Source organism: Triticum urartu, chromosome 2A (assembly GCF_056163025.1).
Source record: "Triticum urartu cultivar PI428250 chromosome 2A, HENAU_Tu73, whole genome shotgun sequence".
In the NCBI taxonomy this organism is placed as follows: domain Eukaryota; kingdom Viridiplantae; phylum Streptophyta; class Magnoliopsida; order Poales; family Poaceae; genus Triticum; species Triticum urartu.
Genome location: NC_141874.1, coordinates 617,690,733 through 617,762,592, shown reverse-complemented (window position 1 = coordinate 617,762,592; position 71,860 = coordinate 617,690,733). Strand labels below are relative to the sequence as shown.

At 46.8% G+C, this 71,860-nt stretch overlaps 2 protein-coding genes across 4 annotated transcripts; one reads left to right on the top strand and one right to left on the bottom strand.

The window, feature by feature from the left end:
• Positions 1-22,454: 22,454 nt before the first annotated feature.
• LOC125539218 (aldehyde dehydrogenase family 3 member F1) lies at positions 22,455-26,849 on the top strand. Its single transcript, XM_048702599.2, has 9 exons — positions 22,455-22,808; positions 22,928-22,996; positions 23,104-23,200; positions 25,153-25,359; positions 25,439-25,668; positions 25,769-25,929; positions 26,006-26,096; positions 26,177-26,326; positions 26,424-26,849. Exons 1-9 carry the CDS (start codon positions 22,572-22,574, stop codon positions 26,658-26,660), a joined length of 1,479 nt encoding a protein of 492 aa, XP_048558556.1. The 5' UTR covers positions 22,455-22,571; the 3' UTR covers positions 26,661-26,849.
• Positions 26,850-37,181: 10,332 nt separating this feature from the next.
• Positions 37,182-48,878, bottom strand: AFH14 (Formin Homology 14). 3 transcript variants are annotated; one of them, XM_048702596.1, is made up of 20 exons: positions 48,490-48,877; positions 47,133-47,323; positions 46,320-47,020; positions 46,011-46,232; positions 45,510-45,936; positions 44,204-45,326; positions 43,402-43,525; positions 42,766-42,837; positions 41,707-41,805; positions 41,544-41,585; positions 41,389-41,469; positions 41,246-41,296; positions 41,086-41,167; positions 40,912-41,006; positions 39,551-39,622; positions 39,341-39,457; positions 38,654-38,722; positions 38,511-38,577; positions 37,771-38,073; positions 37,182-37,502 (listed from the first exon to the last, which is right to left on the bottom strand). In XM_048702596.1, the coding sequence occupies exons 2-19, from the start codon at positions 47,203-47,205 to the stop codon at positions 37,946-37,948; spliced, it is 3,645 nt and encodes a 1,214-aa protein (XP_048558553.1). In that variant the 5' UTR covers positions 47,206-47,323; positions 48,490-48,877; the 3' UTR covers positions 37,182-37,502; positions 37,771-37,945. The 3 variants fall into 3 exon arrangements, with proteins under 3 accessions (XP_048558553.1, XP_048558555.1, XP_087400693.1); XM_048702598.1 differs by lacking the exons at positions 37,182-37,502; positions 37,771-38,073; positions 38,511-38,577; ... (1 more) ...; positions 39,341-39,457; positions 39,551-39,622 and adding an exon at positions 39,848-40,505 and having other exon boundaries at positions 48,490-48,878; XM_087544567.1 differs by lacking the exons at positions 37,182-37,502; positions 37,771-38,073; positions 38,511-38,577; ... (1 more) ...; positions 39,341-39,457; positions 39,551-39,622 and adding an exon at positions 40,533-40,628 and having other exon boundaries at positions 48,490-48,878.
• Positions 48,879-71,860: the final 22,982 nt, after the last annotated feature.

Below are 71,860 nucleotides of genomic sequence, written 5' to 3'. Positions count from 1 at the left end.
AGTGATGTGCATTACCGAGTGGGCCCAGAGATACCTCTCCAACAATCGGAGTGACAAATCCTAATCTCGAAATACGCCAACTCAACAAGTACCTTTGGAGACACCTTTAGAGCACCTTTATAATCACCAGTTACGTTGTGACGTTTGGTAGCACACAAAGTGTTCCTCCGGTAAACGGGAGTTGCATAATCTCATAGTCATAGGAACATGTATAAGTCATGAAGAAAGCAATAGCAACAAACTAAACGATCAAGTGCTAAGCTAACGGAATGGGTCAAGTCAATCACATCATTCTCCTAATGATGTGATCCCGTTTAATCAAATGACAACTCATGTCTATGGTTAGGAAACATAACCATCTTTGATCAACGAGCTAGTCAAGTAGAGGCATACTAGTGACACTATGTTTGTCTATGTATTCACACATGTATCATGTTGTCGGTTAATACAATTCTAGCATGAATAATAAACATTTATCATGAAATAAGGAAATAAATAATAACTTTATTATTGCCTCTAGGGCATATTTCCTTCACGTAGAGGCAATCATAATCTACAAGCTAGACAATTAGGGTTTAGCCATTACGATCTCGTGGTAGATCAACTCTTGTAACCCCTATACTCATCAAAGTTAATCAAGTAGGAAGTAGGGTATTACCTCCATCAAGAGGGCCCGAACCTGGGTAAACACTGTGTCCCCTGCCTCTTGTTACCTTCGATCCTTAGACGCACTGTTCGGGACCCCCTACCCGAGATCTGTCGGTTTTGACACTGAAATTGGTGCTTTCATTGAGGGTTCCACTGTGCCATCATCGAAAGGCTCGATGGCCCCATCAATCATCTACACCAATGCTGCCGCGAAGGAGATTTTTCTCCCCTGCCAGATCTTTGTATTCAGCGGCTTCGCACTGCGTGCCAACTCGGTTGGCCACCTGGAGCAGATCGACAGCTACGCCCCTGGTCACCAGATCCGTTTTGGAAATCTAAACTATGTCGCTGATACCCGAGGAGGCTTGATATTCCAAGGGTTCACGGCCCCAACCACCGCTCCGGCCTTAGATTCAGGGCGCGCCATCGGGTCCAAAGACGGGACTCTAGAGCCTGCCGGACTCTCTGCAGCCTTAAAACTCAACACCGGAAAACCGGAGAGAATAGCGTCTTCGGCTATCATTACAAAGTCGGACTCTTCTCCGGACACCAACTCCGAACCCTCGAAGCCTGCATCATGAGAGCTCGGGCCGGAAACTTCTATCCCCGCCCAAACCTCGCCATTAAACAAGGCCCTGGACTTAATACGGTCCCTCGCCATCATAGAGGAACCATTTCTGAATTGTGACCAGCCTGGACTAGGGGCCGGAAATAGGGAATTTTACTTCTCACCCACCACCCACCTTATAGCCACAGTTGAGGATCTAACCGACATGCTTGACTATGGCTCCGAAGACATCGATGGTATGGACGATGATGTCGGAGGGGAGCAGGCCCAAAACCCGCCGTTCACTGGATGCTGGACGACCACTTCCTCATACGACGTATACATGGTAGACACACCTAAAGAAGGCGATGACGACAACGGGAAGGATCCAGTCGAGCGAGAACCTCCTGAAATACCACCGAAGCGTCAACGTCAGCAGCGCCGCGGGAAAGATAGCAATACCGGCACCAGAGGCAATGATACTCCGGAGAACACCGAAGACCAAGAAGACCCCATTGATCCAGTATCCGAACAGGATGATCGACAGGACATGCAAGTTGACCCTGACAAGCAAGCGGGGAACGAAGACTCGGAGGACAGCAACTATCTGCCACTCTCCAAGGACGATGTGAGCCTCAGCAATGAAGATTTTATTGTGCTAGAGGAACCCTTCAAACAAGAGTGCTTTAAGCGCCGGCTAATAGCCACGGCAAGAAGCCTAAAAAAGAAATAGCAGAAGCTTCAAGATGACCAAGATCTTCTCAACGACAGATGGACTAACGTCCTGGCAGCCAAAGAATACGACCTTGAACGCCCAGCAAAGAGTTACCCAAAGCGTAAGTTGCTACCCCAATTCAATGATGAGGCGCTGGAGCCTATACCACCCACGCGTAAAGTGGCTGACGGACCTGACCGCCCACCGTGTAGTCGGGACAGAACGACAACTCAAGCCGAACACCAACCCGCACCACCTCGCCGTAAAAGCAGATAAACAACAGCTCGGGGATACACATACGACCTACAACAGGACCTGGAAAATAGAGCAGGTCAGTCTAGGTCAATCTACGGATCACGGGGGCGTGCTTCGGTGCGAGAGGAGGGCTATCAAGCCTGGTGCGATAAGCATAACCAATCCCGGGCTGAGAACCGCATACGAACTCCATCCGAACTGCGTCGTGACATGGCCCGAAACAGAGGTGCCGCACACCCCCTATGCTTCACCGATGAGGTAATGGAGCACCAGTTCCCAGAAGGGTTTTAACCCGTGAACATCGAACCATACGATGGCACAACAGACCCCGCAGTATGGATTGAAGACTTTCTTCTCCACATTCACATGGCTCACGATGATGATCTACACGCCATCAAATACCTTCCCCTAAAAGTTAAGGGGGCAGCTCGGCACTGGTTAAACAGCCTCATAGAAAACTCTATTGGAAGCTGGGAAGAGTTGGAGGATGCCTTTAGAGACAACTTCCTAGGCACTTATATCCGACCTCCGAATGCCGACGACCTCAGTCATATAGTCCAACAGCCCGGAGAGTCAGCCAGGAAATTCTGGACCAGGTTCCTAATTAAAAAGAACCAGATCGTTGACTGTCCGGACGCCGAAGCCCTAGCGGCCTTTAAACATAGCATCCATGATGAATGGCTCGCCCGAAACCTCGTCCAAGAAAAGCCGAAGTCCATGGCGGCCCTTACAGCACTAATGACCCGCTTTTGCACGGGCGAGGATAGCTGGCTAGCTCGTAGCAACAACAGTACCAGTGACCCCGGCACTTCCGAAGCCAGAAACAGCAACGGAAGGCCCCGACGCAACAAACACAAGCATCGGAACAACAATGATGATACAGAGAATACGGCAGCCAACGCCAGATTCAGTGGCTCCAAATCCGGTCAACGGAAGAAGCCATTCAAACGAAACAAAGAAGGTTCATCGAGCGTGGACCGAATACTTGGTCGACCCTGCCAGATCCACGACACTCCTGATAATCCTACTAACCACACCAACAGAAGCTGTTGGGTCTTCAAACAGGCCGGCAAGTTAAATGCCGAGCATAAGGAGAAAGGGTCTCCCAGTGAGGGTGACGAGAAGGAACCTCGCGCACCGAAAACAGGGAGACAGAAGAAATTTCCCCCTAAAGTCAAGACGGTGAATATGATATATGTCACCCATATCCCCAAGAGGGAGTGCAAGCACGTGCTAAGGGATGTCTATGCGATAGAGCCAGTCGCCCCAAAATTCAACCCATGGTCAGCTTGTCCGATCACCTTTGATCGCAGGGACCATCCAACCAGTATCCATCACGGAGGTTCGGCCGCATTAGTCCTCGATCCAATCATTGATGGATTCCACCCTATGCAAGTCCTCATGGACAGCGACAGCAACCTTAACCTGCTCTATCAGGACACAGTCCGCAAAATGGGTATTGATCCATCAAGAATCAAGCCCACTAAAACTACCTTTAAAGGAGTGATACCCGGCGTAGAGGCCCGCTGCACTGGCTCAATCACATTGGAAGTGGTCTTCGGTTTGCCGGACAACTTATGCAGCGAAGACTTGATCTTCGATATCGTCCCCTTCCGCAGCAGCTACCATGCGCTGCTCGGATGAACCATGTTTGCTCGCTTCAATGCAGTCCCGCACTACGCCTATCTCAAACTCAAGATGCTCGGACCATGCGGAGTCATAATAGTGAATGGAAACATGGAACGCTCCCTCCGCACTGAGGAGCACACCGCGGCCCTGGCAGCGGAAGTATAGGGTGGCCTCATCAAGCCAACTATTACGTCGGCGGCCAAGTCCTCAGACACTGTCAAACGAGTCCGGACTACCCCACTGTATGATAGTATAGCTCGTCAGGAGCTCAATTAGCAATTCGGCCTCCATCTCATCCCCTACCAAATTGTGCCATATGTACCACGCGTACATAATTACGCACTAAAAATACTATGGGAAAGGATGGAGGCATAATAAGGACAATGTCTACAATACGGCTAGACCTTATCAGGACACTCACATTTCCTTTTTCTTTTCTTTTTATTTTTCCAGGTTCCTTACAACCCACACCACCCTTTCGACGGTACCAAGGCCTCTTTCCGTGGCATATCATGAAAACACCGGTCGATGATCCTCTCGAAGGACAATATACCAAGGAGAAAAGAAGCATAGACGCGTGCCAGGGTACCTAAAGGATCCTTAAAGGTCACCTCATCTGCTTTCAGGACGCATGCACGGCTTCCCCTTGTGTTCGGCATGTAAAATAACCTTGTTGCTTATTTCACTATTTGTATCAATATGTTTTGACGTATCAATCAGACTACAATGGAAACAGTTTTTAGCCCAAACCTACGTGGTGTTGGCTTATCTCTTAACATATGTTTCCCTGTTTTTGTCTGATTGTCATGTACACCTTGGTATGATCTAAATTGCCAGGGGCTCTATTAAGCCGCGTACATCTTTTAAATACTAAAACAAAGTCCGAACACTTTCACAGTGCAATTCGGCATCCCGAATATAGCATTATATGCATTGGCTCCGAAACATGTCTTTGGTCAATAGTTGGGTTGCCCGGCTCCTGTGCTTGCTACCTTACATTCCGTCTGATCGGCTAGGGTAGTAAAGGGAGAATTACTGCGATTGTGTTTCTGGTTTACTCGGACAAACATCTCAGTAGAGAAAGCCGAAAACTGACTGTCATGATGCGGCGAGAGCTGGTCAGCTATTCGGTGACTAAGTATAAATCTCTTGTGAATTTTTCCGCATTATGCAATAGGCTGGCCTCCACCCGGCCAGGCATTCATAGCACCCAAGTTCGAATAATCGAACAATACTAGGGGATGCGCTCGCACTCCCACTATAAAACTCCTATGGCTAAGTGAGGGCGATAAAGCCGCATAGTCCAATTGCCTGGTTCGCCGCACTAACACCTCCTTCACGGACCAGTACGTTGGGTCAAGTGTGTCTAAGTGTTATCCCGAACACCCCCATACTACCTACGTGGGGGCTGAAGCCGGCGACTGGCCAACCCTCAGATATCATAAACAGCCGCACAAGAGGAGATATTTTAAAGTAAAATAAGCAACATATCATACATAAGCCTTGTTTCATGATACATGATTGGACAACATAGATACATTCATTTAAAAATGATGTCCTTCGAACATTGGCCCTCTACAATGCGGGATCCTTTTAGGACATCATCAAAGTGCCGCTCCGGCGTGCGGTGCTCTTTGCCTGCGGGCGGTCCCTCAGTTGCAAGCTTGACGGCGTCCATCTTCGCCCACTGCACTTTGACACGGGCGAAGGCCATCCGCGCACCTTCGATGCAGACCGACCGCTTCACGGCATCAAACCGAGGGCAGGCACTAACCAGCCGCTTCACGAGACCGAAGTAGCTACCGGGCATGGGTTCGGCGGGCCAGAGACGGATTATCAAATCCTTCATGGCCAATTCGGCTACCCTATGTAGTTCGGTCCACTACTTCAGCTGGTCGCTGAGGGGGACGGGATGCTTTGGCGCAAGGTACTGCGACCAGAACAGCTTCTCTGTTGAGCTTCCCTCTTTGGCCCGGAAGAACTCCATGGCATCAGCAACACTCTGGGGCGGGTCCACAAACACTCCTGGAGAACTCCAAATCCGGGTTAGCAAGATATACCTTTTCCTCACAAATTTGCTTTGCATGTTAAAGGCCTTACCCGCCGCAATTTGCTTTGCCTCTTGGATTTCCCGGACAGTGCTTTGGGCTTCGGCCCGGGCTTCCTGTGCGCTTTGGAGTGCCTTAGCAAGTTCGGAATGTTGCTCCGAACTCTTGCACTCTAAGGACTCACATTTGCCTATGGCATCTTTGAGCTCTTGCTGGACTTCCTCCACCCGCGATTCATGTCTAAGGCGGGAGGCTCGTTCCTCCTCCACCTCCTTCTTGGCCTCGGCCAGTGCACTCTTGAGGGCCTCGACCTCAGACGTATCAGCTGCAAACATAATTATAAAACTCATTGGGATACCACATCATAGCTGACATCATTTCAGACATGTTTCGATATTACAGACCTTGCTTTTCTGCTAACTTCTACCTTAGCCCGGATGCTTTGGTGGCATGGGCAGCTGACGCCTGTTTCGCAGCCTGTTTGTTCAAATAGATATGTACGTTAGTCTCCTGCATGAGTTATTAGATCCTCTATTCGGTTTTTATTTTCGAACACCGAACAGAGTCTCAGGGGGAACTATCCATACATAGGCATTCTTTTATACAGCTAAAAAGACACTGTAAGGCACATACCTCAAAGCCTCTTAAAAGGCTAGTGTAGGCTTCGCTCAGTCCGCTTTTCACGAACTAAACCTTTTCAATCACCGTACCCATAAGGGTACGATGTTCTTCCACAATGGTGGTGCTCTGAAGCACTCTCACTAGAGTGTCTGGCGCCTCCGCATTGATAGAGGACGCCGGTATTGTAGGCGCACCCCCTTCTGGCAAGGAGGGTTGCTCATCTGTCTCCGGAACTGTATGGGTTTTCGGAACAACATTGGAATGGGGGCCAAACTGGACATGGTCCCCGTCTCCAGTCTCCATGGGGGTCGGTTCCCCCATGTTCTCGGCAGCCGAGGTGTCACCCCTCGGCACCGTCTTGGCAGCCTCCGGCACCTCTCCCTATTCTGTGAGGGTCCTTTGGGATGACACCTTGGTGTTGTCTACTGCAGTGGGGGAGGAAGCTGGTGGAGGCGACTCGCTCTCCGTCATGTTCGGACCCAGTGAGTTCCCAGAAGAGAAATATTGCTGAGGGAGGACATGAACTAGACTGCAGCATGCAATTTAAAACGCATTACAACCATAAGGCAGAAAAACCGGATATATATATACCTTTGAGTACTTACGATCCGGCGAGGGGCTTCGGCCTGGGGCACCACTCATCTACGTCAGACTCGGAGTCATCCGTAAGGGAGGCAATCCCTTTCTTGGATGCTTCCGCCTCTAGATCAGCGGAAGCTAATGATACGTCTCCAACGTATCTATAATTTTTGATTGTTCCATGCTATTGTATTATCAACCTTGGATGTTTTATATGCATTTATATGCTATTTTATATGATTTTTGGGACTAACCTATTAACCTAGAGCCCAGTGCCAGTTTTTGTTTTTTCCTTGTTTTAGAGTATCGCAGAAAAGGGAAATCAAACGGAGTCCAATTGACCTGAAACTTCACGGAACTTATTTTTGGAAGGAAAGCAACCCGGGAGACTTGGAGTCCATGTAAGGGAAGCAACGAGAAAGCCACGAGGCAGGGGGTGCACCCACCCCCCTGGGCGCGCCCACAACCCTCGTGGGCCCCTCGTGGCTCCCCTGACGTACCTCTTCCGCGTATATATATCCATATACCCTAAAACGGTCGGGGAGCACAATAGATCAGGAGTTCCGCCGCCAGAAGCCTCCGTAGCCACCGAAAACCAATCTAGACCCGTTCTAGCACCCTGCCGGAGGGGGAATCCCTCTCCGGTGGCCATCTTCATCATCACGGTGCTCTCCATGACGAGGAGGGAGTAGTCCACCCTCGGGGCTGAGGGTATGTACCAGTAGCTATGTGTTTGATCTCTCTCTCTCTCGTGTTCTTGATTTGGCACGATCTTAATGTATCGCGAGCTTTGCTATTATAGTTGGATCTTATGTTTCTTCTCCCCCTCTACTCTCTTGTAATGGATTGAGTTTTCCCTTTGAAGTTATCTTATCGGATTGAGTCTTTAAAGATTTGAGAACACCTGATGTATGTCTTGTCGTGCGTATCTATGGTAACAATGGGATATCACATGATTCCCTTGATGTATGTTTTGGTGATCAACTTGCGGGTTCCGCCCATGAACCTATGCATAGGGGTTGTCACACGTTTTCGTCGTGATTCTTCGGTAGAAACTTTGGGGCACTCTTTGAGGTTCTATGTGTTGGTTGAATAGATGAATCTGAGATTGTGTGATGCATATCGTATAATCATACCCACGGATACTTGAGGTGACATTGGAGTATCTAGGTGACATTTGGGTTTTGGTTGATTTGTGTCTTAAGGTGTTATTCTAGTACGAACTCTAGGGACGTTTGTGACACTTATAGGAATAGCCCAACGGATTGATTGGAAAGAATAACTTTGAGGTGGTTTCGTACCCTACCATAATCTCTTCGTTCGTTCTCCGCTATTAGTGACTTTGGAGTGACTCTTTGTTGCATGTTGAGGGATAGTTATGTGATCCAATTATGTAATTATTGTTGAGAGGACTTGCACTAGTGAAAGTATGAACCCTAGGCCTTGTTTCCTAGCATTGCAATACCGTTTACGCTCACTTTTATCATTAGTTACCTTGCTGTTTTTATATTTTCAGATTACAAAAACCTTTATCTACCATCCATATACCACTTGTATCACCATCTCTTCGCCAAACTAGTGCACCTATACAATTTACCATTGTATAGGGTGTGTTGGGGACACAAGAGACTCTTTGTTATTTGGTTGCAGGGTTGCTTGAGAGAGACATCTTCATCCAACGCCTCCTACGGATTGATAAACCTTAGGTCATCCACTTGAGGGAAATTTGCTAATGTCCTACAAACCTCTACACTTGGAGGCCCAACAACGTCTACAATAAGAAGGTTGTGTAGTAGATATCAAGCTCTTTTCTGGCGCCGTTGCCGGGGAGGTGAGTGCTTGAAGGTATATCTTTAGATCTTGCAATTGAGTCTTTTAGTTTCTTGTTTTATCACTAGTTTAGTTTATAAAAGAAAATTACAAAAAATGGAATTGAGTTTGCCTCATACGCTTCATCTTTTTAATATCTTTCGTGAGTATGATGGAAAGGAAAATTGTGCCAAAGTGTTAGAAGAAGAATGCATTAAAATGTTTGGCACTAAATATTTGAATGATGAGCATGATTGCAATGTTGTTAGTATGAATTCCTTGAATATCCATGATGCTAATGATATGCAAAGGCACAAGCTTGGGGGAGCTATGTTTGATGAATATGATATCTTTTGTCCCCCGAGCTTTGATGCGCAAATTTATTATGGTGAAATCATGCCTCCTATTTATGATTATTATATTGATGAAAGTGGATTTGGAGAGGTCATGACTTTATTTAGTGATGAATCCACTATTTCGGAAGAGGTTCCAATTGATTATGAGAACAAAGTTGCTATCTATGATGATTATTGTGATGACTTGTATGCTATAAAGAATAATGATATCCATGAAACTTGTCATCATGATTTTAGTTTTCAATTGGATTATGCCTCACATGATAATTATTTTGTTGAGTTTGCTCCCACTATTATTCATGAGAAGAATCTTGCTTATATGGAGAGTAATAAAAATTCTATGCTTGTAGATCATGAAAAGAATGCTTTAGGTGCTGGTTATATTGTTGAATTCATTCATTATGCTACTGAAAATTATTATGAGGGAGGAATATATGCTTATAGGAATTGCAATAATATCAAGTTTCCTCTCTATGTGTTGAAAATCTTGAAGTTATGCTTGTTTTACCTTCCTATGCAAGTTGATTCTTGTTCCCACAAGTTGTTTGCTCACAAAATCCCTATGCATAGGAAGTGGATTAGACTTAAATGTGCTAGTCATATTCTTCATGATGCTCTCTTTATGTTACAATTCTTATCCTTTATGTGAGCATCATTGAAATCATCATGCCTAGCTAGGGGCGTTAAACGATAGCGCTTGTTGGGAGGCAACCCAACTTTATTTTTGTTCCTTGCTTTTTGCTCCTGTTTAGTAATAAATAATTTATATAGACTCTGTTATGATTGATTTTTCATGTTTTAATTAGTGTGTGTGCCAAGTAGAACCGTTGGGAAGACTTGGGGAAAGTCTTGTTGATCTTGCTGTAAAAAACAAAAACTTTAGCTCTCACGAGAATTGCTGCCATTTTTTTATTGGAGAGTAATATTTAGTTAATTCTTTTTGAAGATTATTAATATATAAATTCCTCAGGTCCAGCAATTTATTTGAGAATTTTATGAGTTCGAGAATTATACGTTTGATCCAGATTACTACAGACTGTTCTGTTTTTGACAGATTCTGTTTTTGATATATTGTTTGCTTATTTTGATGAATCTATGAGCAGTATCGGAGGGTATGAACCATAGATAAGTTGGAATACAATATATATTACAAAAATATGAATTTATAATGAGTTCACAACAGTACCTAGGTGGTGATTTATTTTCTTATACTAACAGAGCTTACGAGTTTTCTGTTAAGTTTTGTGTTGTGAAGTTTTCAAGTTTTGGGTAAAGATTCGATGGACTATGGAATAAGGAGTGGCAAGAGCCTAAGATTGGGGATGCCCAAGGCACCCCAAGGTAATATTCAAGGACAACCAAAAGCCTAAGCTTGGGGATGCCCCGGAAGGCATCCCCTCTTTCGTCTTCGTTCATCGGTAACTTTACTTGGAGCTATATTTTTATTCGCCACATGATATGTGTTTTTCTTGCAGCGTCATTTTTTTTGTTTTTTTTTTGCTTGCTGTTTGAATAAAATACCAAGATCTGAAATTATTAAATGTTAGAGAGTCTTCATATAGTTTCATAATTGTTCGACTACTCTTTGATCTTCACTTATATCTTTCGGAGTAGTTTGTCATTTGCTCTAGTGCTTCACTTATATCTTTTTAGAGCACGGTGGTGGTTTTATTTTGTAGAAATAGATGAACTCTCATGCTTCACTTATATTATTTTGAGAGTCCTAAACAGCATGGTAATTTGCTTTGGTTATGAATTTAGTCCTAATATGATGGGCATCCAAGAGGGATATAATAAAAACTTCCATATAAAGTGCATTGAATACTATGAGAAGTTTGATACTTGATGATTGTTTTGAGATATGAGGATGGTAATATTAGAGTAATTCTAGTTGAGTAGTTGTGAATTTGATAAATACTTGTGTTGAAGTTTGTGATTCCCGTAGCATGCACGTATGGTGAACCATTATGTGATGAAGTCGGAGCATGATTTATTTATTGATTGTCTTCCTTATGAGTGGCGGTCGGGGACGAGCGATGGTCTTTTCCTACCAACCTATCCCCCTAGGAGCATGCACGTAGTACTTTGTTTCGATAACTAATAGATTTTTGCAATAAGTATGTCAGTTCTTTATGACTAATGTTGAGTCCATGGATTATACGCACTCTCACCCTTCCACCATTGCTAGCCTCTCTAATACCATGCACTTTTCGTCGGTATCATACACCCACCATATACCTTCCTCAAAACAGCCACCATACCTACCTATTATGGCATTTCCATAGCCATTCCGAGATATATTGCCATGCAACTTTCTGTCGTTCTGTTTATTATGACACGCTCCATCATTGTCATATTGTTATGCATGATCATGTAGTTGACATTGTATTTGTGGCAAAGCCACCGTTCATAATTATTTCATACATGTCACTCATGAGTCATTGCACATCCCGGTACACCGCCGGAGGCATTCATATAGAGTCATATCTTGTCCTAAGTATCGAGTTGTAATTCTTGAGTTGTAAGTAAATAAAAGTGTGATGATCATCATTATTAGAGCATTGTCCCGGTGAGGAAAGGATGATGGAGACTATGATTCCCCCATAATTTGGGATGAGACTCTGGACGAAAATAAATAAATAAAAGAGGCCAAAGAAGCCCAAATAAAAAATAGGCCATAAAAAAAGAGAAGGCCCAATAAAAAATAAAAAAAAATGAGAGAAAAAGAGAGAAGGGGCAATGCTACTATCCTTTTACCACACTTGTGCTTCAAAGTAGCACCATGATCTTCATGATAGAGAGTCTCCTATGTTGTCACTTTCATATACTAGTGGGAATATTTCATTATAGAACTTGGCTTGTATATTCCAATGATGGGCTTCCTCAAAACGACCTAGGTCTTCGTAAGCAAGCGAGTTGGATGCACACCCACTAGTTTCTTTTGTTGAGCTTTCATATACTTATAGCTCTAGTACATCCGTTGCATGGCAATCCCTACTCACTCACATTGATATCTATTGATGGGCATCTCCATAGCCCGTTGATAGGCCTAGTTGGTGTGAGACTATCTTCTCCCTTTTTGTCTTCTCCTCAACCACCATTCTATTCCACCTATAGTGCTATGTACATGGCTCACGCTCATGTATTGCGTGAAGATTGAAAAAGTTTGAGAACATCAAAAGTATGAAACAATTACTTGGATTGTCATCGGGGTTGTGCATGATTTGAATACGTTGTGTGGTGAAGATGGAGCATAGCCAGACTATATGATTTTGTAGGGATAACTCTCTTTGGCCATGTTATTTTGAAGAGACATCATTGCTTAGTTAGTATGCTTGAAGTATTATTATTTCTATGTCAATATTAAACTTTTGTCTTGAATCTTATGGATCTGAATATTCTTGCTACAATAAAGAAGATTACATGGATAAATATGTTAGGTAGCATTCCACATCAAAAATTTTGTTTTTATCATTTACCTACTCGAGGACGAGCAGGAATTAAGCTTGGGGATGCTGATACGTCTCCAACGTATCTATAATTTTTGATTGTTCCATGCTATTATATTATCAACCTTGGATGTTTTATATGCATTTATATGCTATTTTATATGATTTTTGGGACTAACCTATTAACCTAGAGCCAAGTGCTAGTTTCTGATTTTTCCTTGTTTTAGAGTACCGCATAAAAGGAAAATCAAATGGAGTCCAATTGACCTGAAACTTCACGGAACTTATATTTGGAAGGAAAGCAACCCGGGAGACTTGGAGTCCACGTAAGGGAAGCAACGAGGAAGCCACGAGGCAGGGGGCACGCCCTCCACCCTCGTGGGCCCCTCGTGGCTCCCCTGACGTACCTCTTCCGCCTATATATATCCATATACCCTAAAACGATCGAGGAGCACAATAGATCGGGAGTTCCGCCACCAGAAGCCTCCATAGCCACCGAAAACCAATCTAGACCCGTTCCGGCACCCTGCCGGAGGGGGAATCCCTCTCCGGTGGCCATCTTCATCATCCCGGTGCTCTCCATGACGAGGAGGGAGTAGTCCACCCTCGGGGCTGAGGGTATGTACCAGTAGCTATGTGTTTGATCTCTCTCTCTCTCATGTTCTTGATTTGGCACGATCTTGATGTATCGCGAGCTTTGCTATTATAGTTGGATCTTATGTTTCTTCTCCCCCTCTACTCTCTTGTAATGGATTGAGTTTTCCTTTTGAAGGTATCTTATCGGATTGAGTCTTTAAAGATTTGAGAACACTTGATGTATGTCTTGCCATGCGTATCTGTGGTGACAATGGGATATCATGTGATTCACTTGATGTATGTTTTGGTGATCAACTCGCGGGTTCCGCCCATGAACCTATGCATAGGGGTTGGCACACGTTTTCGTCGTGATTCTCCGGTAGAAACTTTGGGGAACTCTTTGAGGTTTTATGTGGTGGTTGAATAGATGAATCTGAGATTGTGTGATGCATATCGTATAATCATACCCACGGATACTTGAGGTGACATTAGAGTATCTAGGTGACATTAGGGTTTTGGTTGATTTGTGTCTTAAGGTGTTATTCTAGCACGAACTCTAGGGCTGTTTGTGACACTTATAGGAATAGCCCAACGGATTGATTGGAAAGAATAACTTGAGGTGGTTTCGTACCCTACCATAATCTGTTCGTTCGTTCTCCGCTATTAGTGACTTTGGAGTGACTCTTTGTTGCATGTTGAGGGATAGTTATGTGATCCAATTGTGTTATTATTGTTGAGAGGACTTGCACTAGTGAAAGTATGAACCCTAGGCCTTGTTTCCTAGCATTGCAATACCGTTTACGCTCACTTTTATCATTAGTTACCTTGCTGTTTTTATATTTTCAGATTACAAAAACCTTTATCTACCATCCATATACCACTTGTATCACCATCTCTCCGCTGAACTAGTGCACCTATACAATTTACCATTGTATTAGGTGTGTTGGGGACACAAGAGACTCTTTGTTATTTGGTTGCAGGGTTGCTTGAGAGAGACCATCTTCATCCTACGCCTCCTACGTATTGATAAACCTTAGGTCATCCACTTGAGGGAAATTTGCTACTGTCCTACAAACCTCTGCACTTGGAGGCCCAACAATGTCTACAAGAAGAAGGTTGTGTACTAGACATCAGCTGCCCTCTTCTTCTTCTCCCCCTTAGGGGGGGATTGCTCTCTTCCTCCTCCTCTTTCTCTTCGTCAGGGGAGGAGAGAGTTTCGGTGTCTTCGGACACTACGTCCGAGGCACCTTTATGGCGGAGGCCACTCTTGGCCTCCTTGCCCTTCTCCTTGGCCTTCTTTTCCAGTGCCTGGTATGGCGCCGGGACCAGCATCCTCGTCAACAGAGGAATAGCTGAGTCTTCGGGCAGTGGAGCCGGACAATGAATCCGTTCCGCTTTCTTCGTCCAGCCCTGTGAAAGAAAATGGAAAGTTTAGCGTGCTCCTTGGACTCGCAAAGTAATGTTATCAAAGAACTTACAGGGGTCGAAGCATGGGTGCTGTTGTAGCCGAGGTCCTCGGTTGTCTCCAGCCATGACTTTTGGTTCTTGAAGAGCAGCTTCCACATGTCTTCGTGCTTTGTGCCAAAGAACCGTTGCAGGGTCCGGGGACCGGCCGGGTTGAACTCCCACATGAACTCTTGAAGCGCCTGAGAGGGGAGAATCCGGCGGAAGAGCATCACCTGGATCACGCTGGCGAGACTGGTATTTTTATCTACCATGATCTTGATGCACTTCTGCAGCATCATCACCTCGTCAGACGACGCCCAGTCCAGGCCCTTGTTAAGCCAGGATGCCAGCCGCATTGGGGGTCCGGACTTGAACTCCGTAGGAGCAGCCCATGTGGAGTCACGAGGTTCTGTGACATAGAACCACCCCTGTTGCCATCCCTTCACGGTCTCCATGAAGGTGCCCTTGGGCCAAGTGACATTGGGAAGTTTGATCACCATAGCGCCACCACAATCTGCGTGTTGGCCGTCCACCACTTTCGGCTTCACGTTGAAGACCTTGAGCCACAGGCCGAAGTGGGGGCAAATGCGGAGGAATACCTCGCGTACGACGATAAATGCCGAAATGTTGAGGAAGGAATTCGGGGCTAGATCATGAAAATCTAACCCATAGTAGAACATGAGGCCGCGGACGAAAGGATGAAGGGGAAACCCCAGTCCGCGGAGGAAATGAGGGATAAAAACTACCCTCCCGTTAGGCTTTGGTGTGGTGATGATATGATTTTTGGCCGGGAGCCAGTGGGCGATCTCCTTGGCCAGATACCCCGCTTCCCGGAGTTCCTTGATGTTTCTCTCCGTGATGGAGGAAGCCATCCACTTGCCCTGCGCTCCAGATCCGGACATGGCTGGAGTACTTTCTGGGAACGGAGAGGGTTGAAGCTTGGGCGCTCGAGCTTGAGGACGGATGGGCTGACGAAGGGGAAGGTGTGGGGTAAAAGGGGGGAATCTTATCTCCTTATAAAGGCAGTGAATATCATGCGTCCCCCACGAGCCTTAAAGCTCACCTATTTCCAAGGGGTCGTGCGAAACGGCCCGGTTGGGTTTCCCAAACCCGTATTGATGAGAATCCCGTAATAAGGGGGCACGATCTCTACTTTGACAAGATGTGTCGTTGGTAGTTGCGTCTCAAAATGCGAAACGGGAGGTCGAAAAACGGTTTGAAATAATAAAATGGCCAGACGTAATGTCTCACCAGTAAAATCTTCAGACGACAGAACTTATCCATATTCTGCCCTTGTGATTCGGAGGTATGACTGTTGTACAGATCTGGATATAGTACTAACAATCAACTACTTTGATGTATTCAGAGGAGGAACCTGCCTTGCAATGCCGAAGACAATCTGCGTGCCGGACACATCATCATTGAAGACTGGTTCAGGGGCTACTGAGGGAGTCCAGGATTATGGGGTTCTCAGGCGTCCGGGATATGTGATATGGACCGGACTAATAGGCCATGGAGATACAAGACGGAAGACTTTCCTCGTGTCCGGATTGGACTCTCCTTGGCATGGAAGGCAAGCTTAGCGTGCGGATATGAAGATTCCTTTCTCTGTAAACCAACTCTGTACAAACCCTAGCCCCCTCCGGTGTCTATATAAACCGGAGGGGTTAGTCCGTAGGCTAGACAATTAGGGTTTAGCCATTACGATCTCGTGGTAGATCAACTCTTGTAACCCCTATACTCATCAAAGTCAATCAAGCAGGAAGTAGGGTATTACCTCCATCAAGAGGGCCCGAACCTGGGTAAACACTGTGTCCCCTGCCTCATGTTACCTTCGATCCTTAGACGCGCAGTTCGGGACCCCCTACCCGAGATCTGCCGGTTTTGACACTGCCAATGTGGGAGGGGAGAGGGGAATTGAGAGGGATAGAGAGAGAGAGAGAGAGAGAGAGAATGGAGAGGACGTACAGGCTGCTCCGGATCCGGTACTAAGTGAAACATAGTAGTAGCGCTAGTTGTCCCACCTGTGCTACAACTATCCACTTAGTAGTAGCATAGGTTTCACATCCCATGCTACTACTACTGCCTGCACTGAGGGGGCATGGTGGGGTCCACTTAGTAGTAGTGGGGGCCTACTGTACCCGTGCTACTACTATACCCTACCAGTAGCGCATGGTTTTTGACCGCGCTACTACTAAGTAGGAGTAGCGCGGCCCAAATAACCCGCGCCACTGTTAAGTTGTTACCTATAGGGGCTTTCCTAGCAGTGCTAGATCGGGACCCCCTACCCGAGATGTGCTGGAATCGACTCAGTCACAAGGCATGCAAATGCCATTAACCAAAGTTTATTGTGTATGCCATATTCACAAATTAAGTTAAATTTAATGGAGATGGCATAGCCATTACTAAAATATGTCAAAGATGCGATACAGGAGAACCCATTCATAGCATTACTCCTATAGAGGATGCTGGAGTACTCGCCTCCCACTAGACTCCTTGCCCGGGAGTGCCCTTCGTATCATTTGTATCGTGAGGGCCTCCCGCGGCTGGCTCCATAGGGCGCTCCGCACTGTCCGATCTGCCCAGACGGCATGCACCCAGGCATTTTTTCTATGGGGTCCATGACCGGTGAGCCACGGGCGCATTCAAGACCACCATCATGTGATGTTTTTGGTCGCGCCCGCGTGTGTCGTCTCACGCGTTGGCCCGCGCGTGAGGGACGGGTCGTGTCCGCCTATCAACGTCCTTCGCCCCGGCCCAACTGTCTCAACCAATCCAATCGGGCCCGCGCGAGTGCGGCTCGGGGTGATGTGTGTTGGGTGGTCGGAGAGGCCCATCGGACTAGGGTCGCATGGCTCCTCGCATGTTCGAGGGGCACCTGCATGGCCTCTCGGCCCACCCGGATATTTGGTTCCCTTGCCCTGTTGTGCGTTTGTATGCTTAATGGCTCATAGAGTTGGTATCGCACCATGCGTGCCGCTTCGCGTGTTCCCGAGGTGGCTGCTCGGGTTATCTGCCTACCCGACTGTTAGGTTCTCCTGATCGGGCTTGTTTTTGGCTGCTGTGTAGCAACCTTTGGGCAAACTATTGGGATTCGAATGCTTCGGGTTTGTGTAGACAGATGGCTTTGTCTTGGTTTGTCCCGGGTCGGTTGTATGTTGGTTTGCTGCGGAGTGTGGGGGTGTCCTCGCATATAATGGGGGTGGTCTTATTCTTCTCTTGTGCTTGTCTCACATACCATTTCTCTTTTCTTCATCGCTAGGGCTTCCTCAAGCTTTCTCGAGTTGGTGGTATCTTTGTCAACGGTGGCGGCACATTAGCTCCTCGTGCCTGTTCGGGTTTGTGATGTACTCTGTTTCCCATCACCGGCTGCCGGCGATCCATTAGCTCCTCATGTCAGCTGAGGTTCGATTTTTCTTCCTTCTCGCTTGGTGGTTTGATTGTGTGATATCTATCGACTAGCTCGGCCCTGTCTTCTACAACATATTGGGGGCCCGGGGTTACAAAACCTAGTTGGCTACGTCAGTGGAGGGGAGTCCTCCACTGATCCGGCTTCCTTGTCTTGGACGGCAAGGCTTCCAGATGGGAGATACCAAATCCATAGTTAATTTTTCAGGCACCGCGGTGAAGGTGTTTGGACTAGAGTACCTGAGAGAACCAATTGTGGAGAACACAAAAAAATTGTTGGGCATTGCAGCATCAAGAGGATTCCTAGGTGTGCTTGGTTCAATCGATTGCATGCACTGCCAATGGAAGAACCGCCCGAAAGGTTTCCGCATGTAGTAAAAGGTCACACTAAAGAGACCACCATCATACTTGAAACATTGGCTTACAAGGACTTGTGGATTTGGCATGATTTCTTTCACACGCCTGGTTCTCACAATGATATCAATGTGCTCCAACTATCTCCTTTGTTCAAAATCTTCTATGATGGGGATGCTTCGACGTGCAACTAGCACAGCTAGAAAATGGGAACTACCTTGCTGGTGGCATCTATGCTCAGTGGGCGGTGTTTCTGAAGACTATATCCAAGCCCTGAGGTAACAAACACTTTCTCTTTGCACAAATGCAATAAGGTGCTAGGAAGTATGTGGAGACAGCATTTGCAGTGCACCAAGCTCATTGTGGGTATTTCTCATGGAGGTGCAATGATGTGGAAACCGGAGACACTTGGAAGCTGATGACATGTTATGTCATCTTGCACAACATGATTGTGGAGAATGAGGGCGATGGGGCATCCCCCACGCATGATTCTGAGAAGCCCGGAGTTCAAGTATGCCTCCCGAAACAAGATGTGGAGCATGTTGTGAATTTTCTACATATGCATCAGTAACTTCGAGATCAACAGGTGCATACAACTACTCAATAATCTTGTGGAATATATTTGGATCCATACACGAAAGCGATGAATTTTATGTTTCAACTAGGCACTCCAATTTTTTTTGTTATGTTTGAACTTCAAAGTGAGGGTTGTGGTTACAAAAAAGGACATTTGAGGGGCAGGGCAACACTATGCGGACACGCCCATGGAAGTTTAGGGGAAGTCGGGTGGGATTTGTTCACTCTGGTTGTAGATGTTCCAACTATCACAAAAAGAATGTAAACTAAAATTTATTGCGTCTAATATATATTCTTGGAGAAAACCAAGGGCGAAAATCCATTGTGAAACCATCCCTTCCAAATTAAGAAACGTCCAAAAAACAAAAAAGGAGAAGTTAAGGAAAAAGAATGACCACACAAATGACAATCTAATGTAGCACTATCTGTGAAATGTGCCTTGGGAACATCCCAGAACGATACACCTTCTGTACCAGTGCATTAGGCACATTATGAAAATCAGATAATGCCAAAACGCTTACGATGCATTAACAACCATCTTGTTTCCTGTTTCTTGCCATGAACAAAGGAATCAACCAATAGAGGACGTAGGACGTACGTGCCTTCAATGACTTAGTATATCAAGCACAATGCAGTTGTTAGTTTAGCAAATAAACTGACTTTAGCAGGATGATTTGCATGCAAGAGTATTACTCCCTCTATACCGAAATATTTCTAATTGAGGAAACTTGTACTAGTTTTCTCCAACTACAAATATTTCGATATAGAGGGAGTAGTATAATTAGCGAATAAACATCAAGTTATCTTGTTTTTCTCTCCGTGTTGGTTGTAAGGGCAACTTTAATGGAGCGACCCATTTCGTCCGTCGCCGTCCGTTTGGGTCGGCACGAACACAAAAGGTGGCCCAACGCGCCGACCCAAACGGACGCGCGTCTGCTTTTCGTCCGCGGGCGACCCATTCCCGATCCATTTTTGAGCCAGATTTGCGTCGGCGCGGACACGCGATGGACTCGCGCACGCTCGCCTTCTCCTCCCTCGGGACCGCTGGTCAGTGGCATATTGGCCTCCCCCCATCCAACAGCAACCCTCGCCCGCCTCCTTCGTCGCCGAGGCCGCTGTCCATTTTTGCCGCGACTATGCCAGTTGTCGGTGCCTCCACATCCGCCCAGCAACACCGCCCACTCCCACGTCGCCCGCCACCGCTGTCTTGCCGCCGGGGAGCCGACTGCTTCCCACCCCCGCGCCCCCACCACACAGCCGCCCTCGACCAAGAAGTCGCCTCGCCACCCCGGTCAGATCCTCACCGGCACGCTCGTCGGACGCCGACCCACTCGTTGGACGCCGGTAGGGCAGCTAGCTAGTCTGTGCGCGCCGCGACTCCCTTCGCCGACCGTCTCCTTGGTCGACGCCCGCAAGTTGTTCGACGGTTTGCCAAGGTACAAAATGGACTCCGCCGACGAGTTCTTTTTTCACAATTTTCTTTGCGATTCCGACGATTCGTCGTCCGATGACGAGGAGGAGATATTGGCTGTCGTGTTGGTCCATCACCACCTCAACAGCCAACAGCCGTTGTTCCGTGGCTCCATTCCAGGCCACCTTCCGGCGTTGAATCGTAAACGAGAGAGCGGGCATTTCCTTCTTTGGAAGGACTACTTTGATACAACAAACCCGTTGTTCAAACATCAAAAATTCCGCCGCCGTTTCCGTATGAGTAGGCATCTTTTTAACCGTATTGAAGAGGGGGTGGTCGGCTATGATGACTATTTCGAGTGCAAAGAGGATGCCGTTGGCAAGATTGGTTTCTCCTCTTATCAGAAATGCACTGCCGCCATCCGAATGCTTGCATACGGAGTGCCCGGTGATCTCATTGACGAGGACGTCCGTATGAGCGAGTCTACATGCCTAGAGTCCCTGTATAAGTTCTACAAGGCTGTTATTGTTGTGTTTGACCCTGAGTACTTGAGAGAGCCGACTGCTGAAGATACATCCTGTTTTGTTGGCGATGAATGCCAGCAGGGGTTTCCCAGGGATGCTTGGCAGTATAGACTGCATGCACTGGGAGTGGAAGAACTGCCCTTCTGCTTGGCAAGGGCAGTATAAGGGCCATGTCAGAGCTTGCACTGTCATACTAGAGGTCGTGGCGTCTCAAGATCTCTGAATCTGGCACTCTTTTTTTGACATGGCCGGATCACACAATGATATCAACATGCTTCAGCGCTCGCCGGTGTTTGCTAGACTTGCCGAAGGCAACAGCCCACCGGTGAACTTTACTGTCAACGGCCACAACTACGACAAATGATACTACCTGGGTGACGGTATCTATCCTCGGTGGACCACTATTGTCAAGACAATGCCCAACCCCGTCGGAAAAAAGAGGAAAAGATTTGCCCAAGAGCAAGAGAGTGCTAGGAAGGATGTCGAGCGTGCCTTTGGTGTTTTGCAATCTCGATGGGGCATCGTTATGTATTCTGCTAATACCTGGAGCACGCAGAAACTGTGGGAGGTGATGACTGCTTGTGTGATCATGCACAATATGATCGTAGAAGACGAGCGCCCGGAACGTCTGTACGATCAAGGGTTTCAGTTTCAGGGTGAGAATATTATGCCTGAGCATGGAGGAGCGGCAACGTTTGAACAGTTCATTCAATTTCATCATGGCATGCGTGATTGGGAAACTCACGTGCAACTATAAAGTGATTTGATTGAGCATGTGTCGACTCATGTTGGCAACCAATAAATGTATCTTTTTTTATTCGTTTGCAAAACTATATGAGAACTATGCGAGACATTTTTATTTTTATTCGACTTATAAAACTATGCTATTTTATTCCGTTCAAACTATGTTATTTGATTGTATATTTAAATGCAAATTCATCAATACAAAATAAGACGGCTAGCCGACCACGCCGGCACATATGGGTCGGCGCGTTAGGCGCGCTACCGACCCATATCTAAAACAGGGCGGACGCCGGACGGGCGGCCGATTCAAACGGACAAAAAACGAACGAAATCACCGTCCATTTGAGTCGCCCCATTGAAGTTGCTCTAATGCATCACCTAAGATGTCCAATGCACGGGTACGAAGGAAGTTCGTACAGCGTTCATGTAAGAAAATGCGCAACGTGATGCACACTTGATACGAACGCATATGCGTGCACGTCGCCAGTTCCCAACCGGACCATGCGCCATGCCCAATCATATCATGCATTCAACCAACGAAGCAGCGGGCCGCGGAATGAGGATGCACGCTCTCCAAGGATCAATGCCGGCCAACCTACACCCGACTCTGAAGATGCACTTACGGCAATGGTACACCAATCAAACCCGAGCTGCAGTAACCGCATTAATGGGGAAAATAATTGCAGTCGACTGCGCCGGTACCCGCATTGAAGCCCCGTGCGCAGCATGGGCGCGAGACCGTCGCGATAAATGGGCCTACCGGCGAGCGAGCCGTCACTTGCTCACACTCACGGTGGAGCAAAAACTCACAGTGGAGCACTGGAGCAGCAGAACTGAGCGAGCGAGTGAGATCGAGAGGGAGGGAGAGCGGAGAGCATGGGCTCAATGGCGACCAGCGTAGAGGAGATCGGCGCGGCGGTGGCGCCACAGGCGGTGGAGCGCCGCCTGGGCGAGCTGCGGGCGACCTTCGAGAGCGGCAGGACCCGGCCCCTGTCGTGGCGGCAGTCCCAGCTGCGTGGCCTCCTCCGGCTCCTCGCCGACAAGGAGGAGGAGGCGTTCCGCGCGCTCCACGACGACCTCGGCAAGCACCGCGCCGAGGCCTACAGAGACGAGGTTCTTCCCCCTTCGTCTCATCTCATCTGCACCGTCGCACGTCGTCGTCGTCGTACGCCGCGCTCGCAGCCGTCCATACATACAATCTGAACTATGCCGGTGGTTTTGGGGGTGTTTAGGTAGGCGTGCTCACCAAGTCGGCCAACGCCGCGCTGCGGGAGATCGGGAAATGGGCGGCGCCGGAGAAGGCAAGCTCGACTCACTATTGGTCACTCTACAATGCATACTGTTCGTTTGCAGTCGCACACCAGCTGCTTTGGAACCTAACTCCGCTGTGTCATGGATGGGGGCGCAGGTCTGGGTGCCGCTGGTGGCGTTCCCGGCGAGCGCGCAGGTGGTGCCGGAGCCGCTCGGGGTCGTCCTCATCTTCTCCTGCTGGAACTTCCCCTTGGGTAAGCACTACTCCTATATTTGATTGACAACCAATCTCTCATTTTAACTAGTACCAGTACGTTGTACTTTTTGCCAATTTAGCTACTGTACTCCTTCGTTTCTCTTCTCACGAGTTGTAGCACGATTAATCTTGCACTCAAGAACTAGGGTGGTACAGTACGATACAGTGACTTCCCACTCGTGAGACCGCGAGAAAAATGGCTCAACTCCTATCGGCAGTAAAAAGAAATGGTCCATTCAATCATAGTATTACTGAATTTCACATTTCCACTGAGTGATATCCCTGAATTTCACATTTCCGCTCATGCCTCATGGGTCCGCTGAAGTTTGACAGTTTCGCTCACTGGTCCACTTAATTTCCCTCCATACAGCAGACACATGCGTTGCGTACCAGCTAGGCTATGGAACTATACGTGCATCGGTGCATGAATTAGCACGTCGCTGTTGTCATAGCTGCACATACAGAAGTGAACCACCCCATCAGTCTCTCTGGCCTAGGGAGTCCAGTACTCCAATACCACTTCAATAGGGACAGTTCATCAAAATGGGTCGATTTCTTTTCGCGAATACGCAAAGCTTGCGTATCATTTCATCGATAGATAGGAGAAAACAAGAGTAACATAGATAAGAGAGGCGGAAGTGGGAGAGGATACAACACAGCATACACTCGCCTAGCTCGAACTCCTTACCTGATTTGCCATGTAGCACACGTTAGCTGAATTATAAAGCAGATTTACGGCCACTACTTGCCTTCTCGGCGGTCCGATAATCATCCGATGGCTGAAAGAATATGAATTCATTTTATCACAATAAAAAGATGAGGAATCGTCCGTCGGCTGTGTTTACTACGTCGGCAATCCCTTCAAGATTACGTAAGCCATGTCCCCTAAAAAAAGAGTACGCAAGCCATGTCAATATTGATATTCTCTCTTGTTTGATGGCGACTTTTTTATTGAGGGTTCAATGGCGATTTCATTTTCTCTCTCTCTCTCTCTTTGCGGGTGAATGGTGATTTCTTCAAACACCCAGGCTAAAGATGACGCAGTTCGCAGAAAATATTGTAGTAAATCTAGCATTGTACTAAAAATAGTGGTTATTTTCGAGTGACATGGTAATATGTCGCCGATGTTCATCAGTCTAAACAAAACACTTGTGTCCTGTCGTGAGTGCCATGTAGTACGACAGAGGGGTAACCATCTCACCAGCCGAGAGTGAAGGGACCAACGGAGGAGGCAAAGGACTTTTCTTGGATCGCATATGGACCAGGGAGAACCACCTTATTCTATTTCTCCCCCAATCCGCGGCCTCCGTCCAAGCGCCTTCAATTTCTTCCATGTGCCTTCCCTCGTCCGTTTGCGCGTCGGTGAAGCCCCGGCCCTGATTGAGCCATGCCCTTTTAATGAAGAGTCATACGCTACGCTAGAGTCGCTAGTTCAGCGCACATGCCGTGCGACAGCGCTTGCAGTTCGAGAGGTTTCACTACGTACGTACTGTTATCGCATGGATCTACCTCCGTCAGCGACGTACATAAGCTTGTGTGGTGTCGTGGTATGCCCTAGATCCCGGGAGGTAATAAGCTGCTGGTCCACTGCCTATGGAACGGACGCAACGCACCACGCTGTCGTAACTTTATCCTGTAGCACATCTCAAATTACACCCTGTCCGGTTACGCCAAAGATCGCATTGACGACCTGGCAGGCATGGACACTGGTACCACCTCCGCTGCTGGGGCAAAAAACTTAAAACTTCACCTCGCTGGTCTCACCAGTAATGGTTAAAACCGGCCGTCCTAGAGTTACCATGCTTGCTCAAAGTTGGTCAATGGAAATGGATCGATAGGGTACCTGCTAACGTACAGTACGTACTGAACGAGGAAACCAGTCTAATTCTCTGTGTCACTACATCGTCAATGCATGCATGATGCATGGTCAGTGTGTATGTACGTGCGCAGGTCTGTCTCTGGAGCCGCTGATCGGGGCCATAGCGGCCGGGAACGCCGTGGCGCTGAAGCCGTCGGAGCTGGCGCCGGCCACGGCCAGGTTCCTGGAGGAGAACATAGGCGAGTACCTGGACGCCACGGCGGTGAAGGTCATCCAGGGCGGCCCCGCGGTGGGGGAGCAGCTCATGGAGCACAGATGGGACAAGGTCCTCTTCACCGGTACAGTAAACCAACTGAATGACAAGCGCTGCTAATTCCACTGATGGTGCTAATCAGGTGCAACCCTTGGCATTGGCAGGGTGCCCGCGCGTGGCGCGCGTGGTGATGGCGGCGGCGGCGAAGCACCTGACGCCCGTGGCGCTGGAGCTGGGCGGGAAGTGCCCCTGCATCTTCGACGCCGTCGCCGGCAGGAGGAACCTCCAGACCTCGGTGAACCGCGTGATCTTCGCCAAGTGGTCGTCCTGCGCCGGCCAGGCCTGCATCGCCATCGACTACGTGCTCGTCGAGGAGCGATTCGCGCCCACCCTGGTACCCACGCACGCACGGTTTTGTCTGATGGCTATGTAATTCTCGATCAGATCATCCTAACCACACGTCGCGTGCTCGTTTCTCTTGGCTGATGATGAAGATCAAGGTGCTCAAGTCGACGCTGAAGAGGTTCATCGCCGACTCGGACCAGATGGCGCGGATCGTCAACGGGCGGCATTTCCAGCGGCTGAGTAACCTCCTCAAGGACCCGGCGGTGGCGGCATCCGTCCTGCACGGCGGCGGCTTGGACGCCAAGAACCTGTAAGTGCACCCTGAACCCATCTGCATATTAATTAGTTTTCCTCGTCTCCGTCCTCATCAAAGAAGACTTCATCAGGTCCATCGAGCCGACAATACTGCTGAACCCGCCGCTGGACTCCGCGATCATGACCGAGGAGATCTTCGGCCCTCTGCTCCCCATCATCACGGTACCAATTACTACTGCTAACCCAACACCAAAACCAAGGGCGAAGAAGATGAATGAAAATGGTGTCTCCCTGTGGTACAGGTGAAGAAGATCGAGGACAGCATCGCGTTCGTGAGGGCGCGGCCGAAGCCGCTGGCCGTGTACGCCTTCACCGACAGCGCGCCGCTGAAGCGCCGGATCGTGGAGGAGACGTCGTCGGGGAGCGTCACCTTCAACGACGCCGTCGTACAGGTACGCCGCGCCGCCCGTACCAACTAGAGCTACATTTTCTTCTGACCGGTAGTACGTGGTTTAACCATGGCGCCTCGATGGATTTGCATGCGTGCAGTTCGGGGTGGACACGCTGCCGTTCGGCGGCGTGGGGCAGAGCGGGTTCGGGCAGTACCACGGCAAGTACTCCTTCGAGATGTTCAGCCACAAGAAGGCGGTGCTGCGGCGGGGATTCCTGGTGGAGGCCATGCTGAGGTACCCGCCGTGGGACGAGCAGAAGATCGCCATGATGCGCCACCTCTTCCGCTACGACTACGTCCGCTTCATCTTCACCTTCCTCGGCCTGCGGAGATGAATACGGCCATGCATGCACGTCTGGGTTTCGCCCAGGAAATTAATTAATTATTATTTGATGAGCGAGTGGATGAACAAGTACATGAATAATAAACATACCACGTTAGTTTGTACTACTAGGATTGCGTAGCAGGTTTGCACTCGGTACTTGCTAGTGTGCCAATAATAGAAGAAGAATGTTCTTTTTGCATCCAGTCTGCCCCCCAAGGTCCCTTTTTTGTGTATTTGTTTTAGACGTCCAGAGTGCTTCACGTATACAGTGTTTTGCGGCGAGTTTGTGAGCGAGATAAGGTATTGCTGCGTTCCGGGTGCAGACATTCAAAATAGTACTACATCGCAAATTACCACACTTGATACAATGAAGCACCCAAAAATTTTTATCATAAATAAATAAATGATGGACCCAAAGTTCTTTTTTTAGGGGAAGGACCCAAAGTTCTAGCTTACGTTATTGCCTAAACAAAAAAATTAATTAAACATAAGACCTTTTAGAGATTATAATGCGGACTACATACGGGGTAAATGAATGAATCTACACTTTAAAATATGTCTATATACGTCTGCATGTAGCTCATATTGAAATCTTTAAAAGGGCTTATATTTAGAAATGGAGGGAGTATGAAACAAAATACGTCGGTTCTCTATCTCAGATAGTATTTTCTGAAATTTTTCAAAAGAAGTTATGTTTGGAGGGTAGGAAACGGCGAGTCAATTGATATATGGAGAGACCCGTGGATACCTACCAGTCCGGAGAGAAGGGTTTTGTCAACGAGAGGTAATACTGTCGGATGTGGGGTTCCGGCAAACCCTTAAGGTTCGAACACTGAGGCGCGCGCGAAGTCTTTTCCTCCCACCGATCTATGCCCTAGCTCGCTAAGATCTCGCGGACGAACTCGACGAACTCGCAACACAGAAAGACACAAGATTTATACTGGTTCGGGCCACCATTGTGGTGTAATGCCCTACTCCAGTGTGGTGGTGGTGGATTGCCTCTTGGGCTGATGATGAACAATACAATGGGAAGAACAGCCTCTTGAGGGTGAGGTGTTCTCGTGCTTGGCTAACTTGTGTGTGTGGGGATGATCTTGCTGACCCGTCCCTGCCTATGGTGGTGGCTAGTCCTATTTATAGAGGCCCTGGTCCTCTTCCCAAATATTGAGCGGGAAGGGAGCCAATAACGGCGGGCAAATTTGAAGGGGGGCAGCTAGTACAAGCTATCCTGATAAAGGTGGTCTCCGCCTGCGAAAGGCTCTGGTGGTGACGCCGTCTTGGGCTCCACAATGACCTCCGTCTTGCCGTCCTTCTGGTCTTGGTCTTGTTGCACCGATATGGCAACCTTTGCCTGATGCCTCGGTACTCCTCGCCTGCGCTGGCCTCCTTAGCACCAAAGAGGAAACAAGGACGCTGCGCGCGCTGGCGCTCGCCTGGTGTCGATCGTCATGGCTCACGTCACGAGAGCCTCATGAGGTTTGCCTCGCCTTGTTATCTCCGCCCCTCGTGAGCCTGCCCGACCAGGCCACTCCAGAGGAGGTCTTGTGTCGTCCGCCTCGCGAGGCTTGGCCCCTCGCGAGGGTCTTGGATGCCTTGTTGATGAAGATGGGCCGTACGGCCTGCTGGCTTAGCCACGCCGCGGGCCGCAGGCAGGCAAGTCTGGGGACCCCCATTCCTAGAACACCGACAGTAGCCCCCGGGCCCAAGGTGCGCTCGGGCTTGGCTTCACGGCGAAGCCAAGGGTCAAGTACGGAGCACCGCGGGCCCCCAAAAGCCTGCGACCTCGGTTGTCGCGTGGCGGTTGATTGGACGTGGGCGTCTCCGTTTTCCCACGCTGCCTCGGCAACTGCACGACTTGACAAGTCTCTGCGACATGCAAGGAGAACCATCATTACCTGCGATCGTGGGAGGCGCCGGTTGGCCTTCTCTTGCTATAAATGGGGAGGGGGCGGAGTCCCCGTCGCCCATCTCTTCCTCGCTTGCTTGCTTCTTCTTCGCTCCATTGCTTGCAGTGTCACCAATGGCGCCACGAAAGAAGTTCTCCGCCGCCGAGAAGGGAAAGGCCCCTCGCGAGGGACCCGGCTCCCCGGCGCCCAAGCACGGGCGCTGCCGTTCGCGCAAGCGCACCGCGTCCCCTGCCGCGGCCCACCGTCGGAGCAGCGCCGCGACACGCGGAGGGGTCGTCCCAGCCATGGCGATCCAGTTGACGAGGGGAGGCGTGCTCTGGTGGCGCCCCCCCCCCCCCCGGTCCGCGCTTCCACACGATGGAAGTGTCGCCGGAGTTTGTCATCTGGTCGGAGAACCCGACCGGCAACTGGCTCCCACTTCCGCGCTTCTTCGCCGACGAGCTGCCGGCCTCCGGTCCAGGCAGACTCTGGCTGCAGGCGGGTGGTTGCTGTAGCAAGGCTTCTTGGGTTGCAGTCGCGACTTCCGTCGCGGGCAACATAGCTCTGGCCCGCGGCTGGCAGACGTTCGCCCACACGCGTGGCTTGGGCAGGCGGTGCGCCCTCCACTTTAAGTACGATGGTGGATCGACCCTCTACGTGAGGGTGTTTGGGGAAGATGGTCGCCGCGCCGGGTGCTGCCCCGAGGAGAACGATGGTGAGGAGGTGCTCGGTCTCGGGGACGGCCGCGACGAGGATGAGGGCGAACCTGCCCTCGGGGGCGGCCATGTCTTGTCCAGCTACGGCGGCTCTTCCTCTGGTGACAGTTCCAGCAGCAGTGGCTACGACCAGCCGCCGCGCCCGCTTTGAAGGCGGCAGTGGGTCATCTCGTCGTCGCGCCTCCGTGAAGCGCGAAGAAGGATCCGGCTAGGCTCGGGGTGCCGCTAGGGGTCTGCCTCCGCGGATTGCTGCAACGCCACTTTTGTTTTACTCTTTTTCCCGCATCAAGAATGAAACCAGTATGGGCCCAGGGGGGCGTGTATCGAACTATAGTTCCTTGGTTGTTGCACTATGCGTGTTGTTCCCGTGTTGTGTCGTTATTTCGTGCGAAGATAACTTAACCTGGTATATTCGGGACGCCCTCTTCCTCACGAGGCGCTCATTTCCTCGTGTCCATCTTGCCTTGGCGGCCTGCATTCGCTCGGGAACTGCAAAAACTCGTTAGGAAGTGCGCTAAAAGATTTGTCGATCACCCTGGCCCTGACCTGGCGCTTTGTGTTGCGGTACCCGAGGGGCACGGACTAGGAGAATCACACCAGCTTTTGGGCTCGAACGAGGGTGGCTCGCGAGAAGGCAGAGAAGGGGAAAGAAAATGCTCGCGAGGGCACCTGCCTAGCCCCCTCGCGAGGCATGCGAGAGAGAGAGCGCGAGCAAACCCAAGCCGGAAAAATCCAGTGAGAGGTGAGGGGGTCAGATCAGCAAGGAACGCCAAAAGCAAACTTCGATTAAGGAAAAGCAAGCCAACTATGGAAAGCAAATGAAAAGCCGCGTCCGGCACCTAATCTAGTCTTCAAGTCTTCTCACCAGCACGGAGCTAAGTGCTGCCACTAGGCGTGGACGGGAGCCCCAGGACCTGAGGCCGGCGCTCCTGAGACTCTGGGGCATGTACAGCCCCAACTCATTATTACGTGAGAGTGTCACGGACGGCGATTCTTCACATGCACTGGGCCTTCTTCACAGGCTCCGGGCCTTGCTTCACGGGTAGAACTTCCGGAGGTGCTGGATGTTCCAGGCGTTTTGGATTGGTACCCCGTCTTGTGTTTCCAGGCGCACGGCGCCAGGCCTGGAGATGTGGACGACCTTGAACGGGCCCTCCCACATTGGTGAAAGCTTATGCAACCCTTCCCTGGAGAGGACCCGCCTCAGGACTAGGTCGCCCGTCTCGAGTGTCCTAGAGCGGATGTTGCGGCAGTGGTATCGCCGCAATGCTTGCTGGTACTTCGCCGCCCGTAGCACAGCTTTGTGGTGACGTTCCTTCCCCAGCACGAGGTCCATCCCCCGCGTGGCGTCCTTCTGTATTTCGTCGAACGCCAGGACCCATGCGGAGCGATGCTTGACCTCGTGAGGAAGGACCGCTTCAGCTCCGTAGACGAGGAAGAATGGAGTCTCTCCCGTTGGCTTGGTGGCGGTGGTTTGGATGGACCACAGTACGGACTGGAGCTCGTCGTGCCAGCCCCTGCCGCAGGCCTCCAGCTTCTTCTTGAAGGTCCTGGTTTTGAGGCCCCTCAGGACCTCTGCGTTAGCATGTTCGGCCTGTCCATTACTCTTGGAGTGGGCCACCGAAGCGTAGCAGATCTGCATTCCAAGGTTAGCACAGTAGGTTTTGAAGAGGTAGTAAACTGTGAACCGTTATCTACGATGATGCGGTTGGGGACCCCGAAGCGGATTACGAGGCCCTTGATCAACTTGACAGCAGAGCCGGCTGGGATGGTACGGACGGCTTCCACTTCCGCCCACTTGGTGAACTTGTCGATGGCGACGTAGAGGTAGCGGTAGCCCCCTGGCGCCCGAGGGAACGGGCCTAGGATATCCAGCCCCCAAACCGCAAATGGCCATGTGAGTGGGATGGTTTGAAGACCCTAAGATGGCTGATGGATTTGCTTGGCGTGGAACTGGCAAGCTTCGCAGGATTTCACCAGCTCGGTTGCGTCGTTGAGTGATGTAGGCCAGTAGAATCCACTGCGGAACACCTTGCCGACGAGGGTCCGTGATGATGAGTGGTGCCCGCAGTCCCTGTCGTGTATGTCAATCAGCAACTCCCTTCCTTGATCGTTGGATATGCAGCGCAGCGTGACATCGTTCGGTCGTTTCCTGTATAACTCGCCGTCTTGGATACAGTATGTCATGGCTTGCCGGGCCACGCGCTCCGCCTCCTCTTCCTTCTCCGGCAATGTCCCGTGCGTTAAGTACTCCTTGAATTCCTTGGTCCAGCATTCCTCCTGGGGCTCGAGCGCCAAGAGCAGCCGAGCTCCTGAGGTCGGGCCACAGGCTGGGGCTCCTGTGGCCTGAGGCTGGGGGAGCTCCTCCCGAGGTTGAGTCGTGCTTGAAAGAGGTGGCGCAGCTGATGGCTTGAAGAGCCGCTCCTCAAAGACGCCTGGCTCCTGTGGTTGCCGCTTGGATGCTCTCCTGGCGATGTCGTCGGCCTCCTTGTTGGTGCCTCGAGGTACGTGCTACAGCTCTAGGCCCGAGAACTGTTTCTCCATCTTGCGCACCTCCACGAGGTAGGCATCCATATGCTCGTCCTTCGGCTCGTACACCTTGTTGGAGAAGTTGACGAGGAGTTGTGAGTCGCCTCTGACGGTGAGGCACTTCACCCCTAGAGTCGCCGCAGCCTTCAGGCCAGCTATGAGGCCTTCGTATTCTGCGATATTGTTGGAGACCTTCTCGCCGTGCTGAAAGCAGAGTTGCACGGCGTAGTAGAGCTTGTCCTGGGTGGGCGAGACGAGCATTGCTCCAGCCCCCGCGCCCTGGTGCGCGAAGGCGCCATCGAAGTACATGACCCAGCCGTCCGGAGCATCACTTCCTGAGGAGGTGGATCGGGCTTCTCCTTCCTCAAGTGTCGGGCATCCGTCCATTCTGCCACAAAGTCAGCGAGTGCGGCCCCCTTGATGACCCTGGTAGTGCTGAACTCCAACTGGAATGCTTGCAACTCGATGTTCCACTCAGCGACCCTTCCGACCGAGTTAGGGCTCCTAAGCACCCTCTCCAATGGGTAGGCTGAGACGACCTTGATGGGGTGGCCCTGGAAGTAGTGTCGCAGTTTGCGTGAGGCCACCAGGAGTGCGAGCAGGAGTTTCTGGGGCATGGGGTAGCGTGCCCTCGCATCCCGTAGTACGGTGCTGACAAAGTACACCGGGTGTTCGATGAGGGGCGGCACACTATCGAGGCTCGGTCCTGCGGAGATCGGGGCATATCCTGAGGTGGGAGGATCCCTGAGACCTGATTGTCCTCGGGGGCGTCTGCGATGCCGCCCTGCTGAGCTTGACCTTCCATCGCTGATGCCTTTGTTGTGCCTTCCTGGCCCCGCGCCACTTCAGCCCTGGCTTGGCGCGGTGCGCCCTTGGTTTGGCGCTCCTCCCGAACCGCCACCAACGCCGCGCTGGCGGAGTACGGGGTGGCATCAAGGTAGAGTACCAGAGGCTCGATGGGCTGTGGTGCCACCATCACCGGGGGGCTAGTAAGGTATTTTTTGAGGTCTTGGAAGGCCCGTTCGGCCTCCGGGTTCCACTCGAAGGGGCCCTTCTTCTTCATGAGCTTGAAGAAAGGTAAGGCGCGCTCTCCTAATTTGGAGATGAAATGCCCTAAAGGCGGTCACCCGCCCTGCTAGCTTCTGCATCTCTTTGAGGGTCTGTGGTGGGCTCATGTCCTCGATGGCCTTGATCTTCTCTGGGTTAGCCTCGATCCCTCTGTGAGATACGAGGAATCCCAGCAGCTTGCCAGAGGGGACGCCGAACACGCACTTCTCCGGGTTGAGCCTCAAGTTCACTTGGCGCAGGCTCTCGAAAGTCTCCTCCAAGTCTTGAATCAATGTCCTCGCCTCGCGAGACTTGACCACTATGTCATCGACGTAGGCCTCTGCGTTTCTCCCGAGCTGCCGCCCCAGAGCAATGTGCATCAACTGTTGAAAGGTCGCGCCCGCGTTGCGCAACCCGAAGGGCATGCAGGTGTAGCAGTACACCCCACATGGTGTTAGGAAGGCCGTCTTCTCCACATCTTCCACTGCCATCTTGACTTGATGATACCCTGAGAACGCATCTAGGAAGCACAGCAGGTCACACTCGACGGGGGAGTCGACAATCTGGTCGATGCGCGGGAGTGGGAACGGATCTTGGGGGCAGGCTTTGTTAAGATTGGTGAAGTCGATGCACATCCGTTCCTTCCCGCCTTTTTTTGGCACTACGACAGGGTTCGCCAGCCATTCGGGGTATTGGACCTCCCGGATGGCACCTGCCGCTTCCATCTTGCGTGTCTCTTGTACGATGAAGGCCTGCTTCTCAGTGGACTGCCGTCTTGCTTGCTGCTTCACGGGGCGGATGTTGGGGCACACCCTTAGATGATGCTGGATCACCTCCCTCGGGACCCCTACTAGCTGATTGGGCTCCCACGTGAATATCTCCTTGTTCGCGCGCAAGAACCTCACCAGGGCTTCTTCTTGTTCCGGGTCAAGGCCGGCTCCTATGGTGAAGGTGGCTCCTGAAGACCCGTCCTCGCTGACCGGTACCTGCTTGGTTTCCGCCTTGTCTTGGGTGAACAGTTGCTTCTTCTTGGTGGGCGCGGCCTCCCTGGCCGCGGGGGCACCGGCGTCGGTGGGTTGTGTTGCTGCCGTGGTCTTGAAGGCGAGCCTGAGCGTCGTCACGGCCTCCTTAGTGTCTCCCTTGATGGTGAGGACGCCCTTGCTCCCTGGCATCTTCATGAGGTTGTAAATCGGGTGAGTCGCCACCATGAACTGAGCGAGAGCCGGGTACCCGAGGATGGCGTTGTACGAGAGACCGACGCGAGCGATGTCAAAGTCCACCAGCTCAGTGCGATAGTTGTCGCATGTGCCGAAGGTGACAGGGAGGCGGATCTGCCCCGGGGAGTGGGCAGCTCCACCACCCACTCCCGAGAAGGGCTTGCTGAGGCCGAGCCGCTCGAGTGGCACGTGGAGAAGGCTAAAGGCTTCTACGGAGAGCAAGTTCAGGCCAGCACCGCCGTTGATGAGGGTCTTGGTGACAGCCACATTGCAGATGGTGGGCGTGCAGAGCATCGGGAGCATTCCGGAGCCGACAGTGGAGTCGGAGTGGTCTTCTGAGCCGAAGGTGAGGTCGGCCTCTGGCGCAGCCCAACCCGGCGGAGCCCCCGGGCGCCTGGAGGTGGCCCCGATCTGACGGAGGAACGGCTTGGCGTGGCGGTCTGACGGTGGTGCTTGAGAGCCGCCCAGCAGGGCCGCGACTGCATGGTGCGTCGACACCGCGTAGCAAGCAGTGAAGAGGTCGCGGAGCTCCTCCCAAGATGCCACCGTGGATCCGGGAAGGTTGAGCAGCCAGGCGCGCGGCTCGCCGGCGAGGGCCATGGGAAGCCAGTTGGCCATGACCTTGTCGTCACCCCCGGCTTCGAGGACGGCCTCCTCGTATGTCAGTAGGAAAGCTGACGGGTCCACCGCGCCATCGTAGCGCGGCGGCATCTCCGACCTAAATTTGGGCGGCCACTGCACCCGCCGCAGGGCGGGGGCCAGGGCTCGGAGCCCCCTGGCCTCGTCATCAACACTGACCGTCGGAGTCGGCGATAGGGCGCCTGCCATGTGGGCGAAGCGCGGTGGCGACGGAGCGCAGATCGACGGAGGGGAAGCTACGGCGCACCCCTACCTGGTGCGCCAAATGTCGGATGTGGGGTTCCGGCAAACCCTTAAGGTTCGAACACTGGGGCACGCGCAAAGTCTTTTCCTCCCACCGATCTACGCCCTAGCTCGCTAAGATCTCGCGGACGAACTCGACGAATTCACAACACAGAAAGATATAAGATTTATACTGGCTCGGGCCACCATTGTGGTGTAATACCCTACTCCAGTGTGGTGGTTGTGGATTGCCTCTTGGGCTGATGATGAACAATACAATGGGAAGAACAGCCTCCTGAGGGTGAGGTGTTCTCGTGCTTGGCTAACTTGTGTGTGTGGGGATGATCTTGCTGATCCGTCCCTGCCTATGGTGGTGGCTAGTCCTATTTATAGAGGCTCTGGTCCTCTTCCCAAATATTGAGCGGGAAGGGAGCCAACAACGGCGGGCAAATTTGAAGGGGGACAGCTAGTACAAGCTATCCTGACAAAGGTGGTCTCCGTCTGCGAAAGGCTCTGGTGGTGACGCCGTCTTGGGCTCCACAATGACCTCCGTCTTGACGTCCTTCTGGTCTTGGTCTTGTTGCACCGATATGGCAACATTTGCATGATGCCTCGATACTCCTCGCCTGCGCTGGCCTCCTTGGCACCAAAGAGGAAATAAGGACGTTGCGCGTGCTGGCGCCCGCCTGGTGTCGATTGTCATGGCTCACGTCACGAGAGCCTCGTGAGGTTTGCCTCGCCTTGTTATCTCCGCCCCTCGTGAGCCTGCTCGACCAGGCCACTCCAGAGGAGGTCTTGTGTCATCCGCCTCGCGAGGCTTGACCCCTCGCGAGGGTCTTGGATGCCTTGTTGATGAAGATGGGTCATACGGCCTGCTGGCTTAGCCACACCGCGGGCCACAGACAGGCAAGTTTGGGACCCCTGTTCCCAGAACGCCGACAAATACCGTGATTACCAAAGTGGCTGAGTTGATTGACCCTTATTTAGGACAATGGGATGAAGACCTTGTGCGGTCTGTTTTCTCACATGTGGATGCAACCAGAATCCTGAAGTTTCATTTTAGTCTGAATAGCTTTGATAATTTTGTTGCATGGCATTATAACCGAAACGGGATGTTCTCGATGAAATCGGCGTATCACGTGGAATGGAGACACCAGTTCGGGAATTCATACCAAACTATGGCGTCATCATCTAGAGGATCGAACCCAATCTGGAAGAAGGTCTAGGCACTTTCAGTTTCCGGTAAGGTCAAAACTTTTGTGTGAAAAGTGTTACATGGAACCATTCCCGTTAAATCAACTCTGACGAATCGTCATACTGAGACGGACGACCAGTGTCGAATTTGTCATGATCATCCGGAAGACCTGAAACACTTGCTATTTGAATGCGCACCAGCAAAAATGATGTGGTACACACTAAAACTAGAACAAGCGGTATCAGATGCATGTATTGTAGACAGGTCAGACTCGACTGTCTTGGAGGAGTTGTTGGATTCATCAACTGAGTCGTTACCCTCATCTATCTCAGGTAGGGATTGCGGAGGTTGTGGCGATCGCAACATGGTACATCTGGTGGATCAGATGGACAGACACACACAAGGAGAGGACACCCCCAGCAACGAATTGAAAGTTATCTATTCTGTCCCCATGCACAAAGTTCACCAAGACAGCTCAGAGTAATAACACAAGAGAAGTAGTTAAATGGATGAAACCAGATTCATGTCAAGTTAAATTAAATGTAGATGCCTCGTTTCATTTTGAAGAGGGAGAAGGGGCGACGGACGCGGTTATCCGTAACAAGATAGGCAATTTCCTTGCAGGTGCATGTTTTTATGTTCCACGCCCGTTACCGGCCACGATGATGGAAGCACTAGCAATGAAAAAAGGCCTTGAACTGGTGGCATCTTTGGGATATCACCAAGTTCGTTGCTGAATCTGATTGTTTGGAGGTGATTGAAGCTTGCATAGGAGGACAAACATGGTGGAATAAAGAAGCTGCAGTTTATGCGGATTGTATTGATCTGGTGACGGAAATAAGAACAGTGCAGTACTCTCACTGTCTCCGAGAGGCCAATGGTGTTGCACATGAGATAGCAGAACATAGTTATGAAAATCATTTATCTTGTAATTGGGTAGATGATCACCCTTATTTTCTTACTGAATATCTCATGAACAACGTAACTGTGCTTATTTGATTAATAAAGTAAGCCATGATGGCATACCCTAAAAAAAAGGCCCTCCTTAGCACCAGACACATCCTTCAGGCGCCCACTGCATGTAACAACAATAATAATTGCATAAAGGCACGACAAGCCTTGTAGGAGCTTCGTTAACTGGCTCGCGCGCACTGCAAAAATGGCACCAGTCTACTTGTTTGTTGATGATACAAGAAATTTTACAACAATCATGATATTTTGCTTTGCTTCCACTTGAGCTAACTTTATGTACATGTAAGAAAGCTATGTATCAGCAACTGCTATATGTACAACACTACAGCGGCCTGAAGCCTCCCTGCATTTTGTTTCAGGAATGTTTGCCACGAACCCACCGCTAGTGAGAAGCACAAAAAGTTCCTTAGCTTGCAAACCACGAGCAACCTGCGTATTTGTTTTAAGAAAATAAGCATGAAAAATAAATCCCAGGGCAGCCACTAAAAGCAGCAAAAATGAAAAACATATTTCTAGGGCAATCTGTACAATGCACATACAAACAGTAAATAAGCCTGCAATTCAGATAATTTAAACTGAAACAGGAAATTCATGCAGATTGCAATCACTAAAACAGCATATAAAACATTAATACTTGGTTACTGGTGAAGATGCAATATAATTTTAGTTCCAACAGGGAATGTAGTTAAGATATTACCATGTTATTGGATGACGCGCAGCCAACGAGCCTAAGCCTTCTGACATTACACCTCTGCGTATACTACATTGAGCATCAAAAAGCAGAAGCGGGCTCCGGTGTATGTATAACATTCTGCGGCAGCTCCTCAGCGGGGTCACAAAGATGGAAGATTGGCTTAGAAATGTCCTCACTCCTATCCTTTTATAGTAGACATACTTGCCTTTTCCTTTTCCATTTTCTTCTTCTCAGCTTCCACAGTTCGAGCATTTTCATCACGTGATTTCTTGAACATATTCACGAAAATAACCAAAATCGACGTAACTGAGAACAGAAAAGCAAGAAAGCATCAAGGAAAGATCAAAAAGTAAATACTGTTGTGCTAAAACAACTAAGTTCATATCAATACAAAAACAGAAGCATGTTGACTCAATTCATAATGGAACTAAAAGAACAGAGAATGCCACTTGATAGACCATTCCCTAGAAACAGCAATTCGATTCGAAGAAATGCACTGTCTGGACAACAAAATGTTTGGACCTATGAGAGGAACTTCCTCAAGGGATTAGGGGCAATACTTTGAAGTTATTTTTCCTTCTGCTAGTGCGATCAGCGAATTGTCATAGTGAAATTGATAAATATATTACTCAAAGATGTAACTTCACTGACCACCTTCGGCGTATGATGAGCTACATATGTGGACATAATTAAGAGAACAATGCCTAATAAAGCTGTAAAATATTATAAAGGCCACACAAAACCTTGCTCAAAAGGGCAGCGAGCTGGATCTTCACCAAAATACTGAGCTAGGGAATCAGCATTCCTTCCCTGCAAAACAAATGTCATCAAGGTCTTACACAAACATAAGGCGTTTACAGGAATAACTTTTATGGCAGGGGCTCACCACTTCTGAATACAAGGAAATGAGGGACCTAACTACAGCTTCTGCCGAGTCGAGAAAGGATTTCAATGCCTGCAAAAGCAACTGATCTCAGTTCACTCGTAAAAGAATCATTACTGATATAGCACAACTAATCTCATCAGATCTGCTTGCTTTAGAGTTTAGGAGTCCCCGAAGGTCACAACTCCTACCGAGTCCAGAGTTCGGACTGTGCGCGGTGTTATTGCTGAGCTTGATGCATAAAAGTGAATGTCGATGATTCCCTGAATTGCGTATCACTTCTGTTCAGTAGCTAGCAGAACATTTTGTAAGCCAGCACATTCTTTGACTTTATGTTCTGAGCAATTTGTTCAAGACATGGAGCCTTGCAGCACTTCTTTTCAACTTGAGAGGTGGTGCATATTTATTCCATTATAGAAGCGGTTAGTGAATGGATGATGCAGAAAAATATGCACTCTGTGGTTCTACTATACATAAAGTTCAGAGAAACACTGAAACAAGTACACATTGAATGTCTGGGGATAGCTAATTCAATAATTTTATAATAATAACATGGTTTAAGTTGTGTCATTTCTTGTCCTGAGCAAGTAAAATATAAGCTCCTTAAACCAGTGGGCTAAATGTAAACAGAACAAATATGCTCAACATCCAACAACTCTGAAAAATAGACAAAAGGGAATTATTTCTGACCTTGCGGAAGCCAACAGATATTGCTCCATCGTTCACTGAAGCAGCTAATTCCTGCTCGACCTTCTCAAGACCTTTGTTTATTGCTTGCATTTCTTCAGCAAGCAACTTCAATTGGATCTGGGGTGATTAACAAATGCAATTGTGGAGCAACATATTTGATGAGTAGCTCGATGGTCATCCAAAATTGCTATTAACAGATAACTACAGTACCTTCGAAGCTGCTTCCAGATGAATCAAGTCTTTGTCAAAATCAAGAAGCTCAGGCAACTTTTCAGCAAGAAGCTAGCATGTAATAGAGAAAGATAAGGTAAACTGCACAAGCTTGCAAAAGCAACTGGCAAAAGGACAGACCCAGTGCTAGAAGCTCCCACACCAGGTGGGGCCTGGGAAAGGATTTTATACAAGGCAAGCCATACCCCTGCATAGTACAATGCAGAGAGGCCGCATTGAACCCAGGAGCAACTGCCAGACTATTAAAAATATGCATAGGTACATGCAATTAGAAACTGAGTCAAAATAGCTAATCTTCCATTAAGCTGCAGAATACTAGATAAACAATTGCCCACGTGCACAGCACCATAATTTGGGATACCGGAACGAGGCTGATTCCTGGACAGTGACCAGTAACAGCCTGCCGTTTGGAGTTTACATGAAAACCATGACTATGCAGAGAACTGGCAGAAGTTTACAATCCAACTAGCAACTCCTGTGGAAGCCATCGATAACATTTACACCAATGACCCCTCACTTCCCAAGGGATTGTGATTTATATAGGTTATATCATCAAAAGGCAGCTCAAGATTAAGATCCAGGATAGGTATTGAGGTGCCTGCAGCTGGCCAGTTCCAGTTCTACGCTCAGACCAAGCATCAGATGAGACCGCTCTTGAGAAAAACTAATCCAATCAGATACGATCCCAATTAAGATCAGATTGTTCATGCTCCTAGAACTTACAATCGACCAGTAAATTTACCGACACTGAATCCAGCCATCAGGGTGAAACACAACAACCTGGTGACAGGCTAATAATGGGTGTTCGGAGCACCCTATTATTGTTTGTTTGATCTGTATTAGTAATTGATACACCAAGAGCTGATCCGTGAAAGAAAATCTTGAGCAGACTGAGCTAATATGCAACAAACAGACATCTCCCACAGAGTCATGACTGCAATTGCCGTGAAAACATCATGTATTTCAATAGTTGAGGCTGATATTTCAAACGGTTTTAGAGTTCAGGGTTGAAAAATGAACCTCTGCTTGAGTTTAGGTTGGAAAGTGGACTTTATTCCTATATAACATATTCAAACTATGACAAGATGCATGATTCCCAACTTTAAAGGCTCAGGTAAATTACTGTTACTAAGCTACTAGCACAACAAGATTGCATAGGAGTATAGAAAAAAACATGTATCGTAAGTCCATAAGAAGTGGCATAGTTTTCTGCAGTAAGATATTAAACCCTAACCAGCATTGTATTATTGTGTGGTATGGCCAGTGCTGAAGATGGACTGAGAGGAATCTTAGCATGCAAACCAGTGTGCATAGCATAACACTTTATGCCGAGTGCATACCTTGCATAAATAGTGCATTAGTGTCATCTTATTGTTCCTAGCTCGAGTATCCGATAGTTTAAGAAGACTATCTAATCTGAAGCCAACAGCAGAACCTGTTCAGCACAACACCGTATCAGACGATGCTATTAAACAAAAGGCATTCCATGCAAATTTTCTACACTGATTTGGTACCTCGAGCTGTTCCTTGATTCAATGCATTCCCTAATGTGAGAATGGTCTGCATTATCTGCCGTAACTTCAGAGACTCTTTCACCTGCACAAAATAAAACATTAAGCCAGTCTACGTGTAAGTTAAAATTTTACTCAAGAAAGAGATGATACAACATTGTACCTCTTTTGTTGCATCATTTATGGTGGTTAAGTTAGTTCTTAACTCATCAGCCTGACAAAGAGCAAGACATCACATTACAACTGCAAGTTATGGAGAAAGTGAGATAATCCAAGTAAATTAACTGATGGACGAAGACAACGGACCTGTGTTGAGAATGCAATTCTGAAAGCAAAAACTCTTAGTTTGGACTCGACGCGAGGAACTTTCATTAGCTCCAGGAAAAACTACGGCAAAGTTGAAAGCTTCAATAAATATATTCAAAGTGGCACACTATATGCAACCAAAATATTAAACCAACCTGTTCACATTTTCCAAGCATTTCTTTGTTGCCGTTATAGTTCTGAGCTCATAGAGGAAAAGGATAGTGAATTAAGACAAAACAGCATCAGATACTAAATGATAAGGAATATGTTACAGATCATGAAATGCAAAAAACAAAAGATAGTAGTAAGCAGAAGCACCTTCAACATCTCGATTTCTTCGTTTGTAGGGCAAAACTTAATGAGATTCTCCACTTGGTCATTATCAAGAACAGACGTATCCAAAGCCAAGATCGCGCTCTGCAAGATACAACCATTTCAGAGAAAATTACATAGGAACACTAAAAAGTATCAGGCTAATAGACATTTGTTAACAGCACCATTTGAGCAGATTAATAATGTCAGTGTGATAAATTAATTAGAAGATAAAAAACGTGGATCGAGAAAGCAACACAACTCAGCAGTAACTTGCATGTATGATAACCATATACAGTGGTTTTACATTACCAAAAGAGAGTCTGAAAGGCATTTAAGTTTCTCAGTGCCATGTAGGCTTACGCAGCCTAATGTTAGACCACTGTATGAGTGTAAATTAAACAAGAAAAACCTAGGACTTATAGTAATAATTTTGTGATGGCAGAAACTTTCATGCATAGTGTATGGAAGATGTTAGCAAGATTCATGTACATCGCCGAATCTATTAATGTATGATAGCATACAAGTTTACACTTAAGCAAATACCAAAAAAAATGCAGATGAAGGTTGTCAACAAAGGTATTAGCTCCATCAAAAGTTGTAAAAGAATAGAAACAGGAAAAGGAAAAGTAATATGAATACAAGCTTCAGATATTCAGGATAGTACTCCCACAGCTCAACAATGTAGTGCATATAGATTTTTTTTCAAAAGTCAAACTTAAAAAACTTTGACCAAGTTTATAGAGAAAATTATCTATATCTATAATACCAAACATATACAAGATGACAATATATCTCATGATGAATATAATAATATGCATTGCATATTCTAAATGTACATAATTTTCTCTACAAACTTGGTCAAACCGTCAAAGTTTGTAAATTTTGGCTTCCGAAAAAATCCATATGCACTCTACATTATGGAACGGGGGGAGTATAAATAATTACATCATCAACACAGCACAAAATTCTCTGAGATGTCACTATTCCACGGGAGAAATCATGTGCATCTTTTTTTGGTCAAAGAGTAGAGAGGGTAAGTAATAACCCACAAAGGATACTCACAATCATATCAGGAAGAGGCATTTTGATTTTGGTAAGCATGATCTCACAATTATTTGCTCTTCTCATATCAACCTGTAATGAAACTAGCAGAACAATTAGTCCATGGCCTAATGGAATCAACAAAATTTCTCTAACTCCTCATGCTAGAACATAATGCTGTTGATTGCAAATAACTTAAGATGTCAAGAAAACAGAAGTTTGGTGTGGAATGATAAATGGAACAAGAATGCGAGAGAGAAAACTATTCAAAAGTTCCTTCAAAAGGACACCTATTGCAGAAGGAAGTAGCATACATATGAAAACCATAATTTCATACTTTAAATGGAAAATACATCAAAATAAGTTGGTGTCAATCAGTTGAGCACTTGCAAGGAAATAAAATATAGATTCACTTAAGAAAGAGCAGTAGTCATGCATATCGTATTACCATGAAACAGTTTTAATCAAGAATGGTTTGAAAAACCTGAGATTCAGGGCTTGATAATTCAACATACCACGAAAAAAATCAAATAACAAGTTTAAGGTAACAAGTATGAAAGGATTAATGTGCTTAAGGTAGAAGCACAAGAATGAAAGTTCAAGAAAATTCAAGTTCCCTAAAGAAAATAAGTGCATTAAGAGTGTAAGTTTCCATACCAGGTGAACAATTTCTGGCTTGCTAATAGCTGAGCCACGCTTCGTTCCTCCTTTTTCACTTGCATTGGTTGCAACAGCAGTGGAGAACAAGGTCTCTAATTCGGACATATCAATATCAGGAGCCCTGCAAAATAGTGCTCGACAGCATGAATAAATACAGTCTCAATACAGAGATTTCCCACATGTTAAACAAGGACATAGAATGCCAGACCCATGTATTTTCTTTAGGGAAGCTACCAGCCTCATGTGGCCTACTACTCAACCTCTTCCCAAAAAGGGGGGAAGCTACCAGCTTCCTATTTATTTGGATTGTTTTTGCGACTGTAGCATGATATATACTCCCTCCGTTCACAAATATAAGATGTTCTAACTTTTTTCTGAATCAGATGTAGACACATACTAGTAAATGTGTGCGTGCAATGCACGTTGATATTAGGTAATATATTAATTACCATAAATATTAGGTAGGATATTATTTGCGTATTAATTATGTGATTAGCATTGGCATTAATATTTGGTATGATATTAACTGCACACTAAACATGTTGAGCGCTCACCATTGGAGCAGCCTGAGTCGTTGGATTGACCTGATTTGACGGACGGGATCTGTTGGATCTGCCCCTTTGGGTCTTTTTATATTGGTATAGATATAGATATAGATGAAATATCCAAAACATCTATTTGTGAATGGAGGGAGTAGTTCATAAACAACGGATGTTGAATTTTATGCCTAGTGGTTTCAATGATGTAAAATCATCAACGGCTGAATTAAATGCAAAAATATTGGCAGCATAACAGTTACCTAGCCTGATTCCCTTGATTTTGGGCATCCGCCCAGAGACTTCCTTGCATTGCTCGTGTAACTTTCACCCAGTGCAAAGGCTTTAATGAAGCTTTCTTTGGGGGGTTACTTTGAAGCGCCAATCCCATGCCACGACCTTTTGCTGATCCGGTTGCTGCTCTTCCCCTTCCCAATACTGGAGGTGGTGCTGGTGCATTTGAGATTTTTGAGCTTGGTGGTGGAGGGGGTACAGTTCCAGGTGGTTTTGGAGCTTGAGGTGGTGGGGGTGGGGGTGCAGGAGCTTTCTTTCCTGACATTCCAGGTGGAGGTGGGGGTGGGGGTGCAGGAGCTTTCTTTCCTGACATTACGGGTGGAGGTGGGGGTGGCGGTGCAGGAGCTTTCTTTCCTGACATTAAGGGTGGAGGTGGTGGTGTTGGAGGAGTTCCTTTAATAGCGCCTGCTGGCAATGGTGGAGGTGGGGGTGGGCATGGTGCACCAGGTGGAGGTGGAGGTGGAGGTGGTGGAGGAGGTGGCCCTTTCACCAGAGTGGCAGTAGTTGTAGATGTTCTGTCAGAAGTGGCAGGGGGGCGGGGTGGAGGTGGAGGCGGCGGAGGGCATTTCTTAGCTATTCCTTGAGCTTGTGGGAGAGGTGGTGGAGGTGGTGGGACTGAATGACGTTGAACATTTTGCCGAGGCTGCAGGGTCGGTGCAGATAGAGGAGCTCCTGTCCGAGAATTTGGCAGGGGTGGTGGAGGTGGAGGCTGTGGAGAAGATACATTACTAATCCGAGGTGGTGGTGGTGGTGGTGGCGGCGGCGGTGAGAAAACAGGTTTGCTGCCACTTGGCGGCGGCGGCGGCGGTGGTGGTGGCGGCGGTGGTGAGAAAACAGGTTTGCTGCCACTTGGTGGTGGTGGTGGTGGTGGCGGCGGCGGCGCCGAGATAATAGGTTTGCTTCCATTTGCTGCTGCTGGTGGTGACACCTGTGCCGAGATAGCATGTTTGTCTCCATTTTCTGCTGATAGTGGTGGCGGCTGCCAGCTAGGTAACTCGTGCTGTAATTCTCCTGACAGCAGACTTTGTTCAGTTGAAAGGCCACAAGATCTACCATGTGGAGGAGGAGATGAAGTGTTCGCTGAGGAAGTAGCTGCACAAATTGTGATAGTTATGAATCAGAGTTTAATTAAGATGATGGGAAAAAGGGAGAGAATGTAGAGCATGAAAACACCAGGTCCAGCAACAGAAGTTTTCTTCGAAGGGCGTATTCCCTAAATAATTGAACATGGCAATAAAGTTCAACAAGAAAAATAACTTGTGTAAATAGATGTACCAATAGATTCAGAATCTTCAGTGGTAAGAGAACGATCAATGTTCTCTGAGTCAGATGAGTTCCCACCATGTTGAACCTTCTCATAATCTACTGAATAACCGGAATCAGAAGCCGCAGAATATTTTTCTTCATCAGAATCCAGTGGAGACATTAGTGGCATCTGGAGGCCAACTTTAGCTTGGAACTTCGAAAGCTCTTTCATGTCGCTGAGTATTAGCTTTTGAAATTTATCTTGCAGAGAGTTTGCTGAGAATTCTTTGAGCAACCAAAAAGCAGCATTGTCACCGCTTTCCATCCATTCAACATCATTGAAGAGTTCTTGAACAGCTGAAAAGGCTTCAATTGGTAAACCACCTTTCATATCACCATTCAATGTTACTGTTGGAGCCCTTGGAGGAGAAATGCCCCCAATTTCACAAAACAGTACCTGCACTTCCAAATCTGCATCAGTAATTGATTTCTTGCCTGAAAAATTCAAATGAGTACGTGCATTGCTCTTACCTCTGCTCTAAAATTCTTCGGGTACCGATCTTTTGAACCCCAGAGTATATCAACATCATCACTATTCAGCATCAGTACATTTGAACGGATAAAAGCAGTATTGAACATTATCCGGAACATCATAACTTCCTTTTCTGGATCAAGATCAAGATGTACGCACTCCAGAACAACATCTCCCTGGACTGGACACTGGATATCAATTTTTATCACATCACAGTCCTCCTGCATGAAAACAATGCAGATTGATGCAAAATAAAAATAAATTAAGAAAGCAAACAAGAACTTCATGTGATTCTAATTATCACCTACCTGTCGATAGTGGCGCAAGGACTTCTTCTTAGGCATTGAAAAAATCATGTCAGTCATGCTAGCATTCTTGCCAAGAAGATTTCGACCGAAAATTCGGATCAATGGCCTACATCCATTATCAGAATCAAAATTTGGAATAGCTCGAAGGATCAGACAATCCAAAGAGAGCGCCCGCTCCATAGGAGGCCACTCTGGAGAGATATTTCTTCTGGCTACATACTGCATATATCGAAGCTGAGACGGCATTGGGTTGAGTGCAGAAAATAGCTGTAGGAACCCTTTAGGGGCCTCACGGTGAACAATGTCCAGAGTTCTATGTTCTGCGCTGTGCAACTTCTTGAAAATAAGAAAACAAGATAGCAGAAATGCCAATGATGGCCAGCCCCCTCTCTCACAATGGAGTAGTACGATATTTTGGCTGTTCCCAGTAGATAGCCAGTGTTCACAGACACGAAGAAAATGCTGTATAAGAGATAGAGGAAGCACTGGACAGCCTTCAAAATGACGTGGGTAGTCAATTACTGGAATATCATATTCATGTAGGATATCAGCAAGCTGGCTTCTCTTATCCCCATCTCTGAAGTTAATCGCCAGAAATTGAGATTCTGCATGCTCTTCATGCAACTCTGTAAGAATTCCATTCAAATAGACTGGGTACATTCCATGCGGCAAAACTTCAGTGCAGAAGCATGAATCAAAAACTGCAATATGGCATAAGATACCAAATTAATTGGAATACAAAATAATGAATCAATAAAACAAATGAGGTGATCAATATAAAAAAAAAAGAGTAACAACACTTCAGAAGCTTACCATAGATCCTGTCAATGAACTCCAGTAGTCCATCGGGAGGCCTCTTGTAGAAGAATCTACTAAGCAGTGACATTTCATGTGAATGAGGAGTTGTTGTCAAATGTGCTCAAGATTCTGAGAATTGCTCACTTCAGCTTCAAAAAACAATAGATCTCACAATGGCAAAGGGTAATCTGCAAACTTCAACACCTCTGTAAATAATAGAACAAAACGAATTAGACTTAGCACTTCAAACGCCTATGTTAGCTAAGCATGACACTTTAACAGATGATCCATCTCATGGGTCCAGGTCTCATTACCAGACATTAGAGCAACACCTACAAGCAAACTACACTTAAGCAACAATTCAGCCTGCTCGAGTCGGATAGAACTTCTCTACGATGACAGAATAAAAGACTATATGTATGAGCCAAACCATGAATTGGACACTTCAAATGCAAATTATAACAGTCCCAGAATCCCCCCCCCCCCCCGATGCACCCCGCGCCAGTCACACTATTATAATCAGAGAAAGTACACACGATAGTCTCAGCGGTCCTCGTACTGAGGTATTGGAGCTAACAATCCCGCCAGCGACAGTAAGACTGTGAGAGACATAGATGCATCGTTCGGACGTGCGATATTTGGGCAAAAGCGCAAGATGTGGACGTGTTATACTAACCAATAAAACTGGAAACCTAATGAGAACTCAAAACAAGAAGGAATAGAAACATGTTGCTAAATTAAAACTGCGAAATGAACGAGACCGAGGACCTTAGCAGCCGCTGCGTCTACCACATCCAAGGGCGGATCTAGATGGTGTGCACAGGGACACCCAAAATTTGTGGAGGTCAGTAGACGTTGAACTCATCCCTGGATGGCAAAAGACGCATACGTCAAAAACAAGTAACCAACACCGGGGACGGGGTGGAACCAGCAGGGATGCGGTATCCCAATAAGGTAGAATGCAAACAGCGCCGGCGTTGAGCGTGAGCGGCAGAGAGGATGAGTGAGGGGTGAGGGACTGAGGCGCCCGCGGTGATGGTAAGCTACTTACGGCGGCAGCTATAAGGCACAGCAGCGGTAGACTGTAACTAGTGGCAGATCTAGGATTTTAAAATAGGATGGTCCACCTTAAAAGAATTGGCACATCCTAGTCCAGCATAGCTCTTCTTTGCAACGTGTTTCCAGAAAAGAAAAACAATGTTTACTGTCCTCTTTCATTCTTCAACAATTATACAAGAAATAATACGTCTTATCAGTCCAAATATTCTAACAATCATAATTGGACAACAGCAAATGAATCAATCAATATAAGGTTTGAATCATAAATAAATTGCGAAATTGGGAAGATTGGAGAATGGGGCAACAGCCGTACCTGTGTACTGTGTTGAATCGTGGGAGGGCTGGCTGCTGCAGGGTGCAGGCTGTGCCGCTGGAGGGAAGCTTTGTTGCACGCCGCCAGCCGCCAGCCGCCGGGCAGGACTGCTGCGGTCTGCGGACTGGGGGGCTGGGAGCAGTGGACTGCGGGGGCTCAGCAGCAGGGTGCGTGGGAGGGCGCGACGAGGCACGAAACCACGGAGGCAGGCGGGAGGCCGAGGCGGCGGCGACGAGTGGCCGGCGAGGCACAGAGGTAGGCGGGGGGCGGCTGCCGGCGAGTTCAGATCGGGAATTGGGGGGTGAGTGCTTGCGGACCGGCACGACTGGCAGCTTGCTGGGCTTTGGTTAGGTCATGGACTCGGGAGCGGTGGAGAGGAAACGTTTGGAGGAGATGGATTTGAGTTTTTACTTGATCGAGAAAAAGATATCTGATCCAGAAAGAAACAGACTAGTAATGGGGTCCTTTCAAAATCCTGATTTTGTGACTATTTGTATCTCGATTGGAAAAAAAATTAGAGACCCTTAAAAAACTTCTTATTTTATCATGTGACTGTGTTGTCTATTTTTATTATCATTGTCAAGAACAATGGCGAGCGAATGTATAGTGCCTCGCTCTCTAGCTGACCACTAGTGTGTTGCTCGATGTGTGCTATGTGTCACGCGGGAAAATGAGACAATGCTGGAAGTGATTTGAGTTGGCAGGTTGAGACCGATCACGGTCTACTCCTTTTAAATGTTCAATTTGACAATGTCAAATGAGAAATATCGAGCGGGCCCTCACTATCTGATCTATTTGCTATCACAGTGTACCACGTCATCACAAATCCATCCATCCGTTCGATTGACCACGTGTCACCAGATTTGCGGCTCATGAGTTCAACCTCCTAAACTCCATCCCCGTGTTGGCTCCACCTTCCTCGGCTCCTGACCTTCCAAAAACGCTAGAACCAACGTGGCTGCCAGATCATGTGCCTTCCCTTTCCCCTTCCACTTCTGCTTCGTCTTGGTTCGTCTAAAAATTGTCATGGCTGCAAGATGCCTCCTCCCCCGCTCGCCAGTCCACGTCAAATCAGATGTCGCTAGTACATGTATATGCGCTTAGCCGCCGAGTGGTTGTTTATCCCTTCGGCATCTCGATTCCTTCCTCGTACCGCCGCTCGGCCGATTCGGGAGGGAGAGACGGGAAGGATATGGCATGTGGTGACTGCGAGGGAGAGAGAACGCAGGGGAGCATGGTGGAATGCGGTGATGTTGTAGACATGACAGTCTTGAGATTACATATGGCGGCGGCTAAATTTTACGTACGTTGTCGTGGTGGCTGTGTAACTAGGAGAATTTGTTGTGCCCATGAGGGATGTTGGTCTCCATGCTCTCAACTCTACCAAGACACATCCCAAAACCCCTGGCTTCTCCTCACTCCTAACCACATGTCTTTTTTTTACTCCATGCTCTCAACATGAGGCCAGCGCGGCTTTGGAAGAAATCAAAACACTTCTGGCTACCAATACCGTCCTAGCCGCCCCTCACCCTAGTGAGCCGATGCTGCTATACATCTCGGCAACCAACCAGATTGTTCGCGTCATTCTAGTCGTTGAGGGCAACATGGAGGGACACAAGTTCAACGTGCAAAGGCATGTGTATTATGTTTCCAAGGTACTAAGCATATGTGAAACGAGGTATCCACACTACCAAAACATAGCCTATGTCGTGTTTATGGCTTCTCGGAGCTCTGGCATTACTTTCAGGAATGCTCAATAATCGTGGCTTCCGAGGTGTTGCTTAAAGACATCATAAACAATCGAGATGCCACCGGTCGCATCTTGAAGTGGGCAATTGAGCTCCTCCCTTCGAAATCCTATATCAATCATGTCGTGCTATTTAAGTCCCAGGTGTTGGCTGATTTTGTCGAAGAATAGACGAAGGTCGAGCTCCCTAAAGAGCATACGTCGTACTCCAACTTGATAATGTACTTCAATGACTCCAAAATGCTTGTCGGGATCGGAGCTAAAGTGGTTCTCATCTCACCCACTGGTGACACCATGAAGTACATACTCTAGATCATGTACACTGGTTCCAACAACATGGCGGAATACGAGGCTCTGCTTCACGGACTTCAGATGGCGGTATCCATGGGTATCTATCGTCTGAAGGTCTGAGGCGACTCAAAGCTCGTAATATCGCAGATCAATGGTGATTTCGACGCCAAGGACCCCAAAATGACATCCTACAAGGATGCGGTGATAACCATGTCAGCTCATTTCAAGGGCTTAGAGTTCCATTATGTCCAGCGAGACAACAATCAAGCTGCAGACACGTTGGCATGAATGGGTGCACGACGAGAAACTGTGCCTCAGAACACCTTCCTTGAATGGATGTTCAAACCATCCATCAAATGGAAAGGTATTCCTGAGCTGGATAAACCAACTGATGGGGCAAACATCGAAGAAGTCACCCCACCGGCCTTAGAGCAAGATGACAAACACAGTTGGGGGCTCGAAGTTGGAAGTTACTACTTCAGCTCGAGATCATGGTTGTCATTGCGCCTTGGACTGACCCTTGCATACTTGATGCGCAAAGAATTGCCTGATGGCCAGAGGGAAACATGGTCCATCGCCCAATGATCCACCGCTTACAAGGTTCATGAAGGAGAACTATATAAGCGCAACATCACCTGTGTCCTCCAATGTTGCATTTCCAAAGAAGAGGGGAAGCAGCTCTTGTTGGAGATACATTCTGGCACATGTGGGCACCATGCAGCTCCTCGGACCTTGGTAAGCAAGCATTCCGAGCAGGGGTTTATTGGCCTATAGCATCGGCCGACGCATGAGAGCTGGTGGACAAGTGTGTCGGATGCCAGCTCTTCACTAAAAAGAGCAATTTATCGCTCATAGCCTTAAAAACAATCCTCATCATCTAGCCATTCGCAGTCTAGGGGTTGGACATGGTCTGACCACTCCAAAAAGGAACAAACGGCAAGAAATACTTGTTGGTTATGGTCGACAAGTTCACCAAGTGGATCGAGGCACGACCAATGGCCTCAGTAAAATCAAGACTTATGATCAAGTTCATCTCAGATGTAACACATTGCTATGGATTGCCTCACAGCACCATCATGGACAATGGGTCAAACTTCACGGCCGGCAAGGTGAAAACACGGTGTACTCAACACAACATTAAGCTCGACTATGCCTTGATCTACAACACACAAACCAACGGGCAGGTGGAAAGGGCCAACAGATTGATCTTAAAGTGGTATAAAACTGCAGCTGGTTTGATCTCTCAAAGAAGCCACAACAAATGGGTCGAATAACTTGGCTCTGTGTTGTGGAGTTTACACACAACCCCCAATAGGTCCACGGGTTATACGCCATTCTTTATGGTGTACATCATTGAAGCCATCTTACCAAGTGACCTCATACATGATGCACCTCATGTATGCTTGTACAAGGAACAAGAGGCCGAGCAAAGTTTTCAGGGCGACCTTGTTGCCTTAGATGAAGAGCAGGATGTGGCTAAAGCACGATCCGCCTTCTATCAGCATCAGCTGTGAAGGTACCATCATCGCGAGGTCCGAAAAAAGGCCTTTAACATCGGTGATTTGGTTTTACACCTACATGCCAACAAAAACGATAAGCACAAGATGTCAACAATTCATTATTGACAAGGTGTTCGCTGGAGGGGCTTACAGGGTCCGAGATGCCAAGGACAGACGACTAGATCCAAACCCATGGAATGCGGTCCTCCTGCGGCATTTTTACGACTAGCTTGTACTCGGTGTTATTTTCTTTACTTTTTATGATTAGATCTAAGTTAGGCTTTATATATAAAAAAGTTTGTCTTATTATTATTCTAGTTGTTAACCTTTGTTCTTTTTTGAATCCTTATTCCAAATTGCCAAGCCCCGATATGGTTCATGACCATTCAGTACTTGCCCTTCCTCACCAGGGGATATTAAAGCACCCCCGAAGTTCAAAATATGAGCAGTATCAAAGTAGTTTGTTTGATCGTTTCATGACGTGTGCGTGGTGTACGATAACCCTTCTACAATTTGTTCTAAGCCATTATATGCACCAATTTTGACTTGCGACTTTTTGCAAGATGGGTTGCCTGGCTCCTATGTGAACCTTTTATGTTTTTGCATGTTCGGCTAAGGGTGTAACGGGAGCACCTCTACAATCGTTACTTCTATGGTTAACATGGTCAAGTACCTTAGGTGGGAGAAGCCAAAAGTGTTGGAAATATGCCCTAGAGGCAATAATATTGTATTATTATATTTTCGTATTCATAATTAAGTGTTTATATTCTATGCAATATCTATTGTGATCATGGAATATGCGATTCAGTGGAAAACTCTTATGCACATGTGGAATAATAAATGGTAAAATAGAGGTTTCTAGTCTTCCCTCTGGGACTAGCTCAAGTGTTGTTGGTGATCATGTTTTCTAGATCTTAGGATATCGTTAAGTGTAATGATAGTCCTAAAACAACATTGAGATTATGACGTTGGAAGAAAAATCATATTGAACTGACCCAAACTTGTTTGTTGTGAATTGGATTAATATCATATGTATTCAATTGTAATAACACAGAGTGTTAACGTGTGATATTGCTCCTTAGACCGTGAGAGTATCGTGGTCACTTCTTACCATATGGTGGGCTTTGGGTTGCTCAAATGTCACCTGTAACACGATGATCATAACAACAACTTACAGGTTCATCGGAAAGTTTGACAAGTGGCCGGATAGCTCGAGAGTGGGATTTGCTCCTCCGACGATGGAGAGATATTCTTAGGGCCCTCTTGGTGTGAAGGCATCAATCATCATCTGTCCAGACATAGGCGACTTTGTCTCGAGGATGCCGAAACACAATAACGAGAAAGAAGTACAAAACCGGTAACAAGGATTTTGGTATAGTGAGCATGGTGATGACTCAGGAGGATACTGATGCATCCCAGGTTTTGTGAAGTATCGTGAAGCAAAGGTAACATCACATGATAACCAAAGGTTCACTCGAATATCATTCGTGTACTCACAGGGACCAATATGGACGTCCACGGTCTCGCTGTCGGTCATTGAACGAACGGTTTCGTCCATGTCAGTGAGTTACCGAACCTACGAGGTCACAAGCTTAAGGCAATCACAATATGATGAGTAGTAGGACAGGATTCATGAGAATATATTTGTGGAATTATTTTATGAATATTTGGAATAGTTCCGAGAGGATCGGGAAGCATTTTGGGGTCACGGGAAGGGTTTCGGTGATTATTGGGTAATACCGGTTATTACCGATAAATTATATATAGGTGGAAAAAGTTTTTGGATATGTTAAATATATATATATAATGGTCTAGAAGTGTTTACAACATTTTATATTTACTTTAAATATCAACGGGCCTAAAAAGGCCAAGAGGTGGAAGGTAACTTGGGCCAAGAAAGTGAAGGAAATATACCCCAGAGGCAATAATAAACTTGTTATTTTATCCCCTAAAAAACTTGTTATTTTATATTTCCTTATATCATGATAAATGTTTATTATTCATGCTAAAATTGTATTAACCGGAAACTTGATACATGTGTGAATACATAGACAAAACACCGTGTCCCTAGTAAGCCTCTACTAGACTAGCTCGTTAATCAAAGATGATTAAGTTTCCTAACCATAGACATGTGTTGTCATTTGATGAACGGAATCACATCATCAGGAGAATGATGTGATGGACAAGACCCATCAGTTAGCTTAGCATGTTGATTGTTCAGTTTTATTGCTATTGCTTTCTTCATGTCAAATACATATTCCTTCGACTATGTGATTATGCAACTCCCGGATACCGGAGGAATACCTTGTGTGCTATCAAACGTCACAATGTAACTGGGTGATTATAAAGATGCTCTACAGGTATCTCCGAAGGTGTTTGTTGGGTTGGCATAGATCAAGATTAAGATTTGTCACTCCGAATATCGAAGAGGTATCTCTGGGCCCTCTCGATAATGCACATCATAATAAGCCTTGCAAGCAATGTGACTAATGAGTTAGTTACGGGATCGTGTATTATGGAATGAGTAAAGAGACTTGCCAGTAACGAGATTGAACTAGGTATGAAGATACCGACGATCGAATCTCGGGCAAGTAACATACCGATGATAAAGGGAATAACGTATGTTGTCATTACGGCACGACCGATAAAGATCTTCATAGAATATGTGGGAACCAATATGAGCATCCAGGCTCCGCTATTGGATATTGACCGGAGAGGTGTCTCGGTCATGTCTACATAGTTCTCGAACCCGTAGGGTCCGCACACTTAACGTTCGATGACGATTTTGTATTATATGAGTTATGTGATTTGGTGACCAAATGTTGTTCGGAGTCCCGGATGAGATCACGGACAGGACAGGAGTCTCGAAATGGTCGATAGGTAAAGATTCATATATAGGATGATAGTATTTGGACACCATAAATATTCCGGGAGTACCAGGTACCTATCGGGTCACGGAAGGGGTTTCGGACAACCCCTGGCAAGCTATATGGGCCTAATGGGCCAAGAGAGGGACAAACCAGCCCCAAAAGGGGCTGGTGCGCCCCCCTATAGGCCGAATAGGAGGAGAAGGAAAGGAAGGAAAGGGGAGGATTCGGCCTCCCCCTCTCTTTCCTTCCCCCTCCGATGGATATGAAAGGGGGAGGCCGACTTGGAGGAGGCGCCCAAGTAGGATTACTCCTACTTGGGGCGCCCCTTGCAGCCCCTCTCCCTCTCCCACCTATATATATATGTGAGGGGCACCGCTAGAACATACAACATTGATTCTTAGCCGTATGCGGCGCCCCCCTCCACAGTTTACGCCTCCGGTCATATTGTCATAGTGCTTAGGCAAAGCCCTGCGTAGATCACTTCACCATCACAGTCACCACACCGTCGTGCTGACGAAACTCTCCCTCGACACTTTCCTGGATCAAGAGTTCGAGGGACGTCATTGAGCTGAACGTGTGCAGAACTCGGAGGTGCCGTACGTTCGATGCTTGATCGGTCGGAACGAGAAGAAGTTCGACTACATCAACCGCGTTATCAAACGCTTCCGTTTTCGGTCTACGAGGGTACGTTGACACACTCTCCCCCTCTCGTTGCTATGCATCTCCTAGATAGATCTTGCGTGAGCGTAGGAATTTTTTGAAATTGCATGCTATGTTTCTCAACAGTGGTATCAGAGTCAGGTCTATGCGTAGATGATATGCACGAGTAGAACACAAAGAGTTGTGGGCGGTGATCATCATACTGCTTACCACCAATGTCTTATTTTTGATTCGACGGTATTGTTGGATGAAGTGGCCCGGACCAACCTTACATGACCACATTCATGAGACTGGTTCCACCGACAGACATGCAACTAGTTTTGCATAAAGGTGGCTGGCGGGTGTCTGTTTCTCCAACTTTAATTGAATCGAATTTGACTATGGCCAGTCCTTGTTGAAGGTTAAAACAGAAAAATTTGATAAATCACCGTTGTGGTTTTGATGTGTAGGTAAGAGCGATTCTTGCTAGAAGCCCATAGCAGCCACGTAAAACTTGCAACAACAAAGTAAATGACGTCTAACTTGTTTTTGTAGGGTATGTTGTGATGTGATATGGTCAAGACATGATGTGATATATGTTATTGTATGAGATGATCATGTAAAAGTCACTGGCAACCGACAGGAGCCTTATGGTTGTCTCTTTATTGTATGAAATGCAAACGCCATGTAATTGCTTTATTATGTCACTACTAGGTAACATGCCCGTGCGTTGCAATGGGAGGAAAAAATATCATGACTCTATCCCAATAAGCATGGCTCAAGACTCCTAATAGATCCACCTCCTCTAATTCGACACGACACCCGACCGTGTCATCAGTTATCCTTTTTCTGACCCTGCAAACGACCACCATGATGCCCACCTGATGACAATGCTTCAAATGTGGTCAATCCTAAGGCGATGGGTTCGCCACCACATGTCGCACCAATCATTATGCCCATGCAAGGAAATGTTCAAAACGTCAACAACTTATCTCGGCAAGCTACTTCTTGCACTTGGTCCGTACACCTCACCTCATACTTCTACTCTATTTTGTATGATCAAACAATTATTATTAAGAATCAGTGTTGGCTCGGTCAAGGAGGTGGGTCGTGACACATCACTTGAGATGGAAGGCTCGTCAATTGTGAAATGAGAGGGAAGATGTAGAGGCCGGACATCACACGGCGAGTTGTACAACAAGATGTGACGCGGGTGTTCCTACTTCCCTTTGTAGGATAGGATGTGTAGTGCCACATTGACATTGATATAGTGAGCGGCAACCATGATTTGTGTGTGTATAATTCATAACAGTGTATATATGTGCATCGTGTATGTATAATGTTGCTTCTATCGGCTAGTAACGTATATCAAGGGTAGCATCAAAACGCCGAAGCTTCGCTCAAGGCACTCCTAGTTGGGCCGGCCCACGTAGGTGTCGTTGTTTTTCTTTTACGTTTCTTTTTTTCTTTTTTTTTCAAATAGTTGTTCTAAAATTTAAAATATTGTTTGGAATGCCAAAGAATGTCCTCCTTTCAAAAGATGTTAATAATTTCCTAAATTGTTTGCATTTTATAAAATATTTCTATTTTTGAAAAAATTATTCATGTTTTTAAAATTTTCTTTACAATTCAAAATTTGTCCAGTATATATCACAAAATGTTCAATGTAACTGTACATGTTGTTCAACGTATATATGTTCAATGTGTATCTAAAAATTGTTCACTGTATATTACGAAAATGTTCAACTTACATTTTAAATTTGTTCAATAAGTATTTAAATATTGTTCCACATATATCACAAAAATGTTCAATGTTTATTTAAAATTTGTTCAGAGTATATAAAAAATTCAATGTATATTTGAAATTGTTCATCGTATATAAAAATTTCAATAATTTTTTGTAATTTCAAAATTTATTCATATTTTCAATAATTGGTCATGTTTTCCAGAAAATGTCTAGGTTTTAAAAGTTACTCAAATTTCTAACATGATTCAAATATTTTAAGGAAAATCGTTCACATTTTCCCCCAAGAATTGTTGAAAAAATAAACAGATCTGTGGTTGTACATACTACTTTAAATTTTACGTTGGTATTTAGCCATACTCGGTTGCTAGATCTTCTCGCGCGCTTTTGTCTTTCGTTTGTTGCCAGGGTATGGACCAGGGTGAGGAGGCGTGTTAGATTATCCCCATGCCATTCTTAATTTGTTCGCACCCAAAGAACCAGTAAGCCCACACGCGTCGCTTGGCCCATAACTACATTGGGCCACAGAATGCGCTTAGAATCGTACGTGAGAGAAGAGGAACGACGTACGAAGAGATAGCGAGTCCAAGTCAGCGTTCGCAGCAAGCCAGCGACGGACGAAAAAGGTTATTGTGGACAAAAAAGTGGAAAAACAATCCGTACTTTAATATTAGGGATATATGCGTTAGCGATAGTTGTAGAAGCAATAGTTGGTGAGACGACCACAACTCTACGATGGAGATTAAGGTGTTAAGGCGGTGACGATGACGATCATGACAGTGCCTTGGAGATGGAGATCAAAGGCACAAGATGATGATGGCCATATGATGCCACATATTTTGATTGCATGTGGTGTTTATCTTTTATGCATCTTATTTTTCTTAATACGGCGGTAGCATTATAAGATGACCCCTTACTAGATTTTCAAGGTATAAGTGTTCTTCATGAGTATCACTACAAAAAATATACTTCCGTGATGATACGTGTTTGTCACAGTATGTCACGTTTTCTGTCATGCATGCACATCCATGATAAGTTTATAACAGAATCAAGATAGTCATACATGTGCTGTCATAGAAATGTTCCATGATATTATCAAAATTATCATCACGAAAGTGTCCACTTCCATGACGGTAAATCGCGCGTCATAGAAGTGATTTCGTCAAGGATGACCGACACGTGGCATCCACTGTAACGGGTCGCCGTTAAGCTATTGGGTCCGGTTTTGGATCCAATAACCCATTAACAGCCTGGACCAATGAGGATTTTCCACGTGTAAAATTGTCATTGGCCGGAGGAAACACGTGTTGGCTCACCGTTGGGACAGATGTCATCCATTCATTGGACAGAAGGCGCCTATGATACATCGACACGTGGCATGGCCCAACAGAGGCCCATTCCGGTGAAAAGGTCGGCCCGTTTGACTTGGTCAAACGGTAATGGGCCGGCCCATGGAAAGCCTGTTAACGACTTGTTCGTATATAGCCCATTTACGGCCCACTAACTCACGACATGTTACAGCCTATCGGAATTAAGCCCAGTAGCTTCATCCGGGCCGTCCAATATGATTCCAGCCCGTTGTAACTTCTGGCCCATGTATGGCCCATGATGTCTTTTGGCCCATACGAGGCCATTTGCAACTCTTGGCCCATTAACGACCCGTGGTGAATCTAGCCCGCAATGAACAATGTACCGCTTTATACCCATTAACGGCCTATTATTCCATTGGGTCATTTCCAACACGTGTTATCTTTCGGCCTTCTAAGGGCCCATTTATTCTTGGGCTTATTTCCAGCATTCGGTTACTTACGGCCCATTACTAGCCTTTTCTGCTTGTGGGCCAAATTCAGCCCGTGGTTACAATCGGCCCGTTTGCGGCCCATTAACCTGTTAGACCATTTTTGTAGCATCATCAAATACGGCAGATTAACGACGGCCCATTATGGTCGGCCCATGAACGGACGATTCCAAATCTAGCCCGTTTACGGCCCATAATGCGGTCTGTTATTGGCCCATGTTTGGCCGATCGATCAAACGGTTCGTAGAAGGCCCATTGATGCTACGACCCGTAGAAGGCCCATCGTTTATACGGTCCTTAGAAGGCCCATTGTTTCTACGGCCCGTAGGAGGCCCATGGTAACTATAGTGAATATGTAGCCCATGGTTATTGTGAACTAGTTTCAAAAAATAGGTTATTGCGGCCACTAGCAAACCGCGGAAAAAGAACTACACCGACTACAAGCAAACAAATAAACAAGACAATAAGGAAATAAATAAGCAAGCAACTTACACTATGATATCAAAGCTATTACACATATTACATCCACTGGACATCAAAGTTCGTCACCAGTGCAAATATAGGGAACAAAGCCGCATATCATATAGACTGGTTGTCAAACTTGGCGACCAGTGCAAATAAACGCCGCAACAAAACAAGTCCAGAACTGAAACCACTTCTAAAGAGCTCAAGAAACAATATCCTGGGTACCCATAATGCTGGCAAGATGCTTAGCAAGCTTATTAAGTTTCTCTTGTTTGGCACTTAAATCCTCCAGCACTTGTTGTTGCACAAGAGAGTATGCATCTGAATTCTGCAGGGACTTCCTCAATCCTTCGGCTTCTTGCCGCGGCACAGTTGACTGATGCCTTTCATCTTGTAGCTGAGACTGAAGAAGCCGAAGTGATTCAGGCAGTGATTTCGAAGAGCTTGTGCCAGCGGTACTGGCCAGTAACTCGAACACTACATCAACGCAAGACTTTAGGGTTTTCTCACTGTCTACAAGATCGTTTTTATCACCTTTCTTGGAGACCAACAGGGCTGTCTCACTATCTTGAACCTTATCTGCATTACTTTCTCTACCATTGCATAGTGGGGTGCTCTTCTCCAATATTCTATTCGCATACTACAAGAGAAACAAGCAGACACATCACAGGTTTAGCATGTAGTATACGAAACTCATTTTGGTAAACTAGTTCAGTAGTAAGGTGGATAGGATAACAGCATGAAACAAACATATATCTATGTACTGTGGTCACTGTATTGTCCATATCATTCTAGTTTATGTTGCCAAATCAAGATAGAGGCACCGTTCAACTCATATATTTTTAAGACACAACCGTATAGACAGAATATAAGTGTGTGAAACTACACAACATTGGCAATACTTGTAATGTGCATCACATGAGAACATAACTGTTTATACAACTGAAACTGAAATCAACATAGAGCAAGAAGTCAGGATAGGAATCCAGTTAAAGAAATAGGTTTAAAATATACCTGTTGCGCCATTGGAGTTTCAATTAGATACTTCGAATTTGAAAGTAGTTGGTAGGAGTAAATGCAATGATGCAACAGCAAAAGAGTATGGACCATAGCTATGGAATCTGACAAGAGAACAATTGCTCTTCTGCTTTAAATGTGGAGTTTGGGTTCGCTATGGTGGTCTTCATGCTTTGGGCACTACAGTTGCTTTACAAACTGCTCGTGTGGGGGTACTCTGTGGTGGACATGGTGCTTTGTCAACTAGAAGTGGGTTACTATCCGCTAGGGTTGGGGTTAGATGGGTTGTAGCTGGTTCTCTGCCCAACGATGTAAGTGTGCAATCTGGAAGAGTCTTGATTATGTGTGGTGGAACTAGTTTGTGGGCCAATACAACCATGGTTCTATCTGCATCGACGGGTAGCACTGTCTTTTGTGAAAAACGGGTTTTTGCTCCCTTAGATACTGCCATCACCCCCTCCAATTCAAATGGCTGATAAACAAGAAAAGAAATTGAACGTACAGACATTGAATGATAGACAGATGTGGTAATTCACATATATGTTGTCTAACCAAACAAGACAACATGACACAATTTCACATATTGTTGGGGAACACGGTATTTCAAAAAAAATTCCTATGATCACGCAAGATCTATCTAGGAGATGCATAGCAACGAGAGGGGAGAGTGTGTCTACGTACCCTCGTAGACCGAAAGCGGAAGCGTTTAGTAACGCGGTTGATGTAGTCGAACGTCTTCGCGATCCAACCGATCCAAGTACCGAATGCACAACACCTCCGCGATCTGCACACGTTCAGCTCGGTGACGTCCCTTGAACTCTTGATTCAGTTGAGGCTGAGGGAGAGTTTCTTCAGCACGACAGCATGGTGACGGTGATGATGATGTTACCGGCGCAGGGCTTCGCCTAAGCACTACGACGCTATGACTGAGGTGTTAACTGTGGAGGGGGGCGCCGCACACGGCTAGGAACAATTGATGTGTGTTCTAGGGATGCCCTCCCCACGTATATAAAGGAGGGAGAGGGAGGGAGGCAGCCTAGGGCGCGCCCAATTAGGAGGAATCCTACTTGGGCCCCTAGTTCAATTCGCCCCCCTACCATATTTGGACAAAGGGGGAAAGGAAGGAGGGGGAGGGGAAGGAAGTAGGAGTCCCACTTCATACTTTCCTTTTCTTCCTCTCCTTTTCCTTTCTCCCCACGTGGCTGGCCCTATAGAGGGCGCACCAGCCACTTGTGGGTTGTTGTGTTCCCTTACTTGGCCCATTAAGCCCATATCTTTGCCGAGGGTTGCCCGGAACCCCTTTCGGTGACCCGGTATCACCCGGAACACTTCCGGTGTCCGAATATAGCCTTCCAATATATGAATCTTTACCTCTCGACCATTTCGAGACTCCTCGTCATGTCTGTGATCTCGTCCGAGACTCCAAACAAACTTTGGTACATCAAATCACATAACTCATAATACAAATCGTCATCGAACATTAAGCGTGCGGACCCTACGGGTTCGAGAACTATGTAGACATGACCGAGACACATCTCTGGTCAATAACCAATAGAGGAACCTAGATGCTCATATTGGCTCCTACATATTCTACGAAGATCTTTATCGATCAAACCGCATAACAACATACGTTGTTCCCTTTGTCATCGGTATGTTACTTGCCCGAGATTCAATCATTGGTATCATCATACCTAGTTCAATCTCGTTACCGGCAAGTCTCTTTACTCGTTCCATAATGCATCATCCCGTGACTAACTCATTAGTCACATTGCTTGCAAGGCTCATAGTGATGTGCATTACCGAGAGGGCCCAGAGATACCTCTTTGATACACGGAGTGACAAATCCTAATCTCGATCTATGCCAACTCAAGAAACACCATCGGAGACACCCGTAGAGCGTCTTTATAATCACCTAGTTACGTTGTGACATTTGATAGCACACAAGGTGTTCCTCCGGTATTCGGGAGTTGCATAATCTCATAGTCTGAGGAACATGTATAAGTCATGAAGAAAGCAATAGCAATAAACTAAACGATCATAGTGCTAAGCTAATGGATGGGTCTTGTCCATCACATCATTCTCTAATGGTATGATCTCGTTCATCAAATGACAACACATGTCTATGGTTAGGAAACTTAACCATCTTTGATTAACGAGCTAGTCAAGTAGAGGCATACTAGGGACATTTTGTTTGTCTATGTATTCACACATGTACTAAGTTTCCGGTTAATACAATTCTAGCATGAATAATAAACATTTATCATGATATAAGGAAATATGAATAACAACTTTATTATTGCCTCTAGGGCATATTTCCTTCAGTCTCCCACTTGCACTAGAGTCAACAATCTAGTTCACATCGTCATGTGATTTCACACAAATAGTTCACATCTTTATGTGATTAGTTCACATCTTCATGTGACTAATACCCAAAGGGTTTACTAGAGTCAATAATCTAGTTCATATCGCTATGTGATTAACAACCAAATAGTGATCATGTTTTGCTTGTGAGAGAAGTTTAGTCTACGGGTCTGCAACATTCAGATCCGTATGTAGCTACTCTAGCTAATTGCTCCCACTTTCAATATGTATCTAGATCGAGACTTGGAGTCATCTAGATCGGTGTCAAAAGCTTGCATTGACGTAACACTTTACGACGAACTCTTTTATCACCTCCATAACCGAGAAATATTTCTTTAGTCCTCTAAGGATAATTTTGATCGCTGTCCAGTGATCTACTCCTAGGTCACTATTGTACTCACTTGCCAAAATCATGCTAAGGTATACAATAGGTCTGGTACACAGCATAGCATACTTTATAGAACCTATGGCTGAGGCATAGGGAATGACTTTTCATTCTCTTTCTATTTTCTGCCGTGGTCAGGTTTTTAGTCTTTACTCAACTTCACACCTTGCAACACAGGCAAGAACTCCTTCTTCGACTGTTCCATTTTGAACTACTTCAAAAACTTGTCAAGGTATGTACTCATTGAAAAATTTATCAAGCGTCTTGATCTATATCTATAGATCTTGATGCCCAATATGTAAGCAGCTTCACCGAGGTCTTTCATTGAAACATTCTTATTCATATCCTTTTATGCTATCCAGAAATTCAGTATCATTTCCGATCAACAATATGTCATCCACATATAATATCAGAAATGCCACAGAGCTCCCACTCACTTTCTTGTAAATACAGGCTTCTCCAAAAGTGTGTATAAAACTATATGCTTTGATCAACTCATCAAATTGTATATTCCAACTCCGAGATGCTTGCACCAGTCCATAGATGGATCGCTGGAGCTTGCACACTTTGTTAGCACTTTTAGGATTGACAAAACCTTCTAGTTGCATCATATACAACTCTTCTTTAATAAATCCATTAAGGAATGTAGTTTTGATATCCATTTGCCAGATTTCATAAAATGCGGCAACTTGAAAGTGCAACTATCCCTGGGTGGTTTTGGTAATTCCTAACAACATATAGCTCATTGGGCTAATGATATTTCAAGATAAATATTTTAGGAAAGCTCAATGATTGGCATGGCATGGATTAGAAAGTGGACCCCTCAAAATGCTAAGGACAAAAGATTGTCTCAAGCTCAAAGCATAAGACTCTACATTTTATTTTTAGTGATCCAAGATCACATTGAGTGCATAGGAAAAGCCAATACTATTAAAAGGGGGTGAGGTGTTGCTTAATGAGTTACTTGCTCAAAATGCTTAGTGATATGCTCCAAAAACCCTCAACTACTTTCTCATATCCACATATGTCCCAAACCAAAAGACAAACTCGGCCCCACCGAAATCTTCTATCCGGCGCCACCGAGTTCACTTGACATAGCCACTGTCTGAAACCCTAGTCAATTCGGTCTCACCAAGATGGGATTGCAAACTCTCTGTTTCCCTCTGTAACGTTTCGGTCTAACCGAGATGAGCGATCGGTCCCACCGAGATTGCAATGCAAACTCTCTGTTTCCCTTTCGTAACATTTTGGTCTAACCGAGATGAGTGAATCGGTCCCACCGAGTTTGCCTGACCAACTCTCTGTTTGCCTATTACCAAAATCGGTCCCACCGAGTTTGTGTAATCGGTTGCACCGAGATTACGTTATGCCCTAACCCTAATGGAATCGGTCCCACCGAGTTGACATGTCGGTCCCACCGAAATGCCTAATGGTCACATTATGAACCAAATAGGTCTGATCGAGTTTTATGATTCGGTCCCATCGAGTTTGTGATTTGTGTGTAACGGTTAGATTTTGTGTGGAGGCTATATATACCCCTCCACCCACTCTTCATTCGTGGAGAGAGCCATCAGAATATGCCTACACTTCCAACATACATTTTCTGAGAGAGAACCACCTACACTTGTGTTGAGGTCAAGATATTCCATTCCAACCACATAAATCTTGATCTCTAGCCTTCCCCAAGTTGCTTTCCACTCAAATAATCTTTCTACCAAATCCAATCCTATGAGATAGAGTTGAGTGTTGAGGAGACTATCGTTTGAAGCACAAGAGCAAGGAGTTCATCATCAACACACCATCTATTACCTTTTGGAGAGTGGTGTCTCCTAGATTGGTTAGGTGTCACTTGGGAGCCTCCGTCAAGATTGTGGAGTTGAACCAAGGAGTTTGTACGAGCAAGGAGATCGCCTACTTCGTGAAGATCTACCCTAGTGAGGCAAGTCCTTCATGGGCGATGGCCATGGTGGGATAGACAATGTTGCTTCTTCGTGGACCCTTCATGGGTGGAGCCCTCCGTGGACTCGCGCAGCCGTTACCCTTCGTGGGTTGAAGTATCCATCAACGTGGATGTACAATAGCACCACCTATCGGAACCACGCCAAAAATCTCCATGTCTACATTGCGTTTGCTCCCTCCAAACTCCTCCCTTTACCTTCATATGCAATTGTTTTACATTCCGCTGCTATACTCTTAGAATTGCATGTGTAGGTTGATTAATTGAATTGTGCTATGTTGCTAAAATCTGCCAAGACTTAAAATTGGGAAAAGGCTAGATTTTATTTGGTCAAGTAGTCTAATCACCCCCTCTAGACATACTTTCAATCCTACAAGTGGTATCAGAGCTTTGGTCTCCATTTGCTTTGATTTCCATAGCTTTTGGTGATCATAGCCTTGGTTTCACAACCTAGGAGAGTATGGCGTCTGGTGAGGGAAATTACCACCGTAGAGGTCCTTACTTTCATGGTACTAATTTTGCTAGTTGGAACCATAAGATGAAAATGCATATTCTTGGACATAACCCCGCCGTTTGGGCTATTGTGTGTATTGGCTTGCAAGGTGAATTCTTTGATGGGAGAGAACCGAACCGTGAAGCTACCGCGGAAGAGTTGAAGATGCTGCAATACAATGCTCAAGCTTGTGATATTCTCTTTAGCGGTTGTGCCCTGAAGAATTCAACAAAATCAGTTGTCTTGAGAATGCAAAGGAAATTTGGGATACTTTGATTGATATGCACGAAGGTACCAACTCCGTCAAGGAATCCAAATTGGATGTACTTCAAAGTCAACTTGACAAGTTCAAAATGAAGGATGGTGAAGGTGTCGCTAAAATGTACTCTAGGCTTTCTCTCATCACAAATAAGATTGTCGGCTTAGGAAGTGAAGAGATGACCGATAGATTCATCATCAAGATCCTAAGAGCCTTGGATGGAAAATATGATATCGTGTGCACATTGATCCAAATGATGCCCAATTACAAAGATCTCAAGCCAACAGAAGTCATTGGAAGAATTGTTGCTCATGAGATGTCACTCAAGGATAAGGAAGGGCTTCACAACAAGTCAAGTGGTGCTTACAAAGCCTCATGTGATGCTACCACATCATCAAGTGAGAAATAAACCTTCAATGAAGAATTGAGCCTAATGGTGAAGAACTTAAACAAGTTTTACAAGAGTAGAAGCAAGGAAAGAAGTTCCAAGTCAAGGTCCTACAATGACAAAAGATCTTCTAGTCATGAGCGCAATTGCTACAATTGTGGAAGACCCAGACACTATTCCAATGAGTTTCCGGCTCCCTACAAAAGAAGAGAAGATTCTCCTAAAAGAAGAAGTAGAAGAGAAGAATCACCACCAAGAGAGAGAAGGAGTAGAGATGAACGTTATGAACGAAGAACGCCACGGGGAAGCAAGGATTCGGGAAGGAAGGACAAGTCATCAAAGAGCTACACAAAACGAAGACATCAAGCTCATGTTGGTGAATGGGTATCCGGCTCCGACTCCGACGATCACTTGGAGAGAAGTTATCACTCCGACTGCGAATATACTCAAGATGAAGGTGTTGCCGGTCTAGCACTTGTGTCAACCAACTCCTACGACATATTTGACTCACCAAATGAAGGGATTGGAAGATGCTTCATGGCTAAAGGCCCAAAGGTATCACACCCCGAGTATGTTGATTTCAATAGTGATGAAGATGATTTGCTAGGTGATGATGATTTACTTGTTCACAACTCTAGTTATGAAAACCATGATGAACTTGCTATTAATCATGCTAATCAAGATAAAACGAATGACAATGATAAGAAGGAGATTGAACGTCTAACTAAAGAACTAAACACTCTTAAGTTAGCTCATGAAACTACCTTGGAAGATCATCGAGAACTTTTAAAGACTCATGAGAAGCTACGTTTTGAAAAGCTCAACCTTGAGCAAGAGCACGGGTTCTTAAAAGCAATCAATGATGATCTTCGCAAGAAAAGTTCTTCTTACATTGCCAAGCGTTTACTCTTGTCTACTTACATGCCACAAGTTAAATCTAGCAACAAGAACAAGAAAGATTCTTCTTCTAGTAGTAACAACAATCATGCTAAATCCAATGTTGTTGCCTCTTGTAGTTCTCTTGATTCCGCTAATGATTCTCTTAGCCAAGTTACACTTGAGCAAGAAAATAGCTTATTGAAGGGGATTATAGATAAAGGTGTTTACAAGAGTCTTGCCGAAAGTAAGCAATTTGAGGAAATTGTACGCAAGCAAGGAAGACACCGGAAAAGTCAAGGTGTTGGTTTTGAATGAAAGTTCAATGCCAATGGAGTTGAGTGGGAAGAAGATCAATACCCCAAGACAAAGTTTGTTCCTCAACAAGAGAAGTATGATCCCACTTCTTTCCAAGGAACACAAGCTCAAAATGATCTTCCACCAAAAGACCACAAGCTAAAAGGCAAGGACAAGCTTCAAGAGGAGATTGATGCATTTGAAGAAGCACCTAAGGCCTTGGTCAAGTGGGTTCCCAAGACTACATCAAGTTCCACTTCATCAAGTACGACTACAACTCCAAGGATTCCCATCAAGATGGTGTGGATCCCTAAGAAGAAGAACTAGAGAGTTCTTGAGGGTGACTCTGCCAACATACTTCACTCTTATCATCTTGGCAAGGACAAGTGCAAACAACTTCCATATCTTGCACTAGTTTAAGGAGTCACAAACCCTCTTGTTGGTAAGACAAGGGACAAGGTAACCTAATGCTTTCATGGACATCATCCAATGTGAACATCACTCTATGTCTATGGATATCCTTGTTTGTTCCTTGTGGGACTAACCCGTGTAGGTATTGAAAGTGCAACTCACTCCAAAGGATTGCTCCGAATGATCTAGATCAACATTGAGCATCTACATATTCAACACCTACATGAAGTCATCATCGACAAAACCCAATGTTAGTCCATCCCTCTTAGGGGGGATATGTGGGGACCCCGACTCATAAGTCGAGATCACAGAATGCACGTGTACAGTGATCCTAGAGATCAATGCTCACTGAACACACAGAAGCTGAATAACAAGAGTCTTACATCCATACATACCGTTTTACACAAGTAGGACCATTATGGTCAAGTCTTACATAGATAAAGCCACAAGGGCTGAACACCAAATAAACTTAAGCAGCGGAAATCTTCGTCGATAAGTAGAACCCATGCATCTGCCTTAACCCTACAGGCATTCTGACTGGGAAGCGTCCTAGCTCGCACGATCGTCACCAAAGAACTCTTCAATATATCTTGTCTTTCATGCCTGGCCAATAAAATAACCAGTGGCAAGCCAGTGAGTACTTTGAATGTACTCGCAAGCAACCCATGTTTTGGTTCAAGATACAACAATGCATGATATAGGTAAATTTTTGCGGAGAGCTAGTTTTGAGTGCAATGACATGTTCAACAACTTGTAAGACATGCATCAGGAGAATTCAAGTAACCATGAGGACAAGTTACATATATCAACATAAATAGAGTGGGCATCAACCCAACTCAATCATGTCAAGTCCTTTGACTTGACCCAAGTAGTTCTTCCCACTTATCCAAACACATACACTGGTTTGTAAACAAGTGGACGTAGCCCAAGAGCGGTTACCCAACTGTCCTTGACCGTGGACACGACTATTCGAATAGTTTTACACTCTGCAGAGGTTGCACACTTTACCCACAAGATCCGGGGAACTTCCGTGTCATCCACGACCTGCGGTACCTCAAGTACCCGGGGTAAGCACCTGATCACTATCTTTCCCTAGACGACACTAACATGGAGTCCACTCGATTGGTAGTAACCCCCGTGCCCAACCTTTCACAACTTAAAATTGTGGAGCCTCGCTCCCATATTCATCACATACTACTGGCACGGGGTACCAACGGTGTGTCCAGTGCCCCATAAAAATGTTCTTGGCCGCCCTACCTGGCATGACCCCGTCCCGAGAGAGCGCACCAACAACTCTCCCGTCACTAGTAATGCGGGCTCCAAGCTAGTATCGGCCTAGGTAATCAATAATGCCCTTTCCCATACAAGGGTAGAGTGGTTGCGCATGTAAGGTTGGAATAACGGTCGCAACTTAAACCAATCTGTTTTGAAAAACAACACACACACTTGCCTCGGTACACCACTTCGTCATCAAGTGGCTACCCAACTCATCATCTCCCCCGGGCATAAGTGTCACCCGATGGGGTTTTCGAAAAGTCTTTTGAAAATACTATGTCTCCATCACCATGCATATTCCCGTCCCTTTTTGCGTAGCACTACTTTAGCATCCTATCTACTCCCACCGGCATAACCCTCATAAGGAGGTAGGGTCATGCACAATGCAAGTATCAACGAGGAAGTAACGGAGGCAAACCATCAAAGGGGTTCCACCTCATCATGATTCCGATGCAACAATAATAAAGTGCTATATGAAATGCATAAAAAGGGTTTCATAGACATGGTCAAAGGGCTGCTTGCCTTGGTCTTCAAAGTCTTCAAGTCCTTCTCCTTCTTCTTATCCAACTACTTCGTCAAATACGGGATCTATTCGCCGCAAGAAAATAACGAGAAAATAAGGCAATAGTAAAACAAAAAAACCAAAGTGCTCAGAAAAATGTCAACTCATTTTTGTTAAATAGTAGGGTGAAAACTAAGAAGGGGAAAATTCCTAGTTTTGGATTTGGAGTAGCAGAATAGGAGAAATGGATTTACAAAGGTATATTTAAATGCTTAAAATCACATTTAAATATTTACAGTGAAGAAAAGGTTGTTGGATTTGAATGAAAGTTGCACCATTAAATAGGCTGCAATACTTTAGGAATTTAGGAGTTGGAATTAATTTATTTGGACATATATTTTATCCTGTGGAATTTTTGGAAAAGTGACAGAAAAAGAAAAAGAAAAGTGGCACTGTGCCACTGGACCAGAAAGGCCATAGTGCAGCAGGCCCAGAGGAAATATCAGCCCGCGCAAGGCTGCCACGTCGAAGGCGTATTTGGGAAATACGCCTCCAGCCGACGTAGCAAACCAGTGCACGCGCGTGTTTAAACCTGACGGGTGGGGCCCACTCGTCAGAGTGTGAGGCTGACCGATGGGCCCCATGGCCGTCGTCTTCAACCTCGGCCCAGAGAGGGAGGCGAGGTCACCGGCGTCGCTATGGTCGACAGCGAGGCGATCCAAGGGCATCAGCCTGCTCAGGGCGGAGTCGCCATTCGGGTGGAGGTGGAGGCGGTCGCCGGAGTGTTGGGGTTTGCCAGCAACGAGGAAGACGGCGGAAGGGCTTCGGGAGGTGCTTGCCCCGGTCGATTCTGGCTGCAATAGAGAGGGGAGACAGAGGGGAAATGGTAAGAGAGGTGAGGCGGTTCCAGATCAAGAGAGAGGGGGGGCAAAGGAGGCCTGTACCACGAGATCGACGACGACCCGAAGCGGCGGAGCTCGAGCTCGATCTCGAGCTCGGGCGGCTCTGGGAGTGAACGGGAGGCCCAGTGGGGCTATTTGGAGTGGAATAGGACGAGTGGTGGCTAGAGGGGGGCTCGGGGATGCCTTATATAGGTGAGCGGCGGTCCATCGTGGGCTCGTGCGCCGGGAAGCTCGTGCTCGTCGCTACGGGCCTCGGGAGGGTACTGCGCCGAGTCTAGGGCGTTCGTGGGGGTCAACTACGCCCAGGGGGAGAAGAGAGGGAGCGGGGAGGGGTCAGAGACGCCGCGCATGTGAGGCCGGTTATTGGAGCTCTCGGGCGGCCGGCGCGCGTGCGAGCAAGGGCAGCAGGAGGGAGAAGGAGGAGGGGGACAGAGGCGTAGCGTGCTGCGGACGTCGAGGAGCATCGGCTGGCGTGAGGGGGAGAGCCGAGGTGGCCGGAGGTGGTTGGCAGGGGGCGGCTACAGTGTGGGAGCACACTGTGGCGCGCTCCAGAGCGTGCAAATGGCCGGCATGCCATTTTTTTGGCAAAGTGGGCACGACCAAGCATGTCTGGTAGCTCTAGGGAGGAGTAAATAATGTGGGGAAAGCCTTGGATGCCTTGGGTGGCCACTGGAGTGAGGAGGGAGGTGAGGAAGAGGGGTGCAAGGGCTGTCCAGAGGGGTAAAAGAGGTGGTTTCACCCCTCAATTGTTGATCTGAGATGCAGCCATTGCTACTGGAGGTAGAAGAGGTCTAGGAGGGGATGCGGTAAAAAGTGGAGGCCATGGAGAAGAGTGGAAGAGGTCAAAACAGGGGTTTTAGTAAAATGGCAGAAGGTGTTTGATGCTTGTTTGGTTAAGCAAATGAACTCCATTTGGCAGGAAACTCCACAGGGTGAAATTGCACATATAATTAGGGCCTTACACCCATTTTGAGCTTATTTGGGCAAAGTTCACAATGTAACTTTTGTAAACCCTAGAAATTAGCAGAAATGAACTTGTGTAGATCTAGTTGAGCAAATCACTTCTCCTTGATGCACCACTTGGTGTAGTGTCATAATTTGAGGATTTGAACATGTCCACAAAAATTTAGATCAAAAGGACACACTTGGCAATGTAGAGTTGTTCAAATTTGGTTTTGGACAGAAAGGGTTTTGA

Excerpts from the sequence above, each read along its gene's own strand:
- LOC125539218 (XM_048702599.2), top strand. The coding sequence starts at position 22,572 with ATGGGCTCAATGGCGACCAGCGTAGAGGAGATCGGCGCGGCGGTGGCG. Across the intron at positions 22,809-22,927 it reads CCGAGGCCTACAGAGACGAG|GTAGGCGTGCTCACCAAGTC; the intron begins GTTCTTCCCCCT and ends GGGGGTGTTTAG. Across the intron at positions 25,360-25,438 it reads GGACAAGGTCCTCTTCACCG|GGTGCCCGCGCGTGGCGCGC; the intron begins GTACAGTAAACC and ends TGGCATTGGCAG.
- AFH14 (XM_048702596.1), bottom strand. The coding sequence starts at position 47,205 with ATGTCACTGCTTAGTAGATTCTTCTACAAGAGGCCTCCCGATGGACTA. Across the intron at positions 41,806-42,765 it reads TGCCTCTTCCTGATATGATT|AGCGCGATCTTGGCTTTGGA; the intron begins GTGAGTATCCTT and ends TGTATCTTGCAG. Across the intron at positions 41,007-41,085 it reads GAATCAAGGAACAGCTCGAG|GTTCTGCTGTTGGCTTCAGA; the intron begins GTACCAAATCAG and ends TGTGCTGAACAG.